The sequence below is a fragment of the Enoplosus armatus genome, chromosome 10 (genome assembly GCF_043641665.1).
Source record: "Enoplosus armatus isolate fEnoArm2 chromosome 10, fEnoArm2.hap1, whole genome shotgun sequence".
Classification (NCBI taxonomy): domain Eukaryota; kingdom Metazoa; phylum Chordata; class Actinopteri; order Centrarchiformes; family Enoplosidae; genus Enoplosus; species Enoplosus armatus.
In genome coordinates this window covers 1461362-1530946 of record NC_092189.1, presented here as the reverse complement: position 1 = coordinate 1530946, position 69585 = coordinate 1461362, and the positions used below count along the sequence as shown (strand labels likewise).

General features: G+C 44.6%; 5 protein-coding genes across 5 annotated transcripts in view; 4 read left to right on the top strand and 1 right to left on the bottom strand.

The window, feature by feature from the left end:
- trappc11 (trafficking protein particle complex subunit 11) overlaps positions 1-10177 on the top strand; it is a 13217-nt gene extending 3040 nt beyond the window's left edge. The window contains exons 8-30 of the mRNA XM_070913022.1: positions 323-419; positions 766-899; positions 1440-1581; positions 2516-2609; positions 2760-2839; positions 3252-3330; positions 3676-3730; positions 4489-4634; positions 5136-5197; positions 5468-5600; positions 6226-6356; positions 6654-6779; positions 6879-7072; positions 7168-7316; positions 7704-7825; positions 7972-8091; positions 8217-8282; positions 8402-8558; positions 8650-8761; positions 8868-8959; positions 9133-9266; positions 9525-9692; positions 9806-10177. Coding sequence (XP_070769123.1) covers positions 323-419; positions 766-899; positions 1440-1581; positions 2516-2609; positions 2760-2839; positions 3252-3330; positions 3676-3730; positions 4489-4634; positions 5136-5197; positions 5468-5600; positions 6226-6356; positions 6654-6779; positions 6879-7072; positions 7168-7316; positions 7704-7825; positions 7972-8091; positions 8217-8282; positions 8402-8558; positions 8650-8761; positions 8868-8959; positions 9133-9266; positions 9525-9692; positions 9806-9850 — 2638 coding nt within the window. The 3' untranslated portion in view covers positions 9851-10177. The remainder of the gene's footprint in view (positions 1-322; positions 420-765; positions 900-1439; positions 1582-2515; positions 2610-2759; positions 2840-3251; positions 3331-3675; positions 3731-4488; positions 4635-5135; positions 5198-5467; positions 5601-6225; positions 6357-6653; positions 6780-6878; positions 7073-7167; positions 7317-7703; positions 7826-7971; positions 8092-8216; positions 8283-8401; positions 8559-8649; positions 8762-8867; positions 8960-9132; positions 9267-9524; positions 9693-9805) is intronic.
- A 2248-nt stretch (positions 10178-12425) lies between these two features.
- On the top strand, positions 12426-17062 carry spdl1 (spindle apparatus coiled-coil protein 1). The gene is made up of 13 exons (XM_070913535.1): positions 12426-12561; positions 12710-12886; positions 13168-13362; positions 13504-13653; positions 13886-13984; positions 14180-14290; positions 14466-14606; positions 14746-14852; positions 15421-15541; positions 15702-15768; positions 15918-16124; positions 16245-16320; positions 16786-17062. The coding sequence occupies exons 1-13, from the start codon at positions 12505-12507 to the stop codon at positions 16928-16930; spliced, it is 1653 nt and encodes a 550-aa protein (XP_070769636.1). The 5' UTR covers positions 12426-12504; the 3' UTR covers positions 16931-17062.
- Positions 17063-18188: 1126 nt separating this feature from the next.
- sil1 (SIL1 nucleotide exchange factor) lies at positions 18189-22467 on the top strand. Its single transcript, XM_070913452.1, has 11 exons — positions 18189-18302; positions 18792-18924; positions 19006-19111; positions 19231-19312; positions 19679-19765; positions 20135-20230; positions 20321-20442; positions 21187-21283; positions 21403-21567; positions 21716-21880; positions 21974-22467. The coding sequence occupies exons 1-11, from the start codon at positions 18222-18224 to the stop codon at positions 22169-22171; spliced, it is 1332 nt and encodes a 443-aa protein (XP_070769553.1). The 5' UTR covers positions 18189-18221; the 3' UTR covers positions 22172-22467.
- A 3270-nt stretch (positions 22468-25737) lies between these two features.
- On the top strand, positions 25738-55399 carry uvssa (UV-stimulated scaffold protein A). Its single transcript, XM_070913337.1, has 15 exons — positions 25738-25850; positions 26275-26402; positions 26546-26699; positions 26893-27069; positions 27932-28052; positions 28408-29034; positions 29448-29557; positions 29779-29907; positions 42826-42928; positions 47467-47671; positions 48097-48228; positions 48458-48641; positions 48732-48843; positions 53572-53746; positions 54872-55399. Exons 2-15 carry the CDS (start codon positions 26287-26289, stop codon positions 54963-54965), a joined length of 2439 nt encoding a protein of 812 aa, XP_070769438.1. The 5' UTR covers positions 25738-25850; positions 26275-26286; the 3' UTR covers positions 54966-55399.
- A 2375-nt stretch (positions 55400-57774) lies between these two features.
- Positions 57775-63938, bottom strand: nkx1.2lb (NK1 transcription factor related 2-like,b). Its single transcript, XM_070913726.1, has 3 exons — positions 63624-63938; positions 61376-61607; positions 57775-58514 (listed from the first exon to the last, which is right to left on the bottom strand). The coding sequence occupies exons 1-3, from the start codon at positions 63936-63938 to the stop codon at positions 57775-57777; spliced, it is 1287 nt and encodes a 428-aa protein (XP_070769827.1).
- Between the last annotated feature and the right edge of the window lie 5647 nt (positions 63939-69585).

Here is a 69585-nt window from a genome sequence, read left to right as displayed (position 1 = left end):
TATTTTTTGTACATCAGCAGATTGAAGTAAACAAATGCCATAAGACCTCGAGAGAAATGTATTCAATAGAAAATTGGAAGGCAGCAAATGTGTGGAAATATGGATTTAAGGATCGCTCATTAACTACTGTCATTATTATAGGTTGCTGTCATGTTTTTTGTCATTTTGTTTTTTCAAATTGGGGGGAAAAAAAATGAATTGGTGGCTTCTTGCCTAAGCATACACTTTTCAAAGTTGCTGGTAGAATAGACACATACGCACCTGTATGTTGCACTCTGGCTGTTCCTCTTATTTGGTATGTTTTTTTTTTTTATGTCTGTAGGTACTACAGAACTGCATACAGTCTCGTTCATGAGCTCAGATCCCACGAGACCAACATATTGGAGATCAAAACTATGGCTGGATTCATCAACTATAAGGTACGTGTCTGTCTGTTGTTAGGTGAAAGGGTTCTTCCGATCAACCCATTGGTCAGTGACAAGAATTAGTTGGAATATTCGACTTTTTGATATTTTGTCGTCTCTATTAATGCTAATTACAGACGCTTTTTCTTCATTACAGTTAGTTTTGTAGTCATCGAAACAAGACTGCCATGCGGTTATCCTGCATTACTCTGAGCACAGTGTGATTCTGGACTTAGGATTAGAATCATCGAGGTTTAGGAGGCAGCCTGAACCAAATGGAAGTCTGCAGTTTCATCTCTCTCTCTCTCTCTCTCTCTCTCTCTCTCTCTCTCTCTCTCTTTCTCCCCTGATGTCTCTTTAGATCTGCCGTCTGTGTTTCCAGCATAACACTCCTCTAGATGCTATAGCCCAGTTCAGGAAGCACATTGACCTGTGTAAGAAGAAGATCGGCAGTGCTGAACTGGCCTTCGAGCACGCCGCGTGGATGTCTAAACAGTGAGATACACTTTATTTGTACACTGTGTAGTCACACCCCATATGTAACATGTTGAAGAAATGAAGCCTTGATTAAGAATACATATGCGTTTATTAGAAACATTAAAAATAAAATGATCGTTATTTACTTGGCTGCGTGCAAAACAAGACGTACATATGTGCAGTTGATAAACTTTTTTTCTACAGCAGTGAAGCAGGAGGCGTGAAATATTTTTGTTGACACGACCGACCTGTGCACCAGGAGCACCAGCTCTGCTCTTAATCCTGCTAGATATATGTAGTGTTTCCTCTGTTGTATCATTTTTAATACAGATTAGACTGAGGCATAAGGTCTTTATGGGAACAGTATTATTAAAATGCAAACTATTGTGTTCACTAAAGGCAATTAGAGCCAATTTGACACATTAAAAAGGTTAGGTGGAAGTTGGCTAAAATCTTTTTTTTTTTTTTTTTTTTTAAAAACACAGCTGTCCTCCAACGACTACGTGTTACCAGAGGTATATCATGACTCTTCTTCTCTTCATCTTTGCTTCCTAACAGGTTCCAGTCGTTTGGCGAGCTGTTTGACGAAGCGATAAAGTTGGGTCTGACAGCCATCCAGACCCAGAACCCTGGTTTCTACTACCAGCAAGCTGCCTGTTACAGCCAGGACAGGAAACAGCAGGCACAGCAGCTTTGCCAGGTGATAATTACAGTTTCCTTGGCAATATTGTATCGATACACCGACGGCAAGTATCGATTTGATAAATTATTAAGAGGAGAGGGTTTTCCCTACAGTGGTTAGCACTGTCACACGGGTGTGATCCCCGGCTACCCCCCCCCCCCCCCCGTCATGAGCAAGACACTGAACCCTAAGTTGCTCCTGATGTTCTGAATATAGTCTTTTGGATAAGATAAAGATAAAATCCCAACTATACCCGTCCTTACAGCTGGTTAAGGCTCCACCTTGACTTTGGGAGGATGAACAATTTTTTTTCATACACATGCTCCACCTCTCCCGCTACAACTCTATCATAGGGAAACACTGCCAGTAGTTGTGAAGAGTTGCTAAAGGGGCTGCGTAACTCTTTTGTACCTGTAATAGCACAGCAGTCCACACACGTTTGCATTCAGTTAAGCTGGACTATATAGACTGTATACTGTACTGTTTTCACAATCCCATTTTGCTGCAAAAAAACAGATGTTGACAAAATCTTCCTTTTGAGACATCATTTGCAGTTGCAAAAAAGGTAATAAATCCCAGTACTTGCAAAGTGTTTAAAATCGCAATGTGATCATATCGTGACTTATGTATCGTGGGGCCTCTGGTGCTTCCCACCCCCAGTGGGGGGGGTTTCTGAAGCTATTTGACCAACTGATGAGCACTTTTGACGGAGCATACTGGCCCCTTAACTGTTAGCACCAGTAATACTACTGCTGCCACGGCAAGCACTGCTGTTACTACTGCTGTTTAGCACATTAACTCTTAATAACATCTTGATAAATTGAGTTGCAAAAATCGAACACGAATCGTAATTACCACCTTTCACCTGACTGTATGACAAGCGAGGAAGCTTATATGTGCTATCTTACTAACACCAGCTAATTGTTTCGTTTGATTGGTTGGTTGGTTCTAGGCTGGACTGAGTTATCCCTCCCCTGAACCATTGGACACCCAGAGTGGAGGGCTGGACTTCTATGGCCAGAGACCCTGGAGACAAGGACACCAGAGTATGTTCAAACACGCACAGTTGGTCCAACGATCCAATTAGAAAGATGACATATTTTTGAGCATAGCATCATGACACCCCCTGTCAGTGAATGACCGAGTGTCTCCGCCATGGTGTTCGAAACATGACTTTGTGTTGTCGTATTTTCCAGGTATTGACCCTCCAGATGCAGAGAAGGAGAAGACGGGGATTCTGGCGCTGCAGATTAAAGAGCGAGACGTACCACATTCTGTAAGGACACACGCTCGCTGAATACACCGCTGTAGCTCTCTGTTTCATTGTCAGTCAGCACTTAAAAACCATTAGTGTCATTTATATGTGATTACGGCATCTTTCAAATTATTCCGACCGTTTTTGTTTGTAGAAAAATGAGACAATCCTTGTAAAAATGTGTACAGTTTCTGAGCGATGGTTTGCATTACTATCTGCCACAGTGTCTTTTTTTTTTGATACTACCACTGGGGAGTGCCAAACTTCTTTCAAATTCGACACATAGTGACTTTAAATAAATAAATAAATAGTAGAATATGTAACGCTCTTTAGAAAGATGCTCCTAATTTGTCATCACAGCCCCAGCTTCTGTCAGGCTGTGTTGTGCTGCTGTATTAAAACATGCTTCTCCTCTCTGCCTCGTCCTCTACAGGAGCTGATAATAGCGCTTCTCAGTAACGCTGTCGCCCAGTTTAAGAAGTACAAGTGCCCTCGAATGAAGAGTCATCTCAGTGAGTAACCTTTAATGCTTCCAGTGGCCCTACAGAGGGGGTTCCACTGCAATTGAGTCTGCTGGTATCTGTTTTTTTACATTTTATAGTCAGTTTGATTATCAATATATTCCCCTTTTCCCTTTTTCAATCATTGATGGGTTCCCTTTCTCACATGTAGAAGTTAACATAGCATGTAGGACATGAAAATGGTTGACATTATGTTGATGTTATGTGATCACACAGAGGTGAGCCCATCAATACAAACCGTGAAGAACCTTGAAGATTCGATTCCGCCCCTGTTGCTGTGTTTATCCTCCTCACACTCCTCTCAGTGTTTGTCTTTTCCTCCGTCACTTTTTGTAGTGGTGCAGATGGGAGAGGAATACTACCACGCTAAAGACTACACCAAAGCCCTGAAGTAAGTGGAAACATGCACAAGGCTGGACTTCACGGAGATGCTCAGAAAAGTCTTGGCAGTCATCTTAAAGTGATATTGCACCCGAAACAACACCCTCCCTGATCTAAAATGAAAAACGATAATAGCTAGAGCATTAATTTTTTTTTGCAGCAGAAAGCTAAGGCTTCTGCCTTTCGCTTCATCACTTTATATGCTCGGAATGACGGCATTTTACGTTACGTGTGGTGAAAAACGTGGCATGACTCACAGTGGCAAAGAGAAGTGGGTTGATAGGAAAGTCAGAGAGAGATTGAGAAACTAAAAAAAATTACAAAATAACTTACGGACTGCTAGTATTTTTTTTTCATGTTTCTACATTTAGAAATCTTTTGGATCAACATGTTTTGTGCGTTATATTGTGCAAAATTTGATGAAAAAACAGGTCCAATTTCAGTATTTTCTGTATTTATGACACAATTTCAATACTTTTATCAGTTTTTGTGGTATATTGACTTACATTATCTTTTAGCTTGGGTTGTTCAGGTTTTAGGGGTATGAAGCATTGTAAGATACTCCAAAGAAATGACATCACAATAAGCTAAAATTCCAACATAGGCACTGGCGGACCATTTCTGTTGCAGGGTCCCGTGTGGACATTGGATGGTAATGGCTGATGAGTCACTATTTACGTCTGCTGGTGGAGATGCAAGGAGATTGTTTCCTTCATTTTTTTTAGAAAGCTATCTAAGTATTTGTATGTGTGTGTGTTATGTTATCAGGCTGTTGGACTATGTGATGTGCGACTATCGCACAGAGCGATGGTGGGGCCTCCTGACAGCCATATTGACCACAGCTTTGCGCTGTGCTTATCTGATGGCCAGTGTTAAAGACTACATCATATACTGCATGGAGCTGCTGGGCAGAGGTAAGCAAGTTGTCCACCTCTGGTGCAATGTTTTTTTTTTTAGTGATTATACAAACTTTCCAACTGTGGCCACAAGTGTAGATTCATTTTTAGTATTATTCCCCCTGACCTGTCTTACCTGACCTCTCTTGTTACAGGCAATATGGCTGAAAAACGCAATAAGACGTGATATCTCTATTAATGGTCATATGCCATGTCATTAGGAGGCTTTTATTAGTTGAACCAAACACTAAAATACATCAAAACAATTAATCAAAACGCAACAAGCAATTCATTTCTTCATTAGAAGGACCAGCGCTGTCGATGGCTAAATGTTCTTTCCTGCTGCTCACCTGAAAAAGTCTAAAGGGTCTAATCCACAGGTTGAGAACTTATTTGTGATAGCTCTGCCAGAAAATGGAATTATAAAAAATAAAATACCAAAATACATAACACAAAACAAAATTACATGACCATAATATATGGTTGAAGAGCTAATGGTTTAGTCACCTTGTCTTCTAGCTTCGACCTTGAAGGAAGAGCAGAAGTCGAGGATTGAGAGGAATCTCATCAAAGTCCTGGCGGTGAGTAGACGGAGTCCCTCCGGCTCAACACAACATGTTCAGCAAATCAAATACCCATCCAACAACATGGCACTGAGGGATGTCGCCAGTGAGAGTATGACTCATGAAATGTAGGCGTCATTTAAAGGGTGGCTATATAAAGGACGCGTTTAGTTTTCTGTTGACAAACTCATGTATGACCTTCCACCTTAGCTGAGCTCACACACACACCAGGGAAATATATTTCTATTTTCCGTCCGTAAGAATTTTCATTGTCTTTCCCATTTCCAGAACGAAGTCCCGGACGCCGAGCCGGAGTGTGATCTGTCCTCCGTCAGCGCGGCCAGGTCGCTGTGGAACGACCGCATGGCCTTGGCTGGATCGAATGAGCTCACTATAGAAGTGCAGGACTACATCCCGTTCAGTCAGTGAAACACAACTCATTATTTACTCTTGTGTACATGAAGGGGAAAGAAAATAACGACTACAACAATGCTCCATGTTGGGTTAAAGATGACTATAATAGCTGTATACACATAGATGGTCAGCGTCAACATGGCCACCATATTGGTACGGGGAAGCACGCATGTCTAAGGCAGGAGGGGTGTCCACTGTTAAAATCAATATGACTCGCTGGACTTTCAACCAATTGTTTTTTTTACAAATGCCAGACGGGTATTTATGTTACAGGATACGTTAACTACTATTAAAAAAAACCCCAATAATATTTCTATAGTATAATATTTGAGATGAGATTTGAGATTACTGCCTCAAGCAGAGTATCTCGGGGGATGGAATATTTGAGATGAACTTACATGTGGCAGAGAGGCACCTCACAAGCCTGATGTTGTATCTACGTGTATATATATCTATGGATAAATATAATGTCATAAAAATACCAAACAATCATTTCTTTTCTCTATTTACTACATCTTGGACAATGAACGCTTCCTCGAGCGTTCAAAGCTTCAAGCACAAGGCTTTTTTTTTTTATAAAGAAGTGTGTTATAGTCAATGTTCTGAGAGTATATTCTCATTTCTGACTTCAGTCCAGTGCAAGGCCAAGTTCCAGTCTCCTAGCTTCCATGTAGACCAGCCCATCCAACTTCAGGTTTTCCTCCGAGCTGACTGTCCTCATCCTGTGTCATTCAACAAGCTGGCCGTCAGCCTCAGTAACCAGGTACGTGCCACACACAATATAACCAAAGGCAGAAATGCTTTTTCCCAGCATCAGGCTTAGTAACTGGTTGTAGGGTTTTCACCACACAAGCAAAGTGCAGTATCACAGTTTCTAGGAGAGCTGAAGAACAAGCGTTGGAACATTTTTAAATATGTCTTTTGAAATTTCTGATCGTATTTGTGAAATTTGCTCATGGCTAAACAGGTTCTTTTCACCTTAACCAACACAATGACATGACAAAACAATTCTTTTATTGTGTGTGTGTGTGTGTGTGTGTGTGTGTGTGACTGTGTGTAGGAGTACAACCAGTGGTGTGTGGTGGAGTCTTCAGGTCAGGAGAGTATGAGCCTGTTGCCTGGAAAAACCAAATGCTACAACTTCAGCTTTGTAGCAAAGACCGAAGACGTTGGCAAGAAGATAGAGGTGAGGCAATTATGTGTGTGTGTGTGTGTGTGTGTGTGTGTGTGACAGAGAGAGAAAGATTGTTACTGACTGAGTGTGTTGCTGGATATGCACATTTAGATGACAGGTATTGAGATGATGCTGGGCGGTGACAGTGGCCGCTGTGCGTTTGTGAGCTGGAGAGGGGCGGGCGGAGATGCGGCCTCCACCCACGAAGCCTTGCAGGCCAGCAGGTCGTCACGCCGTTGGGGGCGGTGCGTTGAGGCACGCCAAGAGCTGGACTGGGACAGCCTGACCATGCAGCACAGCACCATGTGAGGCTTTGTCTTTTCTTCGTCTGTCGGTTTCTACATCATCTTCCACACTGCTCTGAAATGTGCAGTGTGTTTGTTCCTGTTTTGTCCTGCAGGATCATCTCCAGAGTCCCAAAGATCTCTGTTCAGCTGAGCCACCGGCCTCCTGCGCTCAACAATGAAATGTACTGCATCAGCCTCACTGTTCAGTCACAGGAGGAGGGCGTGGCAAAGGATGTCAAACTGACAGCTGGCCTCAAACCAGGTACACTCATACAAGTACAGCGCGAAACTCCCGCAGTAGCCACGGATACTTTGTTTCGACGTTTCTCTTTGTGTACATGTGAAACACATGTGAGCTTTAGAGGAATCGTTTTGTACAGCGCCAGGGCTAGCTCCTTCCCCCCTGCTTCCAGTCTTTATGCTAAGCTAGGCTAACCATGTCCTGACTCCTGCTCTGAAGTTAACACACACACACACACAGACATGACATTGATTTCGTCATCTCACTCTTGGAGAGAAAAGTCATACTTCCCAAAAATGTACAACATTAGCACCAGTGTTTAAGTTGTATTATAGTCTGTCTGGTGGAGCAGCTAAACAAGCTAACATAAGCGTCAGTTTTGAGTTTGTCTGAATTGGGTCTGTCCAGGCCAGGATGCCAATCTAGGCCAGACCACGCACGTGACCCTTGACGGCTCAAAGGTTTGTGACGACTCTGCGCCCGCCCTGCTCCCTGACATACCTCTAGGAGATCTGAAGCCAGGCGAGAAGGTACACACACACACACATTCAAAAAGAAAGATGTTTTAGATGTCTATATTCCATTATATACACACCTACCTGCATTTTCAGCTTGCCCACAGTGAAAAGTAGTACATCCTGTATCCATGATTATGCGTGTGTGTGTTTGTCTCTAGTTGGACAGATGTGTATATGTGAAGTGTGTGTCAACTGGACCGAGGGTCTTCCTGTTCCACGTGGCCTACAGCATTGACACCACAGTGGAAGGACGTCCGATTGTCTGCAAATGTCATAAGGTAGAGAACCTCATCTGGCCTGCGGACACAGCTGGCCGTGCAGTGCATGGTTCAATGAGAATGCTCAGCACTTTCTCATCAATTCTCATCTGGGTCACTCCCCCTCTTGTTCTACTGTCTTCCAGGATGAGACGGTTACCATAGAGACAGTGGTCCCTTTTGAGGTGTCTGTCAAGTTTGTGTCCACCAAGGTCTGTAGCCGATATTCGTCTTTTCGTTTTTTTATCAGTTTTTCCCTCTATTTTAGTGCAGGTTGTTGCCACACAAACTGCATTTGGAATTTTTATTATTATTATGCATGCTTTTGCAGTTTGAGCCTTTGGATCGGATAGCGGTGGACATCCCCTTCCTATTGATGACAGACGTCCTCTCATCGTCTCCCTGGCCTCTTCTGCTGGCCTCCTCCTCTCTGCAGCTGCTTACTATGAGCAGCAACACGCCACAGCTTCAGTCGCAGCTACAGGAAGGTACCCGACTAGTTTCAACAGTTATCGAACACTTCCTTAGACCCATAGCTGTAAAAACATGAAATGTAAATGTGTGTGTGTGTGTGTTCAGTGGTTCTGCAGACAGGCGAATGCGCCAGCGAGTGTTTCTGTCTCCGGTGTCCACCACTGACCAACAGCAATAGCACTGTAGCAACAGGACAGTACCTGATATCCTGGAGGAGGTATGTACACACACACACGCGCGCACACACACACACTTTGAAAGGATGTTGTCAGGTTATCAGTGGCCTGTAAAGCTCCTAACTCTGTTCAACTCTTGTCGTGCAGAGAGTCCTCCAGCGCAGACAGTCCTCTCATCCAAACTACAGTCACTCTACCTCATGTCATCCTGGAGTTTGTTCCTCTTTACATCCACGCTGGTCAGTCAGCTGTCGAGTAACACGTAACATGCACTGTACACATTAGACAAGTGACGCTTAATGGCACGCGATGCTTTTGTGTTCATCAGAATTAGAAATACTTTATTGATACCATGACAGTCAGTTGTGTCGTGTGTCTCCGTTTCATTTTTTTGTCTTTTGTTTCTGCGTAGATTTGCCGTCATTTGGGCGAGTCAGAGAGTCTCTGTCAGTCCGTTACCACATAGAGAACAGGACGGCTCTGGTGCAGGAGGTGGAGATGGCGGTCGAGCCTTCTGACGCCTTCATGTTCTCTGGACTCAAACAGGTACAACTGTGCTCACTTTTAAACAAAAGATTTGGCTAACTTGAAGACGACGTAGCTGCATTTTCATCAGCTCGGTCGAAACGAATGAATAGGTTTCCTGAATACATCTGTGGTAACTTCACTGAACCAAAGAACGCTTAGATCTGGTCAGTGTTGTTTTTCACACTGACTTATTAAAAACAAACCATTGCAGGATGGTGCATGGGTGGACCAGGGACTAGTTACGGGTTTTGATGCATTTACTGTGTGTGTGAGCAGGTGCGTCTGCGTATCCTGCCCGGCTCAGAGCAGCAGATGTTGTATAACTATTACCCACTGATGGCTGGTTACCAAACACTACCACAGCTCAACATCAGCCTGCCTCGCTGCCCGACCACCAACACACACACGCTGAGACGCTTCTTGCCCCAACGCATCTTTGTCAAGGTAAGGAAAGGAAGGAAAATGCACACACGCCACTGAGTTAGCCAGCCATCGTTGTCTGCACGTGAAGACATTCAACGTTCCAACGCGTCGCTTTCTTTTTCTTTTCTCCGCAGCCTCAGGGTCGACAGCTGGATGATGCCTCCATTGCTGCAGCTTGACGAGAACACGCAGACTGTTTACTGTAAATATGAGAACAAAGCAACGTTGCGTAGGTTCCTCTAGACGTATGATTCCTCACAGATGGCGAGATTAACACTATTTGTTTCACATTGAGCAGTAAAAACACACCAGGAAAACTGTTGACCAAACAACAGTGAATGTGGTGACACGATGAGCATGACAGATGGCAGGTGAATGAGCTGATACACTGATGTTCATTCAACAGTCACGTATGAGTCTGATGTGAACTATATGGAAATTTGGGTAGAGTGAATTACATGGAAATTGAATGGGATGAAATTTTAATTAAACTGAAGTGATGTAAACTAGTTGTGTTCCATGTGCATGTTATACAACGACTGTTAACAGTGTTTTAAGTATGTGTTCTGTTTCCACTGGTTGTGTGACAGGATGTATACCCACAGAAATGTAGAAGGTACTTATTGCAGGAGACGTGGGGAAATTGTTGGAACCGCAGTTCTTATGACGGGCCCAATTTTAAGTATTTTAGTAAGCTATTATATACCAAAATGTTACAATATTTAATAAAATATAAAAAAAATCATCAGGTCATCAGGGCTTAATTGCAACAGTAACATTTGATGAGAATGTAATATGTGATCTTCCAGAAAGCCTGTGTTTCCGGTCCCTGTGCTGAAATATACATTCATGCCATATCTTATACCATATCAACAGAGATATACTAAATGAAAGATATAAACTTATTTAGTTCAATTCAGTTTTATTTATATAGCGCCACATCACAACAAAAGTTGTCTGGTGACACTTAACAAATATTATTTTACTAATAATAACTAACTGTAGTGATGAGAGTCAAGTGGACCCATGGCGGCAGCAGCAGCCAGGCGTACCAGGACCACGATCCACAGGAACCTGCGAGACGAGAAAGCACAGAGAAACTCCAGGGAAGATATAAAGTTAGTAACATGCATTGGACTGTGATGAATGTGTAAAGATGAAGAGGGAGAGGAGGAAAGCTTGGTGCATCATGGGAAGTCCCCCAGCAGTCTAAGGCCTGTTGCAGCATAACTAGGGGGCTGGTCCAGGCAGGACCTGAGCCAGCCCTAACTATAAGCGTTACTCTTAAAAGTAGAGAGTGTGTCTCTGCCTCCCGGACCCAAACTGGGAGCTGGTTCCGCAGGAGAGGAGCTTGATAGCTGAAGGCTCTGGCTCCTGTTCTACGTTTCTTTTGCACGCCTCTGGCTCAACTGCGCCTGCCTGGCCAATCAGGACCAGCTCTCGTTGAGGCAGGAAGTCGTGTCGCGATAGTTCATGGGAGCTGGATTCAAACTGGGGCGGTTTAACAGACGACTGATCGGTGACAAGGTAACTAAATGTGTCCAATTTTTGTCAATAATATATTGTGTCCATGTTACAGCCGTTGTCGACACCAGGTCAATAAATGCTAAACGAGTTAATGGTATTTTTTTTCTGGTTTAAAACGAGTTACGTTAGTTCAAGCGCCAATATTGTCGAAATGGTTAACGTTAATTAGCTTAACGTTACGTTAACTAGCTAGGTGAATATAGCCGTTAAAGTTAGTCAGCTAACGTTAGCCAGGTATCTCATCTAGCTAACGTGAACTGTTGTCGGTGTACGTAGCTGATTTCGCAGTCGCTATCTATCAAGCAGTTGGTGGCCATTTATTTGTGGTGCTGTCAGCTTGTTTGGATCCCAGTGCTTGATATGGGAGCTCCCGTGGCCGTACACTAACTCCTCGGTAGTTGCTGGCACCCTCCGTTAAACGCAGAGTTACTGAGACATAACGTTAGCTAGCTTTTTGTGGCGCAGAGCTGCATATAGACTGCCACCAAGCTGAAATGACACTGGTCTGAGAGATTATGTGTACAGAAATAAATACTAATATAATGAAGTACCGCAGATGTAAAAAAAAAAAAGAAAAGGGAACAGACACACACACACACACACGAACCCAACCACCATCACAGAAATGAACTGGTGGGAAAAAGTGACATCATAGCTGGCCTTCAAAGTGCTTCTTTTGTCCAACCAGCAGCCCAAAACCCAAAGACTCTTCATTTACTGTCGTAAAAGACAAAGGAAAAAGCAGCAAACGCTCACATTTAAGAAGCTGGAAGCACCAAACGTTTTGCATTTTTGCTTGGAAAACTGAGTGAAACGATTTATTGATCATCAAAATAGTTGGCAACTAATTTTCTTCCGTTCGAATGATCGATTAATCGAGTACTAAAAAAAATACTACGATCTACTTAAATACTTAAAACATTAATAGAAACATTGAATTATTATAGTGAGTTTCCCCATACGGTTGTTTGACCAAATGACTCATGAAAACACACACACACACACACACACACCACTAAAAGAATTGTTATGTAATATCTCTCCAGAGGCAAAGTCTGCTAAAGTCTATCCTCAGATATTACAAAATGAAATGTAATGTGTGAGACATGTGCCATGGGTCGCTGGGCTCTTGTGAGCATGGCGCTGGAAGCATAAAGCAGGTTTTGCACACACACACACACCTTTTCCCTCCTCCCTCCAGATGGCAGCAGAAGAGGAGATGCAGCGGCTGAGGTGCCAGCTGAGGGAGCGGGAGGAGCAGGTCCATCAGGCTGCCCAAGCTGGCTTGGACCTCCTCAACCAGCAGATGGAACTGCAGAACAGACTGGACGAGCAGAGGGTGGAGATGACCAACGCGCTCGAGGTGTGACGCTGCACCTTTTTTTAGAGGGTCAACGTACCCAAATCATAGAAAAGCACACAGTTTCTCTCTTACTGTGGCTAGTGGTGTCTCGCCATGCATGTTTCAAACGGTCTACATGTGTTGGTGTGTGTGTGTGTGTTTGTCACAGGCCCTCGAGCAAGAGAAGTACTCCCTGCAGAAGGAAGTGGAGTTAAAGACTCGGATGCTTGGGTCCCTCCAGTCGGACTACGACTGCGTGAAGAACCAGCAGAGGCAGCAGCTTCAGGAGCAAGAAGAACATCTGGAGAGGAGCCACAGCACAGCACTCAAGGAGCTCAACAAAAAGGTGGAACAACCCATACTGTCATTTTCACATAGTCATAGTACAATTTCTTTTAATGTCATTGGTCAAGCATGCTTGTCAGACATTTTTGATGTTGAGGCTTGTCGCGAGGATTTTTGATGTAAACTGTAGTTGTCTTTCTCAACTCTGTAGAAAAGTACACTGCTGCTGATGGAGTTAAGAGAAGAAGTTGTTCATGTCCGTCCATATGTTTGCGTCACAGCATTCAAATGGAATGGGGGGAAAAAAACGACAATGTAGTGACAGTTGATGTGTTCTCTCAGATGCTGAGTCAGCAGTCCGCCCTGGAGGAATCCCAGTTGAGCGAGAAACAGCTGAGACACAAACTCGAGGTGCAGACGGAGACTCTGAACAACAAGATGGAGGAGCTGCGAGCTCTGAACGAGCACACCCAGAGCTCCATGACATCCGAGATGATGGAGGTGCAGGTGACGATTACGGAGCTGGAGAACATTAAGGTGAGGCGGCGCACACGTGAGTGCTAAAACCAAGTATGTCTGTACTCGATCCGTTCATTTCTCTTTTTTTTTTTTTTTTGTCCCAAATGCTGGTCCTGATCTTGGCGTTTCCCACATTGTGTCCTTGCCCTCCTCCATCAGGTGGAGTTGGAGCAGACTCTGCAGGAATCTCAGTACAGAGAGCAGCAGCTGGAGCTGACCAATAGCAGCCTACAGCGCCACCTGGAGCGAATCACAGAGGAGAAAGAGGAGAGAGAGAAAGAGGCTGTTTCCTGGTTTAATGCATTAGAGGTAAACATGTCTCAATTTAGCTGCGCTGGTACAGTTAATAGCTAAAAGAGGTAGATTCAACTGCCATATTTATTCAGCTTGTGTGCACCTCCGTTAGAGAAATCAGGTTTCTCTAATCCCTTGCCCCTATTACCGAAACAAGCCGACTGTAACCTGATTACTCACTGTGAGTGCATGTAAACACGCTGTCTTTGTGCTGCTCCGTCTCTCTCTCTCGCTCTCTCCCTCTCAGAAATCTCGTGTGGCGAACCGGGACCTCCAGATCCATTTGGACCACGTTCTACAACAGGCCCAGGATCCCAACAGCAAAGGGAACTCCCTGTTTGCTGAGGTGAAAACTCATACTGAGCTGCAAACTCGACGGAAGCAGAAAACTAAATGAACGAAACAGTTCTACCCAGTCTCAAAATCCACAAACGGACAATAGTTCTCTGTAACACTGCGTTTGGCATACAAGGTTGAGCCAAAATGAAATTAAATGCACAATTCAGTGTGTGTGTGTGTGTTCACTTTTTTTGTGTTGCAGTTGGAGGATAAGCGCGCTGACATGGAGAGGCAGCTCATCAGCATGAAGGTCCAGTATCAGTCACTGCAGAAACAACACGCCTTCAGCAAACAGCAGCTGCAGCGCATGAAGGTACTGTGTGTGTGTGTGTGTGTGTGTGTGTGTGTGTGTGTGTGTGTGTGTGTGTGTGTGTGTGTGTGTGTGTGTGTGTGTGTGTGTGTGTGTGTGTTGTGGAGGCCAATTGGACCAGCACGTGTTGCTTGTCTGTAACTTGAATCACAAGCATGAACGTGCATGTGCTGCGCAGGTCCAGATAGCCACCCTGATGCAGCTCCAGGGTTCCAGGGCTGATCCTGCTCAGCTGGAGAGACTTCAGTCCATGCTCTCGGAGAAAAACGGAGAGATCCAAAATCTAATGACTAAACTGCAGAGACTGGAGAAGGTGGAGGTGAGTGTTTTTAAAACCTGCGAGTCTTATATAGACCCTCAAAAAATGTATTTCCTTTGGCTCAACCTGGAGTGACATTAAGTACTTGTGAAAAAAACAGAAGTGACAACATGAAAATGTCGTGTCTGTGTGTGTATAGATGATGTTGAAGTCTCGGCCAGCTGATCCTGCTCCAGCAGAAAGCGGCAACGGCCACGACGAAACGTACTACACCGACCTGCTCAAAATGAAGCTCAACAACACTGTGTGAGTTTCCCCGCCCCCCTCGCGCATCATACGTCCTTTTGGTTCAGTTCTGCACCCGACCAAATCCAAACAGTTGCGTCTGTGCTTTAACTGTAACTTAATCCAAACAAACAGCATTATCTCAAAAACATGAAGAAATTTGACAATCACAAGTTCTTTTCATTCCAAGAAACGCAACTTCCTCTTTTAATTTGACACCAAATATGTGGCGCGTGTCGACACATTTAAAAAAGGAAAACAGCATCCGTCTCTGGCAGTGAGAGCCGGGTAGGTTCCGCTGTCCCAAAGGTGATTTTGAGGCGCTTTTCACGATGCACCATGGTGCTCCCTGGCGCTATGGGGTCAGATCATTCTATGTCCTTTTATATTAGTGATGCTTCATTGATCAGTGTTGGGTGTAGCTTTGCAACTGTGGTGTTGGAATTCTGAGTAACAAAGTATATTTAGCAAATTTAGCTCACAAATGAAATCATGTGGTTACTGATGGGTCACAGAAACACTGTGTGGTCCTTGGTTAACTGAAACTGTGTGTGTGTGTGTGTGTATGTGTGTGTGTCTCTCTCTTCAGTAAGGATGTAGAGCGACTAGGAGATGAGCTCTCCCTGCAGAGGATGAAGTCTTTGTCAGAGAGCCAGAGGGCTTTGGAGTTGGAGAGGAAACTCTTCTCGTCCGAGCGGCTGCTCAAACAGGTAAAAGAGGCGGACTCTGACTGCCGTGAGAACCGTGTCTCTCGGGTCACGTAGGAAGGCAGCTTGGAAGCAGCACAGTCCAAGACTGCCTACAGACAGCAAGCGTTTGTGGGCTGGATTGCACAGTTATCCATGATGCGATGTGTGTTCCCTGCTACAGGCTCAGAGCGACAAGATCAAACTGCAGCTACGAGTAGAGGAGCTGCAACACAAATATGAACCAAAAGGTAACTAGAAGAATACCAAACCCACCTCTGCACAGTGGTCACGTGTCTGTGGCGTTAACGGAAAGAAATCTGAAGACTTGTTGACTGTGACGACGTGGATGCAGGTACATTTTTAAATGTCACTGTATGACTGTAACGTTTGTCCATAGAGGCGAAAAAGAATCTGACCCAGAAGAGAAAGAAAGAGAAGCTTCCCGTTGACGTCATACCCTCCCCCGAGGAAACCACGCTCGACAAGGGGGAGCGCATTGTTGCCGCGGAGGTGGATGTCACAAACGCTGAGGCTGCGGGACCTGAAGGGGACACTTCTCCTGCCCCCGAGGCAGTGAGCTCCACAGAAGGCGTGTGCATTGGAGGTCAGTAACTATGATGACACCGGATCAAAAAAAACGGGAATTAAAAGTCCAGTTACAGAACAGGAGGCCATGGCCGAGTGTTAAGTATTTATGTTATTTTGTGGCCATTTTGTGTCATAGGTTCAGAACCCGAGCCACGGCCTGCCAAGTGCGTGAAGATCAGCGGAGACGATCCTGTTGTGATTCCCAACCCCAGGTCAGTATGTCCGCGTGGAGTCCAGGTCGTTGTGTGGCTTTTCATATGTACAAAATCCATAAATAAGCTGAGTTGTCTACACCCTGTAGTAACTACAGTTCAACATCGGCTTCTTATTATTATTATTCTGATTGTAATTGTGTGTTCAGTCAGGGTCCACCAGGCTCTAGCAGTGACTATGATGTTCCGCTTTTCACGCTTTAACAAAAGAAAAAGTGCTGTGTTCAGTCAACCTTGACTGGCCTTGTGTTTTTAGGTAGGGTCAGTGTAGATCTGTGGAAAAGTGTCAGACTACTGGCTGAAAAAAACAGCTCCATAGCACCTCTAGAGGTCAAAAACTCAACAGGGAACCTTTAAGTGAACATGTATTGAATTGGTCAGACACTCATTTCTGAAGAATCATGGCATGAAATGACATCCTTGGAGTCATTGGATTGTACATTTCCTAAATATACTGTATTTTAGCTCTCCTGGGACTGACTGTAAAGAGGAGACGGAGGAGAACCAGCAGCACAACCAGAGAGAGGAGAGAAGAAAGAAACCCAGGACTGTGGAAATGATCCACGTCAGCTCGAACAGCAGTATGGAGAACCAGTGTGCTCAGCAGTAGGACTCATCTGAATGTGTGCCGGCTGATGTATATGTACCATATGTATGCTATCCTTTGTTCTTTTTCATTCAAATATTTCACTTTTTCCTGCCGCCTTCACTGTGTTTGCTCTGTACTGTCCATTAATTTAAATCTTTCAGTATTAAAAACATTTTGGAACATACAGTATACGGTGTTCAGGTTTCCAAAACACATGAATATCAGTTCTGTTCTGTTAATGTTGCAACAGCAGATTTATCTTAAATATTTATGAATTCCATGATGTGTAACTGGCTACTTCTAATTGCAATCATTTCTTTTTGTTATATAATGTAATGTATATCTGACACAGCTGTTTTTGTCCATCTTGAATGACATTACATAACTATGGTGTGTGAATTCTGACAGTGCGCATTCATACAAATATTAAGGGACACTACAAGGCCTGTTCTTTTTCTTGTTATGGTGAGGAAGTTAATTTCAGATAAAACACTTCAGATATTTACAATTTCTGATAGAGAAAACGCTTTATTCTAAGCCTTCAGAGGGTAGAATGAGAATTGAAGTATTAACACTCCACACCAGCTGGTGGCAGTAATGCTCAATCAAGATTACATATATATTTTTTTTTTTTAAAGAAGAAGACGACGATTTACGTGGACCAATGAGAGTTGAGTGGAAAGTGACAGAGAAGGCTTCAGATGTGTGCGGGACGGATGTGTTAGCATGGTGAAGACAGGAGACTGACTGCGTCACCTTTTTATTGAAGTTTTACTGGAACAGGTGAGCTGTTGCTAACGTTTCACCGTTAGCTAATGTGGTAAAGCTAGCTGCCAATGCCATATCCCGGCCAGCTATGTCATAAGGTAGACGGGGACTGTAACTGTTATAATAATATCCATTCAGTGAAGCTTTGCTAGTAGAGCCACTCGTATCGTAGTCACTGTCACGCCAAACTCCCTTCAAAACTCTTATGAATCCATACTGACACCTTCTTACCTGGTGGTCATACGTCTGAATCTCATATAGTATAGTAACAGGAGCCAATGCTAAAATAATTATAGTATATTAATAAGTAAAATTAAAGTAAAAAAAAAAAAAAGGACACTAACAGATGAAGTATATGTACTTTTGCCTGTAAAGAACAAGGAAACATTAAAATATAATATTTGTGAATGGGGTTTGGCCTGGTTAGAGATACCCAGTTATGTCATGTTCCACATGCAGCAGGTAGGTCCAGGTTTCAGTTTGTCTTCAGGATAGAGGACAGTAGCGGTGATGTACCACTGTGCTCTCCTGTGTTGCAGTCACCATGAGGCTGCTCAGCTGCTCAACGCTGGCTTTTCTCTTGTGGCTGCATTGCTGTCACATAGCCAGCATTGTTGGCCAAAAGGTGAGTTATATTGGATCATATTTATGTCTTACATTCTATATAAATCCCACTGTTCAGAAGGGAGTCAATTCAAAGGCATTGCTGTATTGATTCCTATGTGGTAAAAGTTTTATAGCTGATGTTAAAGCAGGGGGTCTAAAGGAGGAACAACAGGCCATCCTGCACAGCCAGACATCCTCTCATCTAATGCACCAGAGGTCTGAAAAATCAGTCAACATAGCCATATGTTGGAACTTTGTGATATTATAGCACTTTGGGGGTGGGGACCGAGCATGCAACAAGCAATGTAACCAGCTTGCTGCAACAGGAAGATACACAGCGGGTTGCATATATGATGGGGCCAGTAAGGTTTCAAACACTGAGATGGAAGTTAGGTCTTATGCACTAAGACTAATCTAAGACCACTGCCGGGAAAGTAAAACAGTTTTGTTGAAAATCAAAACTTTCAGAAAGTTGTTGGTGAGTTTTTTTTCTTCTGTGTCCGTGCAGTCTGACTCTGCCTTAACTGTGGTGGAGAATACAGAAGGAGGAGGAGAAGAAGAAGAGGAGGTGACGGTCTATGATGATGAAGGAGATTTAGAGGTGGTCCAACCTACTGAGGAGTGGCAAACACTCAAAGCAGGTAATGTACTGGAGGGTGTACTGGTACTTTGCCGTACTCATCTTATTCTGTTTTAGACCTTTTGTGTGTGTGTGTGTGCAGGCCAGGCAGTGCCAGCAGGTTCCCATGTGAGGCTGAATCTGCAGACGAGTCAGAGGGAGGTCAGACTGGGAGAGGAGCAGCTGAAGTACTGGACACAGGAACACAGGTATGGGTCTTCTTTGGTTTACCTCCACCGGCGAAGCAAACAAGGTGGGGGGGGGGGGGGGGGGGGCAGCAAGACTGAGTCGGAGAATTACATCGGCGGTAAAAGTCTTGTCTTTGCAGGGAGAAAGAAGAGACCCAGTCCTCCTTCAGTCCTGATGAGCTGAAACGGGCCATGAAGAAGATAAAGGAGGACCTGAAGCCTGTGAGCAAAGACACAGAACAACAGGTAACGGCACTGCATACAGATTAAGGCAGTGGTTCCCAAAACACAATCCAACCTCTGTGCCCAACAGCACAGAACAACCAGCTGTACAATTAACCTAAACAGTGAACTCAATACCTGCAGGAAGTTTGTGTAAAACGAGCACTTTGTCTACATTTCTGAATAAACTATTTCCTGTGGATATTTCAGTGTATGAGACGGTTTTCCCCTCATATTTTTAGGAACACAATTCTATGTCATTCTTTTAATTTCACTATTTATAATAACGATATAAACTTATAAAATAACCCTTAAATACACTTTTTTATTTGTGACTAAAACAACATATCGCACTCAAACCAGGAGGACTCTGCGGCGTCCAAGTTTCGTCCCCTGGAGGAGTTAAAGAGAGACATGGCTCAGCTGGAGCTGCTGGTGGAGACGGACGTTCAGGTATGTCAGTGTAGTAGTCTTAAGTTATCTGTCCATGTCGTGTTACACAATACAGAAGTGTAGTAGTACGTGGTGTGTCCAGCAGAGAGCACTGACTGTAAACTGTCCTGCTCAGCACATCTGGTTTACAAACACTGAATTACCACATTTAAGGATCCTCATCAACAAAATGTTTGTCGCGGTAATAAAAGAATCAACATGGAGCATATGTCGTTACATATTTTATAAAACTAAAATATCAATAGAGAGGTTTTGGACTCTTGGTCCCAATTTAAAGACGTCACCTTTTGGATTTGGGAAATGACGTAAAAGCAGCTGTAGTTGGTTTGGTTGGTTTGGCTGAGTGACGTGTGTTGTGGTGGCGTGTAGGTGATGAGGCGCCTGCTGACCCAGTTTAACAGCAGCAACTCCACTACAGAGCGGAGGCTGAGCATCCTGCTGGAGCTGGAGTATCTGGTGCATCAGGTACATCTCTGCTCTGAAGATGTTAGCTTACAGATGTGTTCTGAGATTCAAGTCTCTAACTTTGCCTGTGTGTGTGTGTGTGTGTGTTAGGTGGATAATGCTCAGACCCTGTGTTCAATGGGGGGTCTCCAGTTGATGCTAGAGGGTCTGAACAGCTCTGACTTCAGATTACAGGAAAGCTCTGCCTTTGTCCTGGGATCTGCTTTGGCCAGGTACAAACAGCAACATGCTCCTTTTTATATATAAGATCTGACTGATGCACTCGACATCATAGCAATTCATCACAGCACCACATGTTGCCTAATATGAAATAGACAAAATGGAGAAACTGCCACACTAAAGTCAAGTGAATATTAAAAGGGGCTTCCGAGTCGAGCTTCAAAACCGCTGAATCCTACAATTCCCATAATGCAACACAGTAGCGTCTTTCACAAAACATTAACCTCGCACAAGGAGAAGAGACGTTTTGTACCAGATTTAGCTACCAGCTTATTTCCATCTGCAGTTCCTGTCAATATAGTGGCGGTTGGGCCCGTTGTTTACAATCTGAACATATATATTTGTGTGCGTGTGCGCCATAGACTGTATATAAAGATGGACGACATGACAGCTCCCCAAAAGTGAAGCCAAAACATCTCGCGATCGCCCCCTGGTGGCTGCCTGCAGTGTAGGCCATAAGCCCCGCCTGCTCCATGTTAGCGGATGGGACATGGGCCAAACAAAAAAAAAAATCAAGATGGTTTCTGTCATTTTAGGAAGTTCTTATCACGCTGATGTTTGTTCAAGTGTTCGTTTCTCTGAGAAGTTTGGTTTTAAGTAGCGATGATTTGATGCTATAAAAAAATATTTTGGCTTCATATTTGTACAGTGGGTGTAAGTGGAGACGCGTCGGCCATCTTTATATACAGTCTGTATTATCATGTCAGCTCTCTAACAGCTGTGCTTCTGCCCTGCAGTAACCCAGTGGTTCAGGTGAAGGCTGTGGAGAGCGGTGCTCTGCAGATGCTCTTAACCACCCTGGCCACTGCGCAGCCACTCAGAGTCAAAAAGAAGGTAGTTGACACAGACCCGCACTACAACACACACACACACACACACACACACACACACACACACACACACACACAGTTCAGCTGTGACGTTTTCCTGTGTGTTGCTGTCCTCCCTGCCAGGTTCTGTTCGCAGTGGCCTCCCTCTTGCGTCACTTTCCCTACGCACAGCGTCACTTCCTGTCACACGGAGGGCTGCAGGTCCTGTCGGAGCTGTTCAGGGCAGATGGAGGAGGAGTTCTGCGTACACGCATTGTCACCATGTTATATGACATGATCAGCGAGAAGGTACAACACATTATATTATATTAAATTACATGTAAGTTCATCTAGGAGGTAAGATATCACCCAGGGCTCCTTTTTTGGCTCGGACTGTAAGGGATGCAGAATATGACTTCTTAGATGATGCTGATGCTGGTCTCTCCTGCTCCACTAGGAGTTGATCTCTCAGACAGGTCTGGACCCCGTGCTGGATGCCTCCCACGCGGAGCGGGTGCGTCAGTACTCCAAGGTGTCCCTGCAGGGGGTGCTGCTGGAGAAGGGGTGGTGCAGCCTGGTCCCGCAGCTGCTTGAGTCCACCGAGCATGACTACAGAGAGAAGGTGGACTGACTTTGGTGCGATGTAGATGTGTGTGAAACATACTCGTCCTAAAATCTAAATTAATATCTACATTTTGCGTCATCTTTCTTTCAGGCTCTGCGGGCGTTGTTGGCCATGGCTCCCGTGTGTTTGGATCAGTACCGCTCGGACAGCTCTCTGCTGGGCTCTCTGCTCTCTCTGAGAGACCAGTACCAGGAAATGGTCCAGTCAGAAATGATCCTAGGAGATGAGAACAGCTACTTTGCAGAGATTGTGGAACTTATAGACGCTCTACAAGTCAAAATTAAATGATCAGAGGATTGTACCAGGTGACATTTTACATGGCCATACAATGCAGAGGAGTACGCAGACTTACAGACTTGGGGGGGGGGGGGTATGGAACAACCTTCTTCATGACCAGCCACAGAGGGACACGCTCCTTTTTAAAACAAGAGTCCACTGCATGCCATTCAGGGACAAGTGACACACCCTGAGGACACAAATGTTGGGCTGTCCCTGTAGATGACGGATCCATAGGTTGGTCAGCGAGAACTTGGCCTGAGACCTCATTAGAACATTGTTATTATGTGTTTATATTTTTGACTTTGTGTTGATAATTTAAGAATAAATTATTAAAAATTAGGACACTGTGTTTTGTATTTTGGAACGAATGGGTTTTGGGATCTCACGCACAAAAGTTCATGATACTCACACGTTTTGTTCAGCGAGATAATCTTCGCTAATGAACACCACTTTTATGATTTTTGAAGCGTAAATGGAATCAGCAGAAGTAGAAAGCTAACGTTTAGCCGCTCGTTAGCAGCCGCCTTTTTTAAGACACGTAAAAGCTCCAACATTCACGTGTGATATTTACTGACGTATTTTGTCAGGTGCTGAAAGTGTTCACAACATATGTTCTTCTACGAGAAAAATCTTTATATATATAAAAAAAATACCCCTATAAAGTTAACACACATTTGCTTTGTACCGCTACATAATTTATTATTGCCTAGAATCAGCGCCGTTTGTCATAACACATCAGTTAGCATCACGGCTCAGTTATCATCAGGTAGCATTTTGCTGGCCATATTGTTAGCGAGCAAGCCAATGTTAGCCAGCCAGCCTAGCTGTAACTTAGCTACTGCATGGTGATAAAGGGATTCGCAAATGGCAAGCGAGCCACATTATAAACCAGATTAGCCCCGGGAGTCTGGATGAATTAGCTGATGCTATCCACTCAAGACAGCATCTTGCTACGTTAGCTAGCCAGCGATCCGTCCATGTTAGCAAGCAAGCTAAGTGAAAGTCTGGGGGTGCAATTTGTGTGTGTGAAGGAACATGAACCATTTCCCCCTCTCGGTTAAATCAGTTGATATCTACTCAGCTAACACAGTATTTTTTTTAATTATATCGAAGTATAATACTCTCATTTTGGTAAGACAACAGTGTGAAGAATACTTGGTCTACAGAAATACAAGTGTACAGGACGTATGTATATTTATAGAATTTATTTAATTTTTATTTTAAGTTTTTACTTCTAATTATTGTTATTAATGCAGTTTAGGGTTAGGTGGCAGTTTGTTTTGTGTGCGAGTGTGGGAGGAAACCGGAGTACCCGGGGTAAACCCACACAGACACAGAGAGGACATGCAAATTCCTGACAGACAGAAACCAAGTCGCCTCTGTCCGTCAGGACTAACACTGAACCTCTGCGCTGCCCTATGGCCTGTTGGCCTGTTGCCCTGTGGCCTGTTGGCCTATGGCCTGTTGGCCTGTTGCCCTGTGGCCTGTTGCCCTATGGCCTGTTGGCCTGTTGCCCTGTGGCCTGTTGGCCTGTTGGCCTATGGCCTGTTGCGGCCTGTGTGTGAGCGCATGTGTGTGTTTCTGTCTCACTCGCGGTCCTGCTTCTCCTTCGCCTGCCTCTTGTATTTGCGGCGGTGTTTCGGAGTGACGGACTTCTTGAACCGCCTCCACATGGACGGCTTCTTCTCTGCGTCCTGGACCTTTTCCGGAGCGGCGACCTCTTGGGTGACCGCGGCGGGCTCCTTCAGGCGGATCAGCTGGCACATTTGGGTGTTCATCTCATTCGTGAGAGCCTCCACCTTTTTCTCCAGCGCCTGATTGGCCTCTTCCTGCGCTCTCCATTTGGAGGCCAGCTCAAGGTTGGAGCTGGTCATCTCCTGCAGCTGCCTCTTTAGGTCCTCCAACTGCTCAGAAGTCGCCTCCTCTCTGCAGGCCTCTTTCTGCCTCATCTCCTCCATCTCCTGCTCAAGGGCTTCTTTTTCACCTTCCAGCCTCTCGACCAGCTTCAGGTCCTTCAGGACTCTATCCTTAAACTGAAGCCTGAATCTTATGTGGACATTAGACTGATCGTCTTTGCGTTGGTCAGTGGTAGCTGGCTCGCCCTGGGACTCAGCTTGTGGCACTTCGTAGGACAGACTCAATTTATATAGGTCTTCTTTGAGCCTCTCTACCTCCTTCTCATGCCTGACTCTCAAGCTTAACTCCTTCGCCAGTGTCGTCTCTGATTCCCGGAGCTTGTTCAACGCGATGTCCCTGCTGTGGTCGGCCTTCATTTTCATTTCTTTTTCCTGCTGGAGATAATACTGGGTTTCCTGCAGGCGCCCTTGCAGAGTCCTCACCTCATGGAAGTGGTATTGTAGCGGCTGTCTTGCCCACACTGGACAATTCGAGGGGCGGTATGGGAGCTCCATGTGGACATCCTCCACATAGAGCTCCCGTAGAGCTCCCGTAGTCTCAGCTTCTGCCTGGGTGGCGAGCTCCTCGTTCTGGCTTTGATTGCCGCCGCCGCTGCTGTTATTGAGTTGGGCAATTATCTCCTCTTGCCTCTTTAACATGGCCTTGATTTCCTCTTCGGCCAAGTTTGCGGGAACTGATGGTTCTTCCATTTGTCTGTTTAATAACAGAGTGTTTTCAGTACTTGTTGAAGTGTCTTTCCAAGAGGGTTGTGTCTCAGATTGTGTCTCCGAAGTATTTTGAGTGTTTGAGGACGAAGTCAGAACTCACCAGCCTTGTACACAGATTCGGCTCTGATGAGTTCCGGGCTTTGATGAGTTCCGGAATTCTTTTTTTTTTTTTTTTTTTCGCCAACATTCTATGTTTGTACAGATTTTTCCCTTATATGGTTAATAGCTATAATAACTACAATAGACCCATTAAAGTCACAGTCTATGATCCAAATGTGAACAAAATGGCTACAGCACACCAAATGAAAACCTGCCATCAATCCCACACTGATCCACTGTTCTAACCCACTGGTGTGAATACATAATACAAAGACTATATTAAAATGATGAAAAGTCAATGATGTTTTCTTCTGTGGCAAATATTGTACTTTTTTTTTTTTTTTTTTTTTACCCCACTACAGTTATTTTAAAGCTGGTTACTTTTCAGATTTTACATGCAAAACAAATGTTCATAAAACATGCTTTATTGTTGTATATTGAATCATCAGATATCTGTGAAGTTGTTTCAGCTTGACAGTTAAATGAACTTGACCGACTTGATACTCGCACTTTTAAGCCTTAACTCTTAATTCATACTTTTAGCTGGAAACTCCATTCAAAACGTTACATGTCTAATGTAATTCTAATGAGGTTTATTCAACTTTTAAATCTTATTCACTGTATTTAGGCCATTTCCCGCTTTTTCCAACTCTTCGTACTCATTCAGCTGCTTCTGTCAGCTTTTCAACAGCCAGCATTCACATCGCAATTTCTTCAGTCATTGCCGGCGCTTTTATTCTGAAATATAGAACCGGTAGTACAATCGGCTAACGGAAATTGCTGTGTTGTTCTGTTCGAGGAAGCTAGCTAGCTAGCTACACAATCTCAGAGGGATGTTAACGCAACGGCAGCCTGTAATTGAATAGCTCGTGTCATGAATGGAGTACGAGTTGCTGTTGTGAGCCGACAGCTGGATAATTTACTGACTGTCGGTGTTTTAAGAAGCAAGTTAACGTCCCCTGCTGGTAAGTGAAAGAGACGAGGCTTTGTTTACATATGTTAGCATTGTAGCAGCTGGGAGAGTGCTAGTTTTTAAATAAAAAAATGAGCTAGTTAATGATTTCCCAACGCGACCTGGACTTCAGTACACTCTAGAAAAGGTCCGCCGGGATGGGATTTGTATAACATTTCTTTCTTTGTGTTTACCTTTTAAATGTCATGTGTAATGTGTCAAATGTAAAGACTTGCTAACTTGATTAATTCACCTGAAATTAGGTTTGCTAGGTTAGCTAGCTAACTACACCGGTCCAGAATTCGTTTCTGGTCAACTAATACACGGCGGCTGTGTGGCTACAAGGCTTCATCATTACGGTCCGATGGAACCCATGAGGTGGTAGTTTAGATGACAAGCCTACAAGCCTTGGGAGTCAGTAGTGTCCTTTTTCGCAGGGGTGTTGATGAATGTTGATGGAGCTGTCGCAGAGGGACAGGTTGTCCGAGCTGGTGGAGGAGCTGACCACATCGGGGCAGCCACAGCTCAACCAGGACAAGCTGAAGAAAATCAAGAAGATCTGCAAGTATGTCACTAACTGATGGCCACGCACCCACCCACCCAGGGCCTTAATCCATAAGTAACTGTGTACCGTGTAGTGCTGACAGCAAGACCATCATGGATTGGTCAAAATTCTGTACACAACTGTATGTCTGTCATTCCTCCCAGGGTGTCTAACGACTGCGTAGACCACCTGTACCACTCGGTGATGTCCCAGCTCAACCAAGAACATGCCGAGGTCCGGCTGTCTGCCTTCCAAATAGCCAGTGAGATCTTCTCCAGATCACACCACTTCCGAACCCTGCTGGTGGACAACTTCCAGGTACTGGTATCATGTAGACCAATGGCTTGTCTCAGGCATACGGACACTGCAACACCAAATTGTGCTGGTTAAGGAGTGTTCAGAGAAAGAGGATAGTCATTATTTTATGTCTCATGCCAGTGTAACCTGTCATCTTAATCATACTCTGGGCAAGTCTAAAAATCTTTATTTAAACCCCCCCTCCCCCTTGCAGGAGTTCTTGGATTTGACAGTAGAGACTGACTCGGAGCAGCCCCTCCCGCCTCCTAAAGAAGTAGCCAGGAAACTGAGGACACTGGCCATCCGGACTGTCCAATCATGGCAGGCCTCTTATGGGACAGCTTATAAGAAGTTAGCGCTGGGCTACCACTTTCTCAAACAGGTTAAGAAGGTGAGAGGGATATAAAAGCACTAATTTCTTTCTTTCCTGCCTCTGACTGCAAAGTAGATCTAGCTGGGATAGCCTCTACACAGACATCTGAAATTGAATGGCCACGCAGACCCATGTTTTACACAAGGCTACGAGTCCACTGCCATGCTAGCCGCCCTTTGAGGCACAGTGGTGCTTTGAGCTAAATGCTAACATGCTGACGTTAAGTGGGTTTAATGGGTGCTTTCCGCTCAGCTAACGTGGCGGCTCGCTTCCCTCGCTCATGTCCTAGCACCTCCCCAGCGGTGAGGCGAGAGGGAGAGGCGTGAGGATGGAGGAATTGTTTTTTTACCAAACGGGACGTCCCCACTCACTCCAGCCAGCGTCAGAATGTGACTGATAAAATAAATAACACAAGTAGACAATTTATTACAGAATAAAAGCAACAAAAACAGACAGAAATATTCTCAATAAAAGCTATAGCCTTATTAGTTAGTGAAAGGTTGCCGGTACAGTCAGTGTGTATATTATTTGAAGATATTATAGGACCAATAATAATAACTTCGATGGTTAGCTGTGTATTTTTCCTGGATCAGCTAAGGTGCGCTTGGAACGGAAAATAGGAATAGAGGAAGACCAGAAAAGCCATGAAGAAAAAAAAAAAGTAGCAAAGAGTGTAATAGAATGTAATATCTTTTTATTTCATGACTGCATGTGAATAGCCACCGTTGGCGGTGTCATTCATGTTTCCACAGCCAGTTAATCTGCAGTACAAATCATGCAACGTCATTACCATTACAGCAAAGCTGTTTCCCTGTTAATTCACATGCCCCATGTGTTGTGTGACCCACCTGTAAGTGATGTGATGTGTCCGTGTGGTCAGGTGGACTTCCAGGACGCCGAGGCCAGGACAGTAGCCGAGAGGAGGAGGGAGGAGGAGAGACAGAGGAGAATGGAGAGGATCTACAAGGAGAGAGTGGAGGCAGCCTCCAAAGACATGGAGGGTAAACTTCATTCAGCAGCATTACTCTCAGTGATGAAACAAAAAATAATGACAATGATAATAAACAATTGATAATTCGGGACTGGACCCCTAAAATCCAATGTGGTCCGGCGAATATCTGAGAAGAAAGTTTGTTTTTGTGCTGCAGTTTCCCAGATGAAACAAAGATTTAGTATTTTTATCAGTCTAATGTTGTAAATATTAAACTGGGTTATGTGCGTTTGTTTTAAATTTGACAGCATAGAATAGTTTGACTCTCACAATCAGGAGCAGAAAAACAAAAACTGGCATTTTTATTAGAGAAGTTTGAAGATTTTGACTTGTTTGTAAAGTTTTACATATTATTTCTTTGTCAGAGTCATACCAGGAAATGGAGGCAACGTTGACAGAGATGGAATCCTGTATGAGGCTGATTCTCCCCGAGTTTGACCTCGCAGACATCCAGACAGCCAATAGCAGCCCTCCAAACTCCCAACCGGCCAATGAATGTCCATCAGTCGATGAGCAGCCCTGCTGCAGCAAAGACCTGAAGGATGATGGGAGGGAAGGAACCATACCAGAGAGGGAGGACAGCAGGGAAGAAGAAAAAAGCAATGGGGAGGTAAAGAGAGGAAAAGAAGACGAAGGAATGACAGAGGAGAAGAGGAACAACGGGGAAGAGAAAAAAGGGAAAGAGAGGTCTAAAGACGAGGAGGGGGTCGATAAAGACAGGAGGGGTGGGAATGAGCAGGGGGAGGAGAAGAAGGGAAAAGAGCTAGAAGATGGGGAAGAAAAGAAGGGTGATATGGAGACAGCACAGAGGGAGGGAGAGGAGGAGGAGGAGGAGGGGGGAAGTAGTGAAGAAGATGAAGGGGAGGAGGGAAGTAGTGAAGAAGATGAAGGGGAGGAGGAGGAGGAGGAGCAGCCACTTGATGAAGACTTATTTATTCGGAACTCCGGGCTCATCTCTCACTCCTACAGTCTGGACCTTAACCTTAGTCCTGGTAGGTACAACTGTCATATGTGAGTAGAGTTTATTTTTGTTGAATTGAATTCAGTTTTATTTGTACAGCGCCAAATCACAACAAAAGACAGCTTATGACTCTTTACATATAGAGCAGGTCTCTTGACCTTGGCGACAAGGGAAAAACTTCCTTTATATAACATAAGAGACACCTTTCAGTATGATGTAATATATTCCAATAGCACCATACACTGCCCCCCCCCCCAATTAATCATATAGTTGATTCAGCACCTGTGTGACATAGTCTCACCATTGATCATCATAAACCTACATCATTTCAAACTCGAGTTTAGTTTGAAGCATTACCCAGCCCTATACACGTACCTTTTTTTTAAAATTCTTTTCGTATTGTTTCTTTGAACCACAAGTGTGTGTTGCTTCGCTCTCTTACAGGTCTTCATTTGAAGGAGACAGAGGACAATGAGGCAGTGGTTTCCACGGTGATAGACCTCCATAGACTGATAAAAACCAAACACCTGCCAGCTGTGCAGGGCTGGGTTCAGGTGGGTACAAACACACACACACACACACACACACACACACACACACACACACACACAGGGCTCAGATGTGTAGACATGTAATGGATTCATCACATTAAAGCATGTGGATAGAAATCAGTATACGAGTATCTTTCTTTTCTGTCTGGTGTTATTTCTCATTGGTTAGGAAGGTGAGGAAAGCCTTGCGCCTGCCCAACTCTCTGTCTGTCCCGTGTGTGCAGGTCTTCACCAAGTCGGGTGCTGAGCAGCAGCTGCTAAGGAGAGCGCTGGATATGAAGAGGTCTTTAGAAGCTGCCTTGCAGAAACACGACGAGCTTCACATCGACTACAAGACCCGGGTCCGCAAAGTGGTGAGTTGACAACAACACACAGGAGGTGAATGCTGATGGAAATAGTTGGCCAATGGCAGCCTCCATCCGGTGAGTCAGACTAAGGCTGTATTTGAAATCGCCTACTACATACTACAGACAAATGCAGTATGCAGTTACACTTTTATTTGATTTGATTTTTTTTCACTGACACACCTCTGGTTAACCCAGACGAGAGCAAAGACTTGCTTGTTTTAATCGCTGCCAGTATAGAGCATGGCCAGCAGGTGGCAGCATCCTACTGCAAATCAAGTAGGACAACAACATCGCTATACACTAACGGCACAGATGTTTAGTTAGAATTTACTGATATAGAAGAGTGATGTGTTGATAACCCGGGTCCCTCTCTATCTGATTCCATCAGGCTGATAAATACAAATAATAACACCACAAAGTACCACATCAGCTGACTTGTCATCCTCCGCTAAACTCACATCTCCTGTAGTGACAACCTTAATATCTCTATAGTGGAACAATGATTCTTCAACCAAGACACATATTGAAATAAACAAGTTTTTTAAACGAGTTTTCTTCAGCAACTTGTGACTTTTGCTCGCACCATTGCCACCTGCTCCCCTTTTTTTAAAGATTCGTCTTTATTACATTGGGAAAAGTACAAACATTTCAAGCCCAAATTGGACCTTTCGTCAAGCACAGAGGAATCAAACAGACGTAGGTGTGCGTCACCGGCAATAGTACATCACAAACCAACATTGTATATGTTTGAAAATATTCACAGCAGGTCAAAAAGTACAATATCACTGAGAAGACCCCATCTAGTGGCCACTGCAAGAACTACTGCTTCAGACGCTTGCGCTTGCTGCTCAAGTGGAACCAGGCAGACTGTCTATAAACTGTGGAACACTAGGAAGATGGCAAGCCAGCTCACATTGAAGTCCATGTAAGACTAACTGAGATGCCACAAGACACATCTTGAAGTCTGATTCCTAATTCAGCAATATGAAAAAAAAAAAAAAAAAAAGTTAGCTTTCTACCTAAGAGAAGTAAAAAGTCAGTCAAAAAGTCAAATCCCATTGCAAGTTTAATTGGCCCTTTTTTTATTATGTACTACACACCTCAGACTACATCACTGTGTCCTCCTTCTTTAAATGTCTCCGTTTGTTCCCGCATTTCCGTGGCCCCCCCTGCGGGAAGTATCATAATAGAGACAGAGAGGGGGGAGGGAGGATGGAAATGTTAATAGTAGAGACATTTTGGGGAGAGGGGAGATGGCAAGGCACGGCCATAATGCATCAGAAATTGGGGAGCAAGTGGGAGGATGTGCCCATTCATTCGCTCCTCTACCCCTAATGTGCCCCATGGCTTGACAGCTGATATGTCTATTTGGCTGCCTCTGTATCTACCTTGGCATCGTCATTCTGCCTGGAGGCATCTAACCAGGCCAGGCGTTGTCATGGCGCTTGTCATTTGGAAAGACAGTAAGTGCTTATGTGAGAGGGTTTAATTGGTGGAGTATGGGCTCCGTCGCTGCTTTACTTACAGTGCTGAGAGAGAGAGAGAGAGAGCAGACTGCAATGAATGCATGAACTGCTGTATGTGTTTGGGGGAGAGAGGAAAAAAAAAAAAAGGCATAAAAGTTGTAGCGTGTGAATCCATCTTTAGCTGAAGAGAGCCGCAGAGTGACAGTGACAGAGCGCCGGGCGTCTCGCTCTGCCTGGTTATCACTGTCAGGGACCAGTCTGCTGCACCAGCAGGCCCAGCGCCGCGATAACCACACAACTTACAGCCCCTTTATCATAATTAGCTTTTCCTTTTTAGCCTTAAAAGGCCTTCCATTACTAGGTCCTTTCTCTATCGGGCTGCTGACACACCATGCGATTGGTTTCTCTCTCAGCGGACCTCTCAATGTAGTCTCCCATATGGGGGGGGAGCTGGAGAGAGAGAGAGAGAGAAGAGGAGTGTTATGGAGGCAGATAGAGAGGTGTGTTTATTGAATGAGAGAATGAGACAGAGGGAGGGTTGAGTGAAGAAGCGTCTACATTAAGTTGGAAGACTATTGAAACAGAAATGGACAAGGCTGTTTTTTTTGTGTGTGCGTGGAATATGCGATTGTCTTGTGTTAGCTCAATAAAACTTGATGGTTGATGGTCTTGCCTCCAATCCAATGTTGCCATGCTAATTTGGCAAGTTCCAGCCTCGTAGTTGGTAGAAATAGTTACTTTCCATTGAGACTTATAGTTTCTTAAAGGAGGATGAGGCCAATGCGGTGACAGTAGATTTGTCCAAATGGCACCATCTAGTGGCTGATCTAAGCCATAGCTGTAAGTGACGGCTGTGCCTGAGCGGAGCGCACAACGCTGGCACCCTCTGCTTCCTGGGAAAATGAGTCCATTCAGTCTCCCCATTTCTTCCTAGGCGGCGTTGTAAAGTGGTGTGGTGTGAGGTAACAAGGGCTGGTGGTAATGATTCTCAACTGTGAGCATCTATTACGTTAGCATACCGATACTGAGTACTAAATCCAACATTAGTGCTCTCTTTTTCCCCAAGCTCATTGTGTTGATGATTTTTTTTAGTTTTTTAGATAACATGAGGCCACGGATTGTCTGTCGCACTAAAACTGTTGGCAGCCCGCTGCGACTGAAGACATTTCACTGATTAACAGCAAGTTGACAAAGAAACTAATGTTTGATTTTATATTTATTCTATTGCGGCAGATTGGTACCGGTGGGTTGTGCATCCTTACTTTCCAGATCAGTGCTGCACTGTTGGCACAGCTGACCTGCAGACCTGGGGGCAGGGCTGCCTCGTGTCTGGAAAGTGGTAGACTAATCCATTAGATTATATTATAATTTCTTATATTATAAGAAAAAAAAATCCAACTTTCTTTGTAAATTAGTGCATATTTAATGAGATGTTGCCTAATTTGCATCATTTAATGATAAAGTTTCATGCTAATGAGATGAAAGGATCCTATTGCCTGCCATCTAAAAAGGTAAATCATTCCAGTCTTTGTATAGTACTGTGCTGGGTTAGACTGGTATATGTGAATCTCTAGGTGAACTATTGGCCCTTCATTTTCAAACAATTTGTCCTTGAAAAGTGCTTGAAAAGTCCTTGAAATGTATCATTTACAAAAAGAGTGGCAACCCTGTGCGGGTGCTGCTGGGCCGTGGGGCATGGCAGCTTTCTGGACACAAACTCCCCTGACCTGATCTGCACCAGCAGGTTTCATCATCAGCTTGCCCCTCCTCAGCTTCTTTGTTTTTCTTTAAACCAACCACAACCAGGGTGCAGCGAAAGAAAACGCCACATAAAATAGCGAACGACGCATGTAGACTATGCGGTTTTACAACTTTTACTGTTAAAGGCGAAGATAAGTTGATCCTCGGTGTCCTGGAGGTGAAGCCCACCTATAACTTCAGCTCTGGAGGAGCTCACCGGACCCGTTAAAGCCACGGACTTTGAAAAGAGTGACAGCGCAGTTAAGAGGAAGGGGAGGAGAATGGGGACTGAAATAGTCGCCAGACGTCTCCCAGCAGCCCACATCCGTTGAGTTGGACGAGGGAACAGGCAGCTTCCACAGTGCCTCCTCCAGCTCTTTCATACTTGTTGGAATGGTGAATAATGTCTGAAGGGAGTTTTCAGTTAGAGCTATGGCTAGGAGAATCCCATACGCATCCGTCGAGCGCTGCTAACTGAAAACGCGGGCCCGTGTTTAGGAAAGGATAAGACATGCAGACTTATTTGAACATATCTGTTTTTAAGAGTGTATTCAGTCACTCCGGGCTCCATTCATACAGGCCCAGGCCTTGTTTACTGCTGATAACCCATCTTATCGCAGCACAATGGATGTGGCCGCCTGTTTCTCACTGGAGATAAACAAAGAAAGACTATCCCTCTATTTCTCTCATCCAACGCTCCCTCCGTTTCATTTGTACATTCATTCCCTGGGTGTGTTTCCTTCCCTCAGACATACACCAATAATGTTTGGGTTTTTTTTCTCTCTTGCTCTCGTTTCCTCTATTTCTCTCTCATTATGCATTATGTCCTTAGGGAGTCTTGGTGTTGTGTTTATTGCACCTCAGAAAATTGGTTGATCAGTTTTTCTTTCATTGAAGTGTGTAAATACATGAAGTGAAAATAACTTTTATATATTATACAATTATTTGCTCCTTGCAATTACCATCTTAAGACAACAAGGGTGGTGGTGGTGGTGGTGGTGGTGGTTGGGGGGGCTTTCAAAAATCTACCTGCCCAGCCTAAAGGAACACCAACACACCGTACCTAAAATAGACACCAAAAACAGACGAACGGTTGAATATAGGGGTCAGATCCTGTGGATACCGACCTCATTAAGCGGACCAGGAATCCACCAAGACGTGGCCGTTCCACATTAATATACAGTTTCTTCGTCACACTATCCTATAATATTGCTCCGTTTTTTTTTTGGCACCACTGAAATCCCTGGCATCATGTTCACTTAGCATACAAATGGCCCCAACGAGTTCCATGCAGTAAAGTATATAGATTTAAAAAGAAAAAAGAAGATACGTTCAGTTGAGGCGTCAGAATCCCTTTTCATGTCCTTTTTTTTTGTTAAACTTCACAGGTTTAATCACACATTGACAGGTGATTTGCTGGTTATCCTTGACATCTTTGGACCAGTCTCATATCACTGACCACAGAGGCTACACTTGGGTGGGGGGGGTGGGGGTGGTCTTTGAAGGGCCCCTGCACCTTTTTCAGGGCATTCTAAGTGTCCTCACAGAGATTTCAGAGGTCCCCACCAGTAAAATGAAGAGCAGCACGGTGTAAATTCACTTTGGCAGTCGGCGAGAATGTATAATAATGACTGTTTTGATCACAGATTGAGACGGGCCGGGAGGGGGAACTGAACCGGACGGTCGAGAATAAGCTCGTTGACAGGGAAGGGTTTGGGAAGCTCAGGGCTGGCTAATAGACCTGCCAGGCTAGGTTAGTGAAATAAAGATGTCACCCTATACATCATATAAGCTGACTGCTCCCCAGGGACAAAGGGTGCGTCTATGCGTGTGTGTCTGGAGGGGGGGGGGGGGGGGGTATAATGGAGTAAAGCAGCGGAGAAGAAGCTATGGAGCGAGAGCGAGGGGAGTGGTAAGCTTTTTTCTCATTACTGCGGGATCCCATGGGATCCCTTCGAGGTAGTAATGAATAAGAGTGTAAGGTGGTAATAGAGATGTGGGATGTTATGGCCAATCAAGCCCCAAACAGGTCAGACTCCACTGGAAGCTTTAGGCCTAATTACTTTGTAAATACGTTGAAGTCAGTCGGTGGCAGTGGAAGGGAGGGCCCTTCAGCGGGACAAATATGAAAAGATCATTTACAGGGTTTACTCTTTGATTCGTAATGAATAAAAAGGTTCCTCGCATTGTTTAGAAGGGCAGGAAGCTGAGGAGCTGCTTAGCCTATGCTGAGCTGCAACTAGATGTTGGTCCAAAACCTGCATTCATTCATTACTCGATGAATCGATTATCTGATCGAAGAAAAAAAAAAAATGAGTTGCCTAACTATTTTGATTATCGATTCATTGTTTTAGTCTTTTTATTCTTTTAAGCAAAAATGTCAAACGTTTGCTGGTTCCAGGGCTTCTTAAATGTGTGGATTTGCTGCTTCTGTTTGGGGTTTTGGACTCTTTTTGACATTTTATAGACTAAGCGATGAGTCGTGACAATAATCAGCAGATTAATCGATAATGAAAACAGTCATTAGTTGCAGCTCTAAACAGAGCAAGTTGTCTGTCTCAAAGGAGGCAAGGCACCTTAAATTCCTTTTATAGATGCACCTCAAGTTACTGAGCCAGAAATTGACCTTCCCTTCCTTCAGGTTAGGTATAGACTTCATGTTCCCTCGTGTCGAAGTCGTGGGTTTTTGGTTAGATGCCTGCAATAAGGTCTGTGGTTAACACAAGCTTAAGAGATTTTTTTTAGTTTTGTTCTACGACATAAAATACGTCAGTAGATACCCACCACTAGTGAATTTTGAAGCTTTTACGTCTTAAAAAAGGCGAGTTGCTAACAAGCGGCTAAATGAAACTACAGAGGTTGTCGCGGACGTTAATGTCTTCATGCTGAACACGGAAAGTCATCTACTCGCTAGTCCACCTTTACAGCCTTGTTGTGTTTATACTCTATATCTATCTATGTTCTCTTATAAGTGAAGCTCAGTGGTGGTGACGTTGAAGTAATGCGATCGTGCTGTAGTTCCTGTATAGCCTAACGTTAGCTTTTTACTTCTGGCGATTCCATTTACGCTTCAAAACTCCTAAAAGTGGTGTAAGATTATCTCGCTGAACAGAACGTGTGAGTATCGTAAACTCTTGTTTTGCCACAGAGTTTATTTTCTGCAATAATCCAAAATCCCGTGGAACAATCCCATTGGCTTTTTGTCGAGAACTCCATAGCGGGCTCTGGAACGTTTTTTTACGGTGGTCCTACCGGACACCGTCCTCTGTCAGCGGCAAAATCACAGAAAGATCACGTGGAGGCCACACAGTGTGCGTAGTCCACAGGCTTCAGTTACACCCTAACTTCTCACATCTGTTTGAGTGTGTGTGTGTGTGTGTGTGTGTGTGATATTATGTGTGTAAATTATGCGTGATACTCTCAGGAAGATGACTGTGTGTTTATAAATGCATTTGTGTATAATGTGTTCATTAAGCTAACTGCTTCTCACTTGCTCTCTCTTAAGGGGAAATGTCTTGTGATAATGGTGACATTAAAGACACTCAGACACTATTCCCAAGAGACATTTTCCATTTCAGCCTTAAATGTAGAATGAAATAATCTAGTCACTGTGTGTGTGTGTGTGTGTGTGTGTGTGTGTGTGTGTGTAGCCAGGTGGAGAGCTATATTAACTTGTCACAGGAGACAATGGAGACATCTCTTTCGGTTTCTCACCTCCTCGTGTTCTCCTCTCTCCTCCTTCCTCCCTTCTCCCTCTGCTTTCACTTCTTCTTCCTCCTCCTCCTCCTCCTCACTCCTCCTTCTCCTCTTCCTCCGTGTGTGTGTGTGTGTGTGATGGTTAACCTGCCCCTCCCCTCTCTGCCATACACCTGACTTATGGCTGTGCAGTAATAATTTGCCAGACCTTGGCAGGCTGAGTGTACATTAGCATATAAATAGCAGATGCACTGAGTGCCCATCACAGTCGACTACATTTAATTTTTGGTTTATAAGATTGAATGGGTTTTTAAACGCAGCGCCATCAAACTTGCCAAGAGACAAATGAAGTCAGGGGAGCAGTTGTCCGAGGCGGCGCCCTCACATCATTTTTATAAAGGATAAGAGTCTTATTTAAGGGAGAGGAAGGGGGAGGGGGGTGCTATAGAAGCTGAATAAGCAAGACACCTGTTGAAGCAGCAACATACTCTAGTTTCTAACCCTCTTCAGACATTGATTTTTTGATTTCTTTTTTTTTTTTACCCAGTTGTCTCCCTGCTCAAGATACAAAAGTATGCGGACACCCACATGCGAACATGGACATGCCATATATTCCAAAACCATGGGCACTCATGCGCAGAAGCAGAATCCACACCCCTAAAGTGTCCTTACAGGGCGGCCTGTTCTGCTCAGCTTCTGGGGCAAGGTTCCATTGGCGAAAATGTAGTAATAATGGTGACGTGTCATCAGAGCAGCTCTGTGCGGTGACGGGCATAAAGAAGGAATGGTTTAGGCCACATGAAGTTAGACGGCTAAAGCCCGGCGGCCCATGGCTAGTAAGAGAGGTGGTCAAGGGGACCTGATGGTACATAGATATTAGAAGAGAGATGACTATTATAGCTTACAGTAGGTGATGCAGGTTATTGATGCTGGACTGGGACCTGCAAGAAAGACCCTGAGGCAGCTGTCAGAGGGAGAGAATTTCCCAACAACGACTGAAATATATCGATACGCCAATAAGATGAAAACTAAAGTAAATCGGCGAGCCACGGTGACGATAATATGATGAACGCAGTATTAATTTAGCAAGTTTAAGTTTGTTCCAAAGGCATTACGATTGTCAAGTCAGACGAGTATTGCAGCCGCACAGACGTATGCTGTAGCATTAAGATTTCCCTGCGTGGGAACTGAAAAGGATCTTTAAGTGATATTTATTATCATACCTGACTTTGAGGAATATAAAGTAGTCCTTTCCTTTTTGTAAGCAAACATGCCAAACTTCTCCGCGTCACCTTTTCGTTTCGTCCAAACTTCAGCTAAGTTATAAATTAAATGATGACCTCTCTCACTCGATATATATAATAAATATTACAAGGTTATGATGTTGGGAATCATGTCGAAGTGTCCTTGAACAAGACACCGGACCCTAAGTTGCTCTCGATGGAGCGCTTCGGGAACCCCCTGAAGGTTGAAAAGCGCTATATAATTACATTTACCATTTAATCGCGTCTTTTAACGAAACGAACGTAGTGCTGGTTCCAGACTCTGAAATGTCCGGATTTGCTGCTTTTCTACATGATTGTAAATTCAGTATCTTTCGGGGGTTTTGTTACCTAAAGATGCCACCTTCGGCTCTTGGAAAGCTGCAGTTTTTTTTTGTTTTTTTTTTTTACTATTTTATCCCATTTAAAGGCATAAGGATTCATCAGAAAATAATCTAAATCTAAATCTAAAATGATGCTCGCACCAGTTTCCCCCCCCGGTCTCCCTGATGTTTGGTTGAAGGCGGCCGTCGCTGCGCCACCCATTGCACCTGTATTGCTGTCCGTTTAACGCGTGGCTCTCGCTTACTTCCAACCACTCCCCACAGATCTCTTCTTTATTTGGTGGTTAAAGGACTACTTATTTTTCTTTAAATCTCTATTTTCCCTTTAGGAACCTGCTTCATTTTATCTTTGAGTAAACATTGCCATTACAGTAACACATAGCCCTGCTTCACTTAAACAACTTTATTTATTCTGCACTGTTCAGGAACTCTCTTTTTTTATTTCTATGTGGGCTCTGTTTTGTTTTTTTTGTTTTAATGTTAAAGTTACCAGTATTTGTTTTGTCTTTTTTCCTATTACAGTGACACATGGCCCTGCTTTACTTTAACCATCACTTCTAATTTGTCTGATAAATCTTGAGTTTCAGTTAAAGAAGCAGTTTTTATCTCCTGTGGGAGATGCTCCGCGTTTCTCTCTGTGTGTGTGTGTGTGTGTGTGTGTGTGTGTGTGTGTGTGTGTGTCCCACAGAATAAACCAAAGCTCTGTTAAAATGCAAAGCAGCCCCCTCCCCATGCAGCCACGTGGGGGGAATAGAGGCCATATTTTAGCCGCGCTCCCCGTCAGCAAAATGTTTCTGGGGGAAAGCTAATTCTACTGTGAGACTTACAGCTCTGCCAGGCCGGCCGACAGCGCTCGATGCTATCAGGATTAAATTAAGGTGAATTAGAGACAAAGAGGCAGAAAGAGGGGGAAAAGGGATGATGTTAGGGCAGGATTTTCCTCCAGCTGGGTGATCACTTCTTAGTCTTAGGTCATTGATCAGAGCAGAATAAACCAGCCAGGATTAAAGTAGACAAGCACAAAACCCATAGAGAGTATATCTGTGTGTGTGTGTATATGTGCGTAGACGTGCGCGCTGTGAGGATGAAGGAGCGTAGCAGCGGAGAGCGGAGTAATGGAGAAAGTTTGCTTTGGTGTTTTTAAAAGGCTACACTTCTGTTTAACGGCATTTTCTCAGCTTTTCCTTTTGGGATGATAAATCCGACCAAGCCTCGGGTATCTCACGGCAACCTCTTTTGCTCAGATTTCAAAAGGATCATTTGCAGTAATAACAGCTGTATTTATTTATTTTTTTAGCAGTCAGGCCAGTTTTGACCTTTTTTGCTTTGCAGCGTTCACACAGAAGTCACCTCAGTTCTATGCGCTAATAGTGGAATGAGTAGTTATAGAACTTTATAACTGTAGTGTATATCAACATACTTTAAATTGCCTAGCACTCTGCAAAATGGGGGGGGGGGGGGGGAGTGGAAGTACACATAGTCATTTTGACCACAACCTTGGCACTTTTGACATTGGAGGCAATATACTTTCAGTGGCGTGTGGTCCATTAAAGGCGTTGGGGAAAAATTGTTAATGTTATTGTTGTTTGTGTGTGTGTATACATTTAAGTTGTTACACTCGCATAAATCATACATAGTAACAGAAACGTGCGATGACTAATAAAAAAAAGCGCTGCCTACAGTCTTTGTCTGCGCGCCGGAGGATGCCCTTATATCTTAGCTCCTGATTAGTTGATACGGCACCAGAAAATAACTGTATCTGGGGCGAGAAATGTTGACAAATTGGGGGGGTTTTGCGCCCATGTAGGTGGCTGTAGGATGGTGGGTTGACGAAACTCTGGCCTGATTTGTCATCGTGCGGACGTTTTTCTCATTTTATATTGATATTATTTTCTGCCTAATAATGACGTGAGTGTGTGTGTGTGTGTGTATAGCATAGTTCTCAGCATAGTTTTTTTATTATGTGACAGTATGGCGGATAGCCTTCCAAGATTTAGTAGCCCCACCTGGAAGAAAAATGACACCACGCCACTGCATACTCAATCATACAATCATATTCAAACATCTGACCCCCCCCCCCCCCCCCATTACTGCTGTGTTGGTCATGTTAAGGACAAAGGTAGGTCTGCAGGTTTTACTGTATGTGCTACATGTAAGTTACTGATTACATTACAATCGGTACAATTTGGGTGCACAACCACGAGTGCAGGTTTCGTCAGCAAAATGGGGGACCTGCGTTTGAATGCGCCAGCCGGCTGGTGGCCTCTCTTTGTGGAATATTCGCTCGTTCTAAGGCAGCCAGCTCTGTCGCATCACAGCGAGGAAGATTTGAGGATCACATTCATTTCATTCCCACTGGGGGAGCTTTTGGTTTCTTCCAGGAGTCCACGGACAGGTTGATACGGTCAGGTGAATTGTGGACGTGGATGCACATAGCAGGGTGGACAGTAGGGCCATCACGTTTTTATAAATTTACCATTTAAACCTGGTAAAAAAACAAACAAAAAAAAACTTCTTTTAATAATGTGTACAAATTGTTCCTGTTATTGATAGAAATGAATGCCTTCTGGTAGGCATTCGTGTACGATCCGTGCGGTCACAAACCTTTGACTACATGCAGACGTTCCGCATAGATGTCCGACCTCATATGGACCTGGCGCAGTTGAGCAGAGGCAGGAAGTGCAAAGGACATTTGTGGTTGTATGAAACGGATGGATGGAAGCTTTGGCTACGATTGTCCTATATAATCATCATTGCATTTTTTTTGTAATTGGTACCTGACCAATTTATTGAACCATTTATTGCCTTTTAAACGATTTAGCCTACTTGTGACGGAGGACAAATACACCCAGTGTAACACGGTTTAAAGGTCTTCGCTCATTGCCGTCTTCGTCTTGTATGTTGAACACCAAGTCTTGTTTTCACATTTTCATGAAAGGCCTAATTTCTCTCCCTCTTAGACCGCCCACCGTGTTTCAGCCTTTGCGGCTGCGTTAATGAGAGCTAAATAGGCTTTAATTGTTTAGTCGCTGGTTAACTGAATAGTGAGTATTGTTATATGAAGTGTTTTAATTGGTCTCTGTGTGCTGGATCGAGAGGTGTGTTCGGGGTTGTGACATGGTTAACTGGCTCCGTCCTATGGTTCAGTTGTGTGTGTGTGTGTGTGTGTGTGTGTGTGTGTGTGTGTGTGTGTGTGTGTGTGTGTGTGTGTGTGTGTGTGTGTGTGTGTGTGTGTGTGTGTGTGTTTAGTCATCATCTAAGGACTCATCATTTGTAAACTAATTCTAATATTCTAATAGGCTTTATCAGCAGTAACACAGCAGCCTTTCTATCCATCACTCACACCCACACACACACACACACACACACAGGTATTACACACTAATGAAAAAGAGGCCTTTGGGAATAAGAGGTTAGTTTAACGTTAGGTTTTACTGCTCCTCATAACGCTAATCACTGTGATTATTATGCTGCTAGACTGGAGTGTGTGCCTGTGTCCTCAGCTGTTAAAGGCCCAGCAGTGCGCGCGCACACACACACACACACACACACACACACACACACACACACACACACACACACACACACACACACACCTCTCTCTGTGTTATGGAAATTACCCCTGTGTGTATAGGAGTGTTGTGTTCTGCATTGTAGCCCAGCCAATGGCTAACAACCTCACCAGGAAATTAAAAACCATAAATCTGAGCTGATAGCAGCTCATCACACACACACACACACACACACACACACACACACACACACACACACACACACACACACACACACAATTGTCGCCATCCCTTTCTCCCTCAAGCCAAAGAGATCACACAACCCTGAGAGGAGGAGTGGAGGAATGAGGGAGAAACTGTCCGGAACTATGCACCATTTCAATATGTGTAGTTTTGGTTGATGCTCTGCACCTCACTGACACTTGATTGGTTGTGTTCAGTATAACAATGAGTGTAGTTTTAGTTTCTTTGCTCGGATTTGAACTTATAGGATCAATTTGTTTTTATTTTTTTATAGGCCGTATAAGTGCAGTCTGAACAGATGAGTTTTCCGTCTGTGTAGAGTTTGTCTGGGGAGCTCGTCGCACCATTGTGGAGCCAGGGCCGCCCGCAAACATTGATGAAAAGAATTCAAATCCACTTACTTGGTTTTTCTAGAGTTTTCAACTGCATCTCAAGGTCTTCATTAGCGTTTGCTCTGTCCCCTGATGACCTTAAAATGCGGTCGAAAGCTCCACAAAAAAAAAAGTGAGTAAGCTGACCTTATGTTAGGATTATTTTGTCATTCCACACGACACAAAATACATTAGAAATACTCACAGAAATATAAACTTTCTATAAAAAATGGATTATTAATTCTTGCGTGTTGAAGGAATGAAGCTAAACCTGACCTGCTCTTCCTCAGATGAAGGCTGATGATGATGACGACGACGACGATGACTTTGATGAGGTTCCGGAGAAAGAGGGATACGAGCCGCACATTCCAGAGCATCTGCGAGCCGAGTATGGTGAGTTCAACTCCAGGAGCGCATACACACACACACACACACACACACACACACCTCAAGCCTACAGACACGTGCATAAATAGTGAGGTTAAGCTACAAAAGAAGACTTGCTTCTGCCCTAATCTTTTAAGATTCTCGCATGCACACGCACACACACACACACACACACTCTACAAACAAACACAGACACACTTCAAAGAACCAGCTGGTGATGTGCAGGGAAACTGCTTCTTAAATGGGTTTATTTATACGACCGCGGTTAAAGATATGTGTGTACATGTAAGTGTGTGTCCAGAGAATGCCCCAGAAAACAAAGGGAACGCAGCTTTGTAAATGGACTTCACTCATATAGCAGTTTTCAACCTTAAGGGTTCCCAAAGCGCTTTACAGATCAGGTCGCATTCACACATTCACACACCGATGGCGACTGAGCTGCCAGGCGAGGCAAATCAGATGGTGATGGTCTGCGGACTCCGTATAAAACCAAAACGACGAGCTGAAAGACGCCAAAATGCTCTGTGGAGCTGAGGGGAGCTGCAGAGTTGATGATGCGTCTCTGTGGATTTGTCGCTACGAGTGAATCATTTCACATTACAAGCATTTGAGAGATTACCAATGTAAGAAAAATATTGATTAGTGAAGCTAATCTGAAGCTAAAACCAAGCACAGCCTTACAGCTGGTGTGTGTGTGTGTGTGTGTGTGTCCACTCAGCGTCGATGCTGCAGCGAAGGCAAGCTGTTGATAGTCACCTGCAAAGCAATTTTGGCACATACCCGGGAATGACACCGCCATAAATGCCTATTGAGCCTTATCAGCTCCCAGAGTGAGTTAGTGGTCTTGGCTAGTCTCACATGCTGGGTTCTGACTGTTAAGTATGTGCGTTTTTGTCTGATTTGGAATGCAGCACAGCCTTGTAATGGAGACAGATAGTTTCTTTTTCCACAAGCATTTTCCCCGTGTATCTTTGATGGATATAGTCCTGTCAACGCATCCATTTACCTTCACGCGCAGGGTCGTCACTGGCTACATATGAATGGCTGTTTAAAGTATTGTTCCTTCCTTTGCACTGTTGTTGCATTTGTATGGATCATGTCAGGCCTCCGGGCAGCACGCTAGGTCAGAGGTCGAATGTTCAGGTCATTAACCAACTGCCTGCTCATCTTATTGCTATGTCAGCGACATAACAACATGTTTTTTTTTTTGTTTTTTTTTTCTTTCTTCTGAATATTAGATGGAATTTGAATGCCGTTAATGTCATTATAAGCGGCCTTGTGCAAGGCTCCGGGCAACAGTAAACACTAACGCTCTCAGTGTGTTGCTCTGTCAGCCATATTCAGGCGTCTCACCATCACTCGTATAGATTCATATGCGAAACCTCAGTGCATTTATGTGTCTGTGTTAACGACACCATAACTGACCGTGTCGCAGACAGCGCTGTTATTGCTAGGTCAGCCGTGTTGTCGTGGCTGCGAGGTGGCCTTTGACCCCCCCCCCCCCCCCAACAAGTTCTCCCCACCAGCCAGAGTCATTACATTCACAGTGAGTTTCTTCTTTACCTGTGAGCTCTCCCCTCTCTGCTCCCACCTCCCTCCATTACTGATCAATTAGAAGCTAAAGTAATTAGATTGTATCTGATGTGCCCAAAACAGCTGTGGTTGTGTGTATGTGTGTGTGTGTGTGTGTGTGTGTGTGTGTGTGTGTGTGTGTGTGTGTGTGTGTGTGTGTGTGTGTGTGTGTGTGTGTGTGTGTCAGGGTGATTAGTAGGCAAGGTAATGATCTACAGGGGCCATACCAAATTAACAATGCAACCTCTTTAATGAGCCCCCATTAGCCCAGCACCCACATTTTTACCCCCCCCCCCCCCCCACACACACACACACACACCATCTCTTGCTTGAAATATCAAGAAATACCCAATAAAAACACTTCTGCAACAATTTTCCTTGCACTGAGGTGAAGTGCACCACAGGGGTAGTATCAAGCCATTCTAATGGTTCCTAATGAAGAAGTAAATCTATAAAAATGGTTTAAAAAATACATAGCTTCTTTTTTTTTTTCTTTTTTAAATGCTCAGTAAAGTCCTAAAAACAGCCAGGCACTGCAGGTTTTAGCAAACGTCACTCAAGCAGGAATAAACAGTGTTCTTGTTGGGGACTAATTTCAGCCGTGGATTAATACACAATTGGTGTGCTAGTGAGTATGTACAGCGCCATGGCAGCGCGCGCACATAGTTTAGAATAACGTTTTTTCCCATGCTTCACAGATTGCTGTTTGTTTGTAATATTGTATGTAATTATATAAAAACAACAACAAGTGTGGCCAATGGTTGCCAGTATCAAAGTGATCATTAGGATTTCAGTGAGTCTTTTGAGGTGTGATAATTTTCTGTAGTCCTCAGTGTGTCATTGTTCCTCTCCCTATCACACCAATTCTTCTTTTCTGATCACAATAGTCTTTCTATTGCTTCTCCTGTCTTCCTCTGACTCTTTTCATCTCAGCCGCTGGATCACATTCATCATTTCTCTCCATTTCCTCTCTTTCTTCTTCTTCTTCTCCATTCAGCTCTGCTCTGATCTCTCCCCCCCCCCCCCCCCCCCACCTCTCTCTCCTCTCTTTCTTCCCCTCTGTCCTGTTCTGTCATTCTGATTATCAGTCCTCTTATCCCTCTCTCGGCTGTCAGGACACTATCTCTCTCTTTCTCAAATTAACATTTAATTACAGGCCCTGCTTAACCCGAGAAAATCAATACCTCTTTCCGCCTTTCCTCTCTCTCTCCCTCTCCTTCCCTCAAACCCCTCAACCCCCTTTTTTTCTCTCTCTCTCTCTTCTCTAACAACCCCCCTCTCACACACACACACACACACACACACACACACGACTATACACATTCCCTCCCATTGATCTGTGCGTCTTAACACCCACAACATCCAGACAAACCTCTGCCATTTTGCGGTTTGAAGAGAGCAGATTGAGTCGGTATTTCACCATCCGGCGGGGGAGAGGGAGAGGAGAAGGGATCATAGAGGGGAGGAGAAGGTGAGGTGAGGTTGGGATAACGGTCCATCACTTGTCTATTGACATACTGGGTTGTGTTTAGAAACAAAACAAAACACAGCCTTACTCTGAGAATTGAGTGCTAAAAATGATTGCATCGCGCGTGACAAACATTTCGCCATCCTGCGCCTTTTGCACAGACTATCAAGAAATGATGATGATCTCAACGTGTATTGTAGGAGCCTCATGGACAGGGCCATGACCAGGATTTTAGAAGAGGAAAAAAAAAGGGAATAGAGTTCACAAACCTAGGGCTGCCACTACTGCTTGTTTTCATTATCAATTAATCTGCATTATCTCCATAAATCAATTCATCTTCGGTCTGTGAAACGTCAGAAAACAGTGAAAAATGCCCTCAAAAAATGTCATTAAATGTCTAGCTCTGTCCGACCCATGGCCCCAAAATGTTTCATGTACTATATTGACCAAGAAAAGAGAGCCTGGAACAATCAAATGTTCGGCATTTTCTGCTTGAAAAAAGACAAAATAGTCCCTGATTTATTTCTCTCTCGATGGACCACCACCACACACACACACACACCACACACACACACACACACACACACACACACACATGTGTACCTGTGTGGCTAATACATCTATGATAATCCTTCATTACTCAGTTCGACAATGTATATTCACTACATATATTGGACAGACACGGATGTGAGCTTACAAGTTGACCGGTTGGCGGATGCATACAACTGCGATATATGCTGCGCTAATGCTACCCCAAGAAAAAAAACAACACGTAGTATGTATTAATTAACACAAAGAGCCCAAGGGGGGGGGGGGGGCATCTTCACGTTCCTTATTTTGTTAGCTACAGTCCAAAAATATAAAATCCTCTCATTTGAGAGTCTGGAATCTGCAAATCTCTACTTGAATTAAGCGAAAGGATTGGGACTTTGATCCAGCGTCAAGTTGTTTCTGTTTATTACTGTGCGTCCGTCTGAGCACTCGTCTAGTAGAATATCTTACACTGTACCGGTGCCGGTAGATCTCTGGTAAAGACCGGTTGGTTATTTAAATTCATAACATATGGACTCTTTCCTGTTTCTGTTTTCTTCTTCTACATTTTTTATACTCCCGCGACTTTCAACAGTAGCGTTCAGGCAGAAATCACCGTTTTCTGCGTTGAAATAGTTTAAGCAGAGGAGAAGAGCTGGACTGTATGGGACAAATCGTCTGTGTGGTGTGCACCGTCTCTGAGGCACCCGGGTCAGGGGTCAGGACTTTGGCAGCTCTCAGCTTACTGCTTCCCTCTGATCTCACCTGCAGTCTCCCAGAGACCCTGGTTTGAGCCAGTGTTTGACCACACACACACACACACACACACACACACACACACACACACATTTCTAATGATCTACAAATGTAAATGTATACGTGTATATGTTTCATTGATTATTGCGCTTGCTAGGTGCTGCCGGCAGGGCTCCAGTCGCTTTAAAGGCCAGCTCCCTCTCGTCTCTGTTGGCAGGTTTGGATCCGTCTCCTTCCACCTCGACAGCACCGGTCCCAAAAAAGCCTCCCGCTAAAAGACCCGCGGCTCCACCCGTTCCGTCCACCTCCTCTTCCTCCTTCAGGCGGCTAAAGCGACTCACAGAGGAGGAGCAGGATCCAACATGCGCAGCCGCCACACTGCACCTCCTCAGACAAACCCTCCCTCGGCCCGCAGAATCCAGGTACACCTGCCGACCGAAGTTGCCCCCCTCATTTCCCTTCCCGCTCCTCACCTCTCATCTTCCTCCACCTTCTTGTTACACTCGTTCTCTTCTCAGTTCGCCTCCTTTCTTCCTCCCGTTAGCCTCGGGTTACACCTGCACCCCCCCAAGGCTATGGGATGGGATCAGATCTTGAAAATGGGTTGTTCAAAAGGAAATCTGGATTCTGAAAACCGGATTGGATCGCGCAATCCAATCCTGTTTTTAATCTCGTTTGTGTTGTTCCAAACGTTTTAGTAGGATTGGGTTCACAAAAATGTGTATTTGTGGTCAATTCATATGTTTGTTCTACAAGTCTGACAATTTAAGACCAACCGATTCGATGACATCACGATCATCAGGTGACGGTCCAGTATATTCAAAAGGGTTTCTCTCAAATGTGACAGCTACGGCTCCTCAGGTCCCAGTTCATCCCAGTCCAGTTCAGTCCAGAAGGCTGTTGATGCTCCTGTGGTTCCATTTGGTCTGGACCTGTACTACTGGGGCCAGGAGCAACCCAACGCTGGCAAGATCATCAAGTAATGCACCCGGAGAGACACACACACACACACACACACACAATTTTTCTTTCTTTTCTTCTGTTATTTTTAGTTGAAGAAAATAGAGGTATAATTGTTGGTACTTTATCCAAATGCGTGTGGAAGATATTGAATCTCTGCAGTGACAGTCCCTCAAACCACCACTACATTTAAAAACTGTGGGTTTTCTGAGCGCCGTGGTTTCCGTGGCTTTTTGTTCCTCGCGCAGGTCCACCTCTCAGCATCAGTTCTGGGTTCACGCTGAGGTGGAAGAGGAAGTGGAGAACGAGGAGCTGCTGGCGGAGAGCAGGAGCAGATACATCTCCTTCCCTGGGAGCTTCACTCCCGTCAGCCACCACTGCAGAGCCCCGCTGGGCAACGGGAAGCTGTGTCAGAGGCAGGACCGCCGCAAGGTAACCGGACGAGCCTGTTTCTGTGTCGCATACTGTGTGTGTGTGTGTGTGTGTGTGTGTGTTTTGAGCTGTGACTATGTGCCCCTGCAGTGTCCTTTCCATGGCCAGATCATTCCTCGAGACCAGGAGGGCCGACCCTGCAGGCAGGAGGACCGACTGAGGGAGGAGCAGGAGGAGAGGAGGAAGAGGGAGGAGCAGCCTGGTGAGGAGTGACACACATATGCACGCTCTCACACACACACACACACACACACACACACACACACACACACACACACACACACACCCACCAACCAAACAGTGCTGCATCCATACATACTAATTCATATGTTTGTGTGTGTGTGTGTGTATGTAAATGTCCTAACTGTTACTAGCCTGTTGATGTGAATTGGTGTGGAAGTGTCCGGGCTCTAGTGGTTTTGCTGGTGGTGTAAACGCCTCTGATCAGTTACTGGCGAGTTACTGGGTCTGACGGGTAGATGCGAGGTTTGATGATACATTTTCCTGTCCGTGCACCAATAATGATGTTCCTCACAGCTCAGCGTGCTGCCCAGTCACCTCACTGAGTGGAGAGCGCAATAAACAGTTCGTAAAAAGAACACGCATTATCATCGCCTGATAGTGTGTGTGTGTGTGTGTGTGTGTGTGTGTGAGAGAGAGTTACCAGTCTGCAGGATGTCCACCAGCTGCCTGCAGTGTCTTGTTAACCACCAGCTCTGTGTGTGTGTGTGTGTGTGTGTGTGTGTGTGTGTGTGTGTGTGTGTGTGTGTGGGTGTGTGTGTGGGTGTGTGTGTGGGTGTGGGTGTGGGTGTGTGTGTGTGTGTGTGTGGGTGTGGGTGTGTGGCCATGGCATGCAGTCCAGTGAGTTGTGAAATAGCATCTTTTGTTACCAACTACACTATCGATCCACGAGTCAATCTCACACCTAGACACACACACACACACACACACATCAATCTCGCAGTGGGTGGGGTGGGGTGGGGGGTGGGGGGGCAGTGGCCTGAACGAGTTGACGGACCATTGGCCTCAGCTCCCTCTACCTATTCAGTCACACACTTAACACACACACACACACACACACCCCTGTATACAGTGAGGTTAAACAGGCAGGGAGGGACATTGTAAAGGTCAGCTGAGACCAGTTCTCATGCGACCCCCCCTGCGTGATCACACTGACAGATTTCTACTCTGGGTTCGTAAACTTGGTGTTTTTACCGATCGCCTGTGTTTATAGGCCGGCAAGGGATCTGGGATCTGGTCACAGTCCTGATGAAGCTCCCCGCTGACAGATGAGATGAAGAAGAAGAAGCAGCAGCTGCTGATAATCCAGCTGTCTGCACCCTCGCTAGCGGCAGCGAAAAGAAGTGACCCACTTAACACGAGAGGCCTTTTACACACCGGGTAAAACGTGCTGCGTGAAAATACCCGCCGGCGGCGATGCGAATTTGCGATGGATAGACAAACAGATTTGCGGTGGCTCATCTGGAAATGTCGCGGAGGCTATTTGGAGTTGTGACGCGGCATGCCTTCCACGTGACGCGATTGGTCGATGCCTTTTTGTTCGCGGTGGGTTAGGGTTAAAAGCTCGGGAAGAATCGAGCTCGCTCCCGGAAAACAATGCGTTGCTTTGTTCGCCGCGTAACATTTGAAGCACTCATGACAGAAACAACAGTTTGAAAACAACGCCCCCAGTGTGTAAAGGTCCTGAAGGAAAACACCGTTAGTTCAACTCTTTTGTGTTGTGGTAATCACAAAGACGGCGACGCCTACGGCGCCTCGTGTTGTCTTCTTATGCAGTCTGGTAAACCAGGCATCGATTGGTTACTGGCTTTTTCTAATTTGGCACTTGCAGAGCGTTTGCACTTGAATTGGAGCTGCAACGATTTAATCGACTGTTCGATCGAAAGAAAACGGGTCGCCGACATTTTTCGAGCAAAAATGTCAAACGTTTGCTGCTTGCAGCCTCTTAAATGTGAGGGTTTGCTGCTTTTCTTTGCCGTTTATGGCGGTAAATGAAGAGTCTTTGGGTTTTGGACTGCTGGTTGGACAAAAATAAGCAGCCCTAATTTGAATCGTGTGACTTCATGAACAGATGACAACTGTCTTGCAAACTCCTGCACCAGGCTGTCTTTGCTGGCATTATGGCGGTACCGAATTTCTCATCCATCATGAAGTGATGTTAGTGTGTCGCCACGGCGCCTTCATTCAAGTTAACGGAGTAATCTGAGCCCAAGCGGTGAGTTGAAGTTAGAGCAGCATGGCTAGCAGCGCGGCCTAGACCTGCTCTATACGTAAAGTGTCATGAGACGACTTGTGTTGGGACTTGGCTGCGTAAATGAAATTGAAATTAAATTAAAGCTGTCAAAACGGACAAGCTTTCCTTCTGTATAAGTCTCCAAAGAATCAACTTCCCACACTGACGGTAAACAGAGAGTCCATGCAGCTGATGGACAGACCGAGATGAGAGGAGTTGATGCTCCACTACACTCTGGATTCATTCTCTCTCTCTCACACACACACACTCACACACACACACTCACACTCTCACACACACTCTCACACTCACACTCACACACACACACACACACACACACACACACACACACACACACACACTCACACACACACACACACACACACACTGGGTCCCTGTGCTTAGCGGTGCGTAGCTGAGAGACGTCTGAACAAACCAAAGACCCCCAGATGCCATAGTGTGTGTGTGTGTGTGTGTGTGTGTGTGTGTGTGTGTGTGTGTGTGTGTGTGTGTGTGTGTGTGTGTGTGTGTGTGTGTGTGTGTGTGTGGGGCCTGGCCCCTGCCCTGACACACACCCAGACCCCAGCTGGAAGGACTAAGAGGTGTTGACAGAGAAAGGAGCCCTGCTGCAACCCTGATTACATTCAGAGGACTCTCTCTCTCTCTCTCTCTCTCTCTCTCTCTCTCTCTCTCTCTCTCGGCCATCTCTCCTTTCCTTTTCTTTTCCTCTCATTTTTATTCTTTATTTTCTTCTATTATTTCTGTCTTTCTTTCTCAAACTCCTTTTAAGATCACAACAGCAACAAAGTAGTAGAGGACACACACCTTTTGACACACACACACACACACACACACACACACACACAATGTAAATGCAGCTGCTCCTCTTTTAGCAGTAATGATTCTCCTAAATTCACCAGCTGCTTTTCAATTACTGCTCCTCTGCCTGTGTGTGTGTGTGTGTGTGTGTGTGTGTGTGTGTGTGTGTGTGTGTAACGAGGGATAGTTGAAGGTCCAGTCAGAACCCAGGGTCAGACCGGCTGATTAATAACCTCACACACACACTGAGCCGGGGGTCAGTGTTTTGACAGAGTGGAGAGCCCGGCTTCAATCCCATCACCATCACAGTGTAATTACTTTGCATTACTGCAGCTTTATCTCTAATTCCGCGGCGGTACGTCATTAACTCGAAGTGTCTCTTCGTTTAGACCGTCATTACTCTGCATTACAGCCGCTGTTACTTTATCACCCCCAGAATTATGACATTACACTTTTCATTAACACAGAATTGGATCCAAATGAGCCCGTGCGACACACTGTTTACTCGCCGTGCTCGGGCGAAACTGTGGCAGTGTGAGCTCGTTTACGTTATCAGCTGTAATTACTTCATTCCACTTTTTCATTAACATGGCTGCTTTTTTTTTCGTGAAAAGTTTCAGTCCAGGAGAGGAGCTGTTTGAAGAGGAAGGACTTAATTACGCGCAAATGTTGTGAACTGACGCCGCTGCTCTGAGATTAAAGCATATTTTAACAACAAAAAAGCTGCCTGCGTTGTTGTACTGGAGCAGTTCTGAGACCACAGCCGCCATCTTTGACGTGATGAGCGCTGAATGATATTCCTGGAGTGAAAGGTTGAATGGAAAATCGACATGGTTGACAGTCTGGATTAATCTTGCTACTGAAATGAATGTTAACTCAAAGTAACATGACACAGCTATGTAACATGAACGTTACACTGATGTGTTGCCTTTTTGGCGATATCGGCATGCCTGGCCTTCCTGTTTTCATGGTTTTGTGCCAGCTGTTTTGTTGCAGTTTCCTGTCTAATTTTCAGTGGAACGGTAAATAAATGTTCTACTTAAAGAGGACCTATTATGCTTTTCCTTATTTTCTGTCATATATAATGTTACAATGTCGGATATTCACACTAAACGTTGCCAAAGTTGCCAAATAATGAGATTGTAAACGCATGTAAACATGATCCCTGTGAGCCAAAAGCTCAGGCTGCAGACTGCTCTGAACGCTCCGTTTCAGTTGTTTCAACCGCCGGGTCTATCTGATGTCAGACGGGCACGGATGTCCTTATATGGTATCTCTGCTCCAGGCACAGACCGGATGTTTATGTTTATGTCAACGTTGCTTAGTAACGTTAGGTTTACAGTTTGCCTTTGGAAATTCTTTCAAAGACTTCCAGAACTTGGCCGGCCAATCAGAAGAAAGTGGTGTTTTTAGGAAGGCCTTAAAGAGACAGGAGCTCAAACGGCTTGTTTCAGACAGAGGGGGAACTGAGGGGGCTGCATGAAGGGCCAGGAGAAGATATATAAGGACTTTTTTGAACTGTGAATCATGCTAAGCTGCTCTAGTGGAATCACAAGATGAAAATATAGAGCTGGAAATGAGCAGAATAGGACCCCTTTTAAATCTTTATTTCCCCTGGATGCTACAGCTAGCCGAAAATGATGGCTTAAACAGAATTAGCCAAAAGCTTCAAAATGCTTTCTACATAAAGCTGGCCAAACACGAGCTTGTCCAGTACTGTAGCACCTGCTGGACTGGCTCAAATAACAAAGGTAGACAGTGGAAGTGTGACCAAGCTGTCCAACTGCTACAGAGCCATAGATGTAGAGATTTCCTTTTTACTTCACCGTTTCAAGGCCTTTTGTCTTTCTGTTGTAGACTGGCGGGACGCAGATCTGATGCGAGACATCGAGGCGGCGACGGGAGAAAACCTGGGTTCCGACCGAGTGGGCAAAAAAGGGAAAGGCAAGAAGAAGAAATACCCCAACCTCAGTGATCTGAAGCAGAGCACCAACACATCCCGCTCCAGGCTGGAGAAAAAAGTCTTCAACAAGTACGTCCCTTCCTCTCCTCTGAAGCCACTTTCATTTCAGTTCCACACCACATGATACTCTGTACATCTCTGAATCTGATGCTCACATGTCCAACGGGCCGCATTTACAACATAATCCGATTCTTGTGATGGTTTTTGCCCATAGGGGAAGTTTGCCCTCAAGGCTTTCTGCCAGAAAGCACTTAGGAAGTCAGATCGCTGGTCAGATGACACTGATGGAACTTGTCGCATTTTAATTGACGACATAAAAAGTAGTAGTAGATGAATAATAACTGACAATTCTGAATTGAGCTCCTCATTCAAAGACACGCCTTACATTCTGGGGTCTGGTCGTTTGGCATTCCACCTTTTTTTAAAATGTGTAATTTAATAGTCCAATAACATATTCCGCATAGCTAAATGTTTAGTAACCAATTAGGTGTTTTAACTGTGTGGACTGCAGTCTTCACGGGCGATCCCTAACTCGCTGGTTTCCCTTGTGTTTGTTTGACCTTTTTATTTTCTTGAATCTCTCTCATCTCCTTCCTCTCATTTCCTGTCCTGCTCTCTGTCCTGTCTTCCTGTCCTGCTCTCTGTCCTGTCCTTTCTGTCCTGTCCCATCCCTCCTGTCCTGCTCTCTGTCTTGTCTTCATGTCCTGCTCCCTGTCCTGTCTTCATGTCCTGCTCCCTGTCCTGTCTTCCTGTCCTGCTCTCTGTCCTGTCCTGCTCTCTGTGCTGTCCGATACTTCCTGTCCTACTCTCTGTCCTGTCTTCCTGTCCTGCTCTCTGTCCTGTCCTTCCTGTCCTGCTCTCTGTCCTGTCCTGCTCTCTGTGCTGTCTACCTGTCCTGCTCTCTGTCCTGTCTACCTGTCCTGCTCTCTGTCCTGTCTTTCTGTCCTGCTCTCTGTTCTGTCTTCCTGTCCTTTCTGTCCTGTCCCATCCTTCCTGTCCTGCTCTCTCTCCTGTCCCGTACTTCCTGTCCTGCTCTCTATCCTGTCCTTCCTGTCCTCCTCTCTGTTCTGTCTTCCTGTCCTGCTCTCTGTTCTATCCTGTCCTGTCTTCCTGCCTGATCTCTGTCCTGTCCTTCCTGTCCTGTCCTTCCTGTGCTGCTCTTCCTGTGCTGCTCTTCCTGTCCTGTCCTTCCAGGAGCACCATGCGCCGAGTAGCTCAGGTGATGAGTAAAGCTGACGCCAGAAAGCACGACAAGTTCTCCAACCAGTTCAACTACGCTCTCAAATGACCTCCAGCTCCGATGGGATGTACCGAATGCTTCTTTTAGACTGAAGGCTCGAATTTATTGTCGTGCACATACGCGTGAAGTCTGGTTAAGACGCGATCATGATTGACCTGATATGTAAAACAGTCTTTTATGATGATGCTGCTGGGATGATGTTTCCGTTGTTTGATAACCTTTTTAATGAGAAGCTTGTTTAAGATGTGATCATTAATCTCATGTACACACATACTCCTGAATGAGTGTGTTCTGCCTCCACTGACCATACATGTACAGCCTCTGACTGATTGTTCAGCATCATATTGCCTTTGTGTCAGCCAAATCCAATTTTCATTACGTATAACTGACTGAAATTCTTTTTTACGAGTCTTTTATGGTTATATTTGTGTAGTGTTTTTTTTGTGTTGTTTGTACCAGAAGTAAACTGTAAATCTCTCTCAGCCTGCTGTGCTTCGGTGTCTTTGTCCTGTCCTCCACTTTAATGAGACTAATTCAGGGGTTAATTTCAGCCCGCAGACCTGCAGCGCTGTATTGACCATTTGGACAGGAAGCTACTTAAGAAATAACTGAGCGAATGAATGTGATCATTGGGGAGTGAATTCCAATTCCAAACTCAACGTAAGGGTTTTGCACTACATTCAGTTGAATTCGGTTTATTTATATGGCGCCAAATCATAGCAGAGGTTACCTCAGGGCACCTTTGGTAGAGCAGGTCTAGACCGCATGTAATATTAGACCCCGACAGTTCCCACCATGAGCAAGCAACTTGGCGGGGAAGAAAATAGTAGTTGTTTGGATGTAACTCCAGTTCTATCAGTACGCGCAGGCCCTCTTAACGGGCTTCGCTATTGGTTTACCCCCTGAAGACTCCACCACGGCACCCGACAGAACTAGCAGAACCAGGCTCAAAAGACAAAATACCTACAAATCAACATGCCACAGGAACCCAGTCTCTGTACTCACGTAATTTAGCATGGCGTCTTCCACTAAAGCTAGCAGTCTCACAAGAGACAGATTAAAAAAAAACAAAGGGTCAAAATCCGCCTTGGATTAGTCTCCAAACTCGAGCTGGACCACAGGAGACGTTCACTTAACTGTTTCCACTGGCTGGAGTCGCAGCTCTTGTGACCGATCCGTTTCTGTTCATGTGTAGAATCTGCCTTTTATGAAGTGGATTGACAGAATCAGCTCAAAGTGTGATCTCGCAGACGTCCACGATCGTTGTAAAGAAGTGTGGGATTCAATGATGGAGCCTTGAACATTCAACATTCAGTGTGACATTTTGTTACAAAAATCACCGATTGGCGGGGGGCAGGGGCATGCCGCTCATCTCTGCTGCACGCTGGAGGCTCCAGGCTACGTTAGCTACTACCATAGCTCACCTGACTCTCCTGACTAACTAACTAACGTTAGCTTTTTAATTCTGGTGATTCCATTTACGCTTCAAATACCATCAAAATGGTGTTCATTAGTGAAGATTATCTTGCTGAACAAAACGTGCGAGTGTCGTAAACGTTTTGTTTTGCCGCAAAGTTTATTTTCTGGATGGAAAAATCCCATTTGGCTTTTTGTCGAGGTGAACCAGGGGCGGTTCTAACTTCCGGGTCGGCCTACAAAAATACGTCATCGTGAATTTAACTAAACGTTTTGCCTTAACCGGTAAGCAGCAAGCGGGCATATCCATCCCACCAATGTCATTTTCAGGTGATAAAGTCGAGCCGCTAACATTAGCTTTGAGTCATTTATGTTTTTCCAAGGCAACCGAAGCAATAAAGGGATTAAGAGGTGGTATCTCTTTGACTTACAACGACCTCTACAGCTGCGTCGATCTAATCTATACTTGTTGCCATTTTTGTGGCCATTGCACCGTCACTGCCCTCACCACCCATAAAGCTGATTGGTTGATTGTTTCTCCAATTGCTGCTGATGAAAACAGCAAATCATTGAACAACAACTGATGTTAGCATTTAGCTCAAGGTACTGCGGTAAGTATGGCCTCATAGAGCTAGCTAGTGTGGCTGTAGACTCGGAGTCTTGCTATTTTTGGGTTGTCCCTTTTTAGGGTTACAGGGGGGGGGACTAGTGAATGTCCCAGCACTCTGAACAGGTTGTCAGTCTATCACAGGACTAACACACAAAAGACAGACAATGTCCCATTGTCCCTAACCGGCATGTTGTTAGACTGCGGGAACAAACCAACACAAACATGGGAGCGCGTGCCACAGCTGGCCGGCTCCAGCTCGGATCCAGGACCTTCCCGCTGCAAGGAGACAGCTGAGCCCCCCCCCCTGTTAGACTGTCCCATTAGAATGAGTGCACTTGGGCTACTTTTCAGTGTTTAATTGTCATCATTTTAATATCAAAGGACGATATCATGTTGAGTTGAGGATTCAGTACATCCAAGGATTTTATGGAAACTGTCAACAAATTCAATAAATAACAGAAATGAAAACAATCACAGCTGGAGTTACACGGTACTGACAATAGATCAAGCCATTCCTTAAGTTATAAATAAACATTCAATATTCATACAGACTTTTTTTTTTAAAACAAAGAAATCAACTATTTGTCTATTACGTAGTTTAAAACAGCATTCGGAATAGGGAGCTAGGACATAGATGTATTTACAGTTTCTGGTAGATATTCACATTCTATCAAAATAATCCGTTGAAATTAAAGCCTTCAAATGTTGGTAGTAAAAAGGAGAGCAGTCTGTCTGCTGTGCGGCAGTTCATTCATACACTGAAACATTCCAGTCTCTCTGGACGCAGAGTGTGTTTCTGAGGACGGTCCAGTCAGGTGTGTGTGTGTGCGTCTACAGGTGTGTGCTGTAGAAGGCGGGTGTAGCGTAGCTCTGTGTCCCCAGCATGAAGGGGGACAGGACGTGGCTGGCGGTGAGGAAAGGCAGCTGGACCAGGCTGCCGGCGGAGGGGTGGTGGTGGCTGGCGTAGCCAGCGTGCATGGCCAGGTGCCCGCTGATCGGAGGGGATGGGCTGAGAGGGCTGAGGCTCCCCAGGCCTCCTCCTGCTCCTCCCGTACTTCCTGCTCCTCCTGTGCCGGTGGGGGCGGAGGTGTCTGCTCCGGGGTTCTGTTTCTTCCACTTGGTCCGGCGGTTCTGGAACCAGATCTTGACCTGGGTCTCAGTGAGGGAAAGCGACAGGGCCAGGTTGAGCCGCTCACACACTGACAGGTAGCGCGTGGACTTGAACTTGTTCTCCAGCGCCACCAGCTGCTCGTAGGTGAAGGCAGTCCGCGCTCTACGGGGCTTCCCTGACTTGGAGTCCGAGCCAGAGCGCTTCCTCTTGGGTTTGCCCTGCGTGCCCTGGCCCCCGTTGGTCTGGCCGTTGGTGATCTGGCCTGTGGGGCCTCCTCCGGGGCTCGTGGTGTCTCTGCCGGGGTCCTGATGGCTGTGCTGGCCCAGATCTCTGTCCCCATTACTGGGCAGAGCTGAGCTGCTCTCCTCACTGCTGTAGGGCCCGTCCGGGGCCTCTGAGTCTGGGGTCCCAGATCTGTGGTAGTCATCCTCATCTGGGCTTCTGTATACAAAGCCTTCCTCTGGAAATACACACACACAACAAAGACAACGTGAAAAAAGTTACATGATGGACTGCGTGAATACCAAGCATTGATCCCAGCTGAGTGGTGAAGCCCCCCCCCAGGTGTGAATGTGTTTATGTATATACACCACTATATGTACTCTAAAGACTAAACACTACTAACTTAAGGAACGTGGTTGACTGAAGTGACTTAAAAGGGCAACATACAATCTAAAGATAACAATAAAATAATAAAAATAGTAGTTGAAATGAATTTGGCAGCGTGGAATCGCTGAGGCCTTTACTCCCTTAATGTCCTGTTAGAGTATTTCAATGCAAATCATTAAAACCTCCAGAGGAACTGATCACGCTATTAGTCAAAGCGCTTAGCGAAAAGAAAAAAAATTCTCTATGAGTTGTTGTCAGCCGAACATTTGGAGGCTGTCCAGTTGGCGACTGAATCACACAACTGGGAGGGAATCTAAAATAACATTTACTCTTCACTCCGCACCAGGGCCGGGTGAAGCCACTTTAGAGGGGCCCCAAGGCAGAAATGAACAGTGGTGCCACTTCTGACCCCCCCCCCCGCTCAGTGCTCACGTGTCTAAAAATTTTTTTAGTTAAAACACAAAACCCATTTTTTTTTTTTTTTAAATCCTAAAAATATGACATGAACATGATGCAGTTGTAGCACAAGTGTAACATTAGAAATTCATAATAAACTAGGGGGTTTCCTCATTAAATCTGTGACTTTTAGTCATTTTCTATCTGAAAATAAACGTCATGACTTCAATAAAACAGAAATAAAAATAAAAAAATGTGTAAAACTTGAAACTGACATGATTCATATGAAAAAACTTTAACTGGAAAAACAATTGCAGGTTTACAAGCAGAGAAATGCAGGAAGAAAACGCAAAAAAACACGGCACTTTTATTTGTGGCTGAAAATAAAAAGTCAATATCATTTCATCGTAACATTTTTACTTTTTCCATGAGGCAAATAATTAAAATGCGTGGTATATATACATATATATATATATATATATATATATATATATATATATATATGTATATATGTATATATATACACATATTTATGTATGTGTATATACATATATACATACATACATATATAGACATATATATGACTATATATATACCACGCATTTGAATTATTTTCCTCATGGAAAAAGTAAAAATGTTATGATGAAAGTTCTTGAAAATTATTCTTTTTATTTATTTATTTATTGAATGTTACTCATAGTTTTGGTCTGTGCTTTGCATTAGCCTCTGATTCACTCGCAGCCCTCCACTGTTGGGCCCAACCATGCTGTTAATAAATTAATAAATGAATCACAGCAAATTAGAAAATTTGTGAAGGCAGGCGGGGTCATTTGAAAGAGAACTACCTGGTGAAACGCATGCAGATGCCCTCCAAATTAATTTGACTTTCAATATGTTTACTATGAGTATTGCAAAAATATTGTCTGAAAGATAAAAATGAACTCAACATGTGTTTTTTTTTTTACATTATTTGTACAGGGTTATGGTATTATATTATATTATAATATACTTAATTAGAGTGCAATTATCAACATGATCTGCTGCAGGTCAAATCCAGCAGGATATTTTTAAAAAGCCTTTATTTTGAAAAATGGTGTGGAGAAGGCCGTGGATTCTTTTTTTTCTAAATGTATCTCAGTATTCTCTGCTCTGTACAGTTAGTGTTTCACTTTTGTCATTTAGGTGTAACTGGTAACTGTTTTTTTTTTCAGTTTTTCCACAGCACCAAGTGCTTTGTAAATTACCTGGGGTCGGAAAAAATAACGAGATTAAATCTAAAGATTTAAGGACAGAAAAGAGTAAATTGGGGGTCAAATTGATCAAATTTAATCAAAATGAAAAAAAGGAAAGTTTGACAACGGGCTAAAATTGAACAGCATATATACACACAGAGATATTATACCGGGCCGGTGTAATATCTAACAGAGGGAGCTAATGGGTCTGAATAGAGGCTCACTGACACGCAGTGCAGGCTGCTGGTCCAAACTTCGACAATCAATAATGCCGATCACACGAGCTCGGGCACGCACGAGCACACGAGCCACGGCCAATTACCTCGTGCGTTTTTTCTTTTTTAACGGAGCTTCAATTAAAGGCGATGTGTGTTCTTTTTTTTAATTTTTTTTTTTTTTTTTACCTTCGTCCGAGAAAGAACGCTTCAGACTCCCGGTCGCAAACACACTTCGGGCTACGGCTCCTTTCTTTTCTTTTTGATTCTTAAAAAAAATGTTTTAGTCACGAAGGCCGCCACTCGAAGTCATAATGGCCGGTGTGTGGGCCTGTTACACCGTCACGAGAAGCTCCCTGTCGTTGGTCTTAAACGCAGCTTTCTTGTCTGAGACGTTAGTGGCCAGGAAATAGACGCATCCACACAGAACCGGGGGGGGGGGGGGCAAAAAAAAGTTGAAACCCGTTAAACCAGTAGGCTATTCACGCAGAAAACTGGATATTAGCTAAATATTAGCAAAAGTCACAATGACGCACTAAAAAAATGCACAGTACAAAGGAAATGGAATTTTTTTTTAAAAAGGGTAAGTTTCCTCACAGTGAAATACTGCGTCACAACATCAGATGGAAACAAAACGGCGGACTGAGATTTAGAGAAACGAAAAAGGTAAAAAAAAATAAACAAACAAACCAGCGGAACAGAAGCAGTTAGATTTAAGCTGACGCTTGAAGACATTTCTCCGAGAGGAAACTGGGCTCTGAAGGAGGGGGGGAGGGGGGGGGGGGCTGGCGGGAAAATAAACCAGACTAAAAGAAAAGAAATAAGCAAAAAGCAGAAGGATTGAAGCCTGGCTTTAAACTCTGACTTACTGCTCTGGTAGTCCTCTGCACCGTAGCAGCCTTTGCTGGCCTCCAGGCTGGGCTCGCACTCCCCCGTCCCTCCTCTCCGGTTCTCCGCCCCGTACGCGCTCAGCTCGCGCTCTCCTCGGTGGTTCGCGTGCTGCTGCTGCTGCTGCTGCTGGTGTCGCCGGCTGCTCGTGAACTTGTTGGGGTCCAGGATGTCCAGTACGGAGAAAGAGGTGGTCCGGTGCCCGGTAGGGCCCTGGCAAATAACGCATCGGAATTATTCATTCACTGTAGCCTATTTATTATTATTATTATTATTTTTTATCTTATTACAGTCAGCAGCTCGGTTGGATTTCTTCTGCGGCCTGGGAGTGTGACCCCCCCTGCTGAGCCCTGACGCAAGACTCAAGCATGGACCGAGACCCCCAAATGCCGGCGTCCCCTGGTTGAAATATTTCTGTGTCCTCATTCATTTACAATTGAGTCATGTGGGGCCATTCATTTATAAATAAGAGTTTAATTTTTAATTCATTTAATTTATAACACACCTGTTTTAATCCTCAAATCTATAATAATAATAATAATAATAATAATAATGATGATGATAATAACAATAATACAAGTTGTGATAAATAGCCGGTAATTACATGAGTTTGCACATCTGTGAGTAGAGTCAGAGTATTGGATCAAACTATCACCTGAAGGCCAGTGTGAACAGCACACACCGCAGCCAATATAACGGGACGGTAAACTAACAACATGCACACAAATCAACTCCAGTTCATATCCAATGTCCAATATGCAGCGGTCAATAGGGTATCAGAAGGCGAACGAATCAACCCCCCCCCCCCCCCCTCCCTTTTTTTTTTTTTTTTTTTTTTAAATTTAGACAGGCCAAAGAAAAGCAGAGTGCGGACAAAAGATTAAAAAAAAAGATTTCTCCGTGGACATGACCGTAAAACAAAACACGCGCATTTTAAGCGACGATTTCAATGAAAAGCATTTAATTTATGATTTCCATCAAACCCCCAACACTCACGCAACTTACACCAGTGTGCACAAAGTTGACTATATGATATAGAGATGCACGCTGAATTTATACCCTGAAGATTTTATGTCAAGTCAAGTCAAAAAAAATTATTAAAAAAAATAAAAAAGAAGGTGTCAACCGTGTTAAACAGATTAAAAAAAAAAAGAAGGGTGGTGCAAGTGGCTCAACGTTGCTTTCCCACTGCACTACATCCTGATTAGGATCGTTCATTTATTAATGAGGCCAGTCTGGAGCATGTCGACATGAATAATCCCACGTGAACAATATTATAATTCTCTCTTGAAATAATCCGAGGTTAACACCCGGGGGGCCTATTAACGTCTGACGATAAGAAGTCGTCGCACCAACACCACGATCAGCTGCGACCGAGTGGAATAATCCTACACAGTTCATAACAATCTGCAAGCGATGACCATTTCATCTGTTTCGAGGATATAAATATGAGGGATTTCTGGAGAACTAATAGGCCTACTTTTTATCTTTATTTTTTAAACTATACGTTTATTAAAAACTAAAACTTTATGGAATGTTTGTTCGGCTGAGAATTATTCAGTTTAAGGGAAATAGGAAGAATGCATTGTTCACATGCTGCAATTCATATTCAGTTACATCATTCTGAAATTGTGAAATCTGCATGTTTTCATTGTTTTTTTTGTTTGTTTTTTTCAAATCGACCACCAGTTTGCAGAAAGAAGTCTATTCCCGAAACACATTTGACGGTATCTATATAGGTTTTTTTTTTTTATTGCTTCCCATCACATTACCGCAGCAAATTGGCTGTTAATTTTACTGCTATATCTTAATTAAGGCCTCGTCTGCCTGCGCGAACCGGACGGCCCACAACGTGACGGCACAGGCCCACACGCCCGTTTGACGTGACAAGACGAAACTACCATAAACATCGTCACAAAAACACAAACAAACGAAACAAAATCCATTCTAAACATCACTCCACTCGCCCTCGTTAAGTTTCATTCATCTTTTCTAAGTCACCGTTCGTGTTCGGAGTCCTACTTTTCTCCTACTTCTCACGCCAACCCTGAATTTTGCGTTTCTTTTCATGCGTATCTCTGCGTCCTCTGCTCCTGTCTTGTCCAGTGATCCAACTTTGCCTAATTTTATTTACGCCGTTTCTTCAAGGCACCTTGGTGCTATCTGCCGCTACAGCTATACGCACTTTCCCTAGAGGAACATCCAGGAAGTTTGGTCCCATGCATCTACCTGCTGTGGCGGGGCTAACACCGGGTTCGTCGGCGGTGGTTCCGAGTGGTTCTCCACGGCCTGAGCATCTCTGCCTCCGGCCACCGCGTTGGAGAAGAGCCGCTTCTCCCCGGCGGCACCTCCGTCCAGCATGTCCCCGCTGTCCGGGCTCACCATGGTCTGGACCCCGTCCCCGCCGGGCGCCGGTACCGCTCTGTCCCGACTCATCACGGGCTGGACAGCGTCCGCCACGGGCCCTGCCGCGGGTCTGTCCCGGCTGATAACGGTCTGGACCCCGTCCGCTCCGGGCCCCGGCACCGCTCTGTCCCGGTTCATCACTTTACTCTCCCTTTCCCATATATTAAGAATCCGGATTAAAATGCAGATGAAAAAGGATTGAGACCGAACCGTTTTAAAGGGACTGTGTGATATTCATGTCAAAATAATGACTTCACACCGCAGGCCGTCTCACGAGTCCATCAACATCCAGTCTGAGATGGTGTTCTCAGCCCGTTAAAGTTTTCCATAGGCGAGAGCCTGGACGCAGGGATGCGGGGCTTTTGCCTGGACCACCGGCCGCGTTCCCGCAAAGTTTCAACTTCTTTTCTTCCTGCTCTGTCCCTCTATCCTCCGCACCCACCGCAGCAACACGACGTCTCCGGTGCTCTAGTGTCTGTCTGTCGTGTACGCCGCCGTTATCCCGTGTTGGCACGCACACATAAACAGCGCTCAGCGTCCCGACCTCCTGCCTCGCGCGCTCTGTCTGGTCACCGGTGGGTGCGCGCGCTGGAAGCCTGACAGGAGTTGAAGGCGGGACGGACGCTGATATATCTCTCCAATAGTTAAAAGTAGCTCGCGCCCTCTCTCTCTCTCTCTCTCTCTCTCGCGCGCTGTCTCTCTCTCCCCATTAGTTAAGTGAAGCCCCCTCTCTCCTCCCCATCTTCTCTCTCTCTCTCTCTCTCTCTCTCTCTCTCTCTCTCTCTCTCCTTCAGCTCGTGCAGCTTTCAACGCCTTTTTTGGTTTTGAGCCGGCCCCTCGAGGACCCTCTATCATAAAGCCTATACTCACATAGGCTATGTGTGTGTGTGTGTGTGTGTGTGTGTGTGTGTGTGTGTGTCCGTCCTTATTTACGCACCCCTATTCAACTCCACGGGTTGTAATTGGCTACAAATTAAACCCACTTCCACTAGTATCCTATTATCCGCGCGCGGTGCGCTGCGGTGCGGTGCGGTGCGGGCCACGCTTTGCTATATTAGCAAAGGAGGAGGAGAAGCAGAGGGCGGGAACAGTCGGCCCCGCCAACGTTTATTTGTTTACCTCCGCACAGAAGTGAAACACGTGAACTGTCGTGGAAATATTAGCCTAGCATGCACGTAGCAGGTGTAGGCTACAGGTAGGTTGACAAACAGCTAGCCTACTTACGGCCAGTTAGGATGGGATTAGCTGTTAACTAGCGTAGCGGCTACAGTAGCCGGTGTGTCGCAAGGTTAACCGGCGCGCGCTGTAATTGACGCGTAGCTGATGTGTAACGTGCCGCCTCCTCGAGCTTTACTTGTGCACCCACATGAAAGGAGCCCTTATCTTTAATGCAGATTCCAGGGCAGGGCCTCTCCTCAAAACTCAATTACGGCCTGAATAAAGCCGGTAATGTCCCCGCTGCAGTGAAATATTGATTCCTAATCCTTGGCAGTCATTACTATGCCAGAAAATAATAGACCACAGAATTGGATTTTGATTTAACACACGACGTGTTTATTCAAATGCTCGGGACTTAATATTCCGTTGACTCTCATTTTCAGCCACGGAGGAGAGGGGAATGGTGATGGAGGCTCTGACGCCACACTTTTTTTTTTTTTTTTTTTTATTTATTTATTTTTTTTATATTGTTGTGGAAGAAATTAAAAAAAGAAAGAGAGGTGATGGGACATCTTTCCTGTCCTCCTCCCCGGCCCTAATACACAAGGTCAGCTCCGTGTAATTGCCTTGCTCAATGATCCTTAGGAGAAAGAAATTAAAAGTTGAGCAAAATAATGACTGAAACAACGAGACATGATTAGCCAATCAGAGAGCTGAACCCATTACTGGAGCCTTTTGATCTACTTCCTGCTTCCGCCTGGAGGCTTTATGGCTTTATTTTAAAACAGTCAATATATTAACTATATTAAATATCACAGCAGCTTATTCACCTTGGGAAATATTAGCATTTTAACTATGGCATGGAAGACAACTATAAAGCACTGCCAACACACACTGCTTCGGGAACAGTGAACAGAGAAAATGAGGCCGGTGTGAGCGCAGAAGAGTGTTAACTGTTATTACTGTTATCTTTTATCTGCAGGTGAAGTCCAGAGCAGCCAGGCAGCCTCGCCTCGGTTTCACTGGGAGCAAATAAATCCCATGTTTCCCATGTCAGATTAAAGACGTATGACAATTTATGACTACATCAAATAATGACATGTATGGTTTGTCTATGGGCCTTTGACCCTTGTGCCATTTAAACCCTCAATCCATTTGAAATAATAATATGACGATATAACAATAATAATAATAAGAATGTCAGCAGTGATGTAATAATAATGTTGGATAAATAATATTAAATAATGTACTAACAATAAAAATACAGAAAATATTTAAAAAGAGAGCAGTAAAGGCATTTTACAGTATTTATTGGTAAATGCCATAATATATAAATATGTGTTTGAGTGTGCGCATGTGTGCATGTGTGTGTGTGTGTGTGTGTGGAGGAGGCTACTGACTCATAATTAATAATTAACATAAAGTGAGGATCTGCAAAATGTTGTCACTTAGCGGCCCTTTCTGCCCCATTTTATTATTGTTATGAGGACACTTGCGCACAATGATAGTAGCACCGTACCACACACACACACACACACACAGTCCTGGTTCCCACAGTGTGTGCCAGCAGACTCCCTCTCCCTGTCACCAGTCAGCATGCGTGTGTGTGTGTGTGTGTGTGTGTGTGTGTGTGAGAGTCAGCCCGTGTGTGTCTTGCGTCTATAATTATTCTAATGAAGGTTAACGAGCTCTGCTCAGCCTCCTCTTTATTAAATTAATCTCAGCCAGTAATGAATCATAATTACTATAATTAGCAGCTTGAGCTGCCTGATCTCACACTGGTGGCTGGTCAGAGTGAGGTGATGATGCCCGAGGCTTTCATCACACCTAACCTTCGTCTTCTCATTCCCCCTGCTGTCTGTCTCCGCTGTCTCTGCTTGGTCTGAACACACATAACACACTGAACATTCATTACAATGGTGTCTTATTGCACTTTGCATTATTATTATTGTGCAACTGATCAATACTTCTTTGGATTCTGAGACACAGTCCACACATGTTTGCATTAAAATGTCTTCCTCTTGTTATTGTTATTAATATGAACTACACCGGTCATATTTTAATATGCGTACAATTGTACACACTTTCCTGTGTTTTAGTGAAATATGCACATATCTGCATGTCTAATGATGTATTACTATAACTTTTTTGTAGATGCATTTATATCTCAGGTATTGTATAATATAATGACACATAGTTTTATAATTATTATTGTGAGTTAAATGCATCAAAGCACAGGTTTTGGAGCCAATACTTCCAATACGGCATCATTATGGTCAGTATGTTTTATGTGGTGGTAATCTTCACGCCAATCAGCAGTCGTGTGCTTTTTCCTCAGGAAATGCTTTATAGTATACTTGCATTTGAGTCGACGGCTTCTTATTGATAAACACATGGTTTAAATTATTTCCCCATCTGTGACTCCGTCCCCGTCGCCCTCCTTTTTTTTTCCATCCATCTCTCTGCTTCCACCATTCCTCCTGTTTTTCTATTTTGTGTCTTTTCAAGGTTCTATATTTTAGATTAGGCCTCCTCCTGTCCCCCATTACAGGAGTAATAGATGCCCCCCCACCTCCCACCCCCCACCGTCCTCCACTCACACACACTTGACCCACACACACACACACAGCCCCCCCCCATCCTCCCCCACCATACACGCATATACCCACAGTTAGACAGTCAGATAGCATCTGACCTGAAGAATTAATTAAATATGATAGCTGATTAAAAATAGCATAACTAATAGTGTAATATCTCAAGCTGTCGTCTTTAATAGTCAACATTGTGTGTGTGTGTCTTATCTGCTGCAGACAGACGCTCTCACTATTGATTCCTGTTCATTTCAGTTGTCAGGCAGACCACTCAGCTCATCTGGAATCATTAAACTCTACTGTCTGCCTGTCTCTGCCCCCCCCCCTGCCCCCCCTATGTCTCTCTGCCTGTCTCTCTCTCTCTCTCTCTCTCTCTCTCTCTCTATGTGTCTCTGTCTGTCTCTTACCTGGTTTTCATACTTTTCTCCATCCACATTTGACTCATTTCCAGTTCCAGCACTTTGAAATCGACAAGACTGAAACGGTGTGGCAGCATTGCAACCAGGCGACATTACGCTCACTGACAGACGACTATTAGCAGTGAAAGGATCCAAAAATGATTACCATGAACACACACGCTGTAGTTCTTTTTTTAAATTTTTCAAATACTGTTTCAGGAAATGACAAAAACAACTAAAAACGTCTCTCAGTACCTTCTGCCTTCCCCACCCCGTCTCATTGGTTCCTACCGAAGATGTGAATGATTAAAAAATGAATGGCGAATGTGGGATTGAGTCAAAATGAACTACAGCGTGTGTGTGTGTGTGTGTGTGTGTGTGTGTGTGTGTGTGTGTGCTCATGGTAATGAAGGAACGGTGTGTCGGATATGTCAGGCTTTGGATACACAACAGCTATTTGTTAATACATTAATTGTTAATTGTATGATTACATATTAGTATAGTGTTATAATAAATTACATAATCATAATAAAACGTTTTAATCAAACTGACTCTCGCTTTGTCTCTCTCATCCCTGATGGTTAAAACTATTAGTAAACCTGCAGGAATCCACTCTGAGAGACACCCTTCACAATAAAAGCCCCCTGGCCTCCCCCCTCTGTTAGTGCTCTGCTGATCTATGAATTCAGTCAGAGGCCTTATGGGCAGGTCTGAGGGGGGGTTTGCTTTACTCCCAGTGCAAGCCCCGACTCCTCTGACTGGGGTGTTCAATCAAAGGCCTCATAGGTCACAGCAGACGGAGAGTTACACACTGGATGTTATGTTGTTGGTCCCGAGTTAACCGTGACACTTCGCGTTATTGGGGAAGTGTTGACAGGGCAGTGACAAATCGAGGTGGGATAACAAATGCAATTCAATGATGTGAATCACTAACTTCAAGAAATATACTAAGTGGCTTTCCCCCTTTTATCTGTTTTATTTTGATAATTATTGATCGGTCGATTCATTAAGTTGACTTGAGGAGGGGAGGGATGATGGATGGATGGATTTGGGATGACAGACAGGTGACATCACCCTCGCCTCCCCACCTGACTGGAGGTCACTTTGGGGATCACCCTGAGGTTAGGCCGAGGCAGTGGGGCCAGATGGGTTTTTATTGGTGGAAGTCACAGCTCAGTGATCAGTGTGTGTGTGTGTGTGTGTGTGTGTGTGTGTGTGTGTGTGTGTGTTCTCGAGCAGTTAGTTTAGTCCTTTGCCGAAACTAACACACTGCAGCAAACGAGACACCAGTAAACTTGTCTCTGTCGGGCAACAAATATATCGCTGCCTTTCCTGTAATCGTGGCATGGACGATGCTCAAATTGGTACGAATACCATTTGGAAACGAAATAAAACAATTAGCACGGACAGCGCAACGTGTCAACTATAGTGCATGTGGACATTTTGGTGCTAAAGAGTGGCGCTAAAGGAGAGGCCACGGGATCATCAAAAAAAAAAAAAATAGGGTTCATGCTCTGGGCACCATGAATAACCAATAATCTCATAGCAACCCACCAATTAGAGGTCGTCTGAGCTACAGAGCCCCTCCTCTGAAAAGGAAGAATAGAGTTGTTGCACGGAATGGCTTATTTTTGTAGG

Excerpts from the sequence above, each read along its gene's own strand:
- spdl1 (XM_070913535.1), top strand. The coding sequence starts at position 12,505 with ATGGAACTGCAGAACAGACTGGACGAGCAGAGGGTGGAGATGACCAAC. Across the intron at positions 12,562-12,709 it reads AGATGACCAACGCGCTCGAG|GCCCTCGAGCAAGAGAAGTA; the intron begins GTGTGACGCTGC and ends TGTTTGTCACAG. Across the intron at positions 13,654-13,885 it reads CCTGGTTTAATGCATTAGAG|AAATCTCGTGTGGCGAACCG; the intron begins GTAAACATGTCT and ends TCTCCCTCTCAG.
- sil1 (XM_070913452.1), top strand. The coding sequence starts at position 18,222 with ATGAGGCTGCTCAGCTGCTCAACGCTGGCTTTTCTCTTGTGGCTGCAT. Across the intron at positions 18,925-19,005 it reads GTGGCAAACACTCAAAGCAG|GCCAGGCAGTGCCAGCAGGT; the intron begins GTAATGTACTGG and ends GTGTGTGTGCAG. Across the intron at positions 20,231-20,320 it reads TGGAGTATCTGGTGCATCAG|GTGGATAATGCTCAGACCCT; the intron begins GTACATCTCTGC and ends TGTGTGTGTTAG.
- uvssa (XM_070913337.1), top strand. The coding sequence starts at position 26,287 with ATGTTGATGGAGCTGTCGCAGAGGGACAGGTTGTCCGAGCTGGTGGAG. Across the intron at positions 26,403-26,545 it reads AAAATCAAGAAGATCTGCAA|GGTGTCTAACGACTGCGTAG; the intron begins GTATGTCACTAA and ends CATTCCTCCCAG. Across the intron at positions 26,700-26,892 it reads TGCTGGTGGACAACTTCCAG|GAGTTCTTGGATTTGACAGT; the intron begins GTACTGGTATCA and ends TCCCCCTTGCAG.
- nkx1.2lb (XM_070913726.1), bottom strand. The coding sequence starts at position 63,938 with ATGAACCGGGACAGAGCGGTGCCGGGGCCCGGAGCGGACGGGGTCCAG. Across the intron at positions 61,608-63,623 it reads TGTTAGCCCCGCCACAGCAG|GGCCCTACCGGGCACCGGAC; the intron begins GTAGATGCATGG and ends GTTATTTGCCAG. Across the intron at positions 58,515-61,375 it reads TGCAGAGGACTACCAGAGCA|AGGAAGGCTTTGTATACAGA; the intron begins GTAAGTCAGAGT and ends GTGTATTTCCAG.